This window comes from Chiloscyllium plagiosum, chromosome 12 (assembly GCF_004010195.1).
Source record: "Chiloscyllium plagiosum isolate BGI_BamShark_2017 chromosome 12, ASM401019v2, whole genome shotgun sequence".
In the NCBI taxonomy this organism is placed as follows: Eukaryota; Metazoa; Chordata; class Chondrichthyes; order Orectolobiformes; family Hemiscylliidae; genus Chiloscyllium; species Chiloscyllium plagiosum.
Window position 1 is genome coordinate 42,856,776 of NC_057721.1, and position 63,551 is coordinate 42,920,326.

A 63,551-nucleotide genomic window follows, 5' to 3' on the forward strand; every position below is an offset into this window, starting at 1 on the left:
TAATGGTTGGGACAGTTCATCAGTAACAATTCTTTTACTGTTCACTTTATGGGTGACTTGTGTCTTTCCATTGTAGACTCAAACTGCTTGCTTCAAATATTTCTTAGCATTCTATGTTAACCTGTGTGATACTCAAAAACAAATAGTATAATTTGGGAAATAGAGTACTGTGATTCAAATAACAATTTTAATCTTTAATAGCATTCTTACTAACTCAAAAGATATTAGGCCCTAATGGTTTCTTATCCATAGCATTTCAAATCTATAAAGTTTTACCTTGCATAGACTATTACCGCTGTAGCTTGCATAGACCAAAACCACAATTTTATCTAAACTAGAGTAATATCATGAGCCACCAAAGCTAAATTTGTTAATTTTATATTCATAGCCTTTTCTTTCTCTCATTTTAGTTCAAATAGTACAACCTGTCCGTGGACCTGGCGATGGAATGGAAACAGAAGAACCAGCCAAGCCTATCGAGAATACCACAGTAGTAAATAAAAAATGTCATCCCATTCCACGAGTTAATGTAGTATCCAGTTCTTCTCAAATTGTGACTAAGCCTGGTGTTCTTCAGCTTGGGACGGTTCAGCCTGACCAAGCAGTTGAGGTAGAAGCGATAAAAATCTTAGTACCCAAAGCTGCTTTAATTCATGAAGTTCCCACAAAGAATACAAAGTTAAATGACTCTGCAGGTTCTCATAAATGTGAGTTGTCAAGTCAGCCAGAAAACACTACTGAACTCAAGAGAGAACTGACAGAACTAAAAGTCTCCATTGAAAAATCTCAAAGTTCAGAAAGAAAACTCCTACAGGATAAAGAAGGGTTGGCTAACCAAATCCGGGTACAGACTGAGGTAAGACCACTTAAAAGTTATTGTTGTTTTATAGTAACTTGAAAACCCTGTTCTCGTCTTGTGTTCACATCTGGCTGTTAACTATAAGTTAAAGTTGCTGGAAATAAACTGAACATCAGTATTCACCTGTGAGCAGAAAAAAACAAGCTAAACATTTGAATTGCGAAATGAGAGAGAAGCAATTGGTGTGGTGAGCTAGGGCTGTGTAGAGAAGGGAAAAATATACATTGTGATCACAAATGGGATGTTTATAAAAGTAAGTTGCTGAAAACACTCAGCAATTCCGATAGTATCCGTATCATTGACCTATTGTACGTTTGTTTCACTGCACAGATGCTGTCTGCTGAGTGTTCCCAGTATTTTTAGTTTTTATATCATATTTGCATCACGTTATGGGTTGAATAACTTGCAGATTGCTTAACAGAAAAACAATATAATGCAAACCATTATCTCAAGTGGCTTGAATATATCAACTAAAATCAGTCACACTCAAGCAAAAGGAAACTATAGATGGAATGAAAGAACAATTATGCACTCCCTCAACTTTCTGCACTCAATTTAAATTTTAAGTCTTCACACTACTTTCTCACATCGTGCTTTTGACTGAGTAAACTTGAGGACCGAAGTGGCATTCATCAAATATTAGTGAAAAAATCAACAAATCATTTCAGCAGGGCTGCTTTTCTCTTATGAAACAGGTATTTATATTGAAATCTATAACAAAAAAAAGGACTGGATTTATTGATGGGAGCAGCGGTCTCAGCACCAGGAATGGAAATAGGAGGTGATGGTTAATGGAATCCAATCAGAAGCTTAGCAACTCAGCATTGCGATTAGGAGTGTGGCCATTACTAGGGCTACAGCTGGAGGAGACAGTCACTTTAATGGATCTGCATGCTTTCAACCAGGTAATGGAGTGAAGGACCAGTCAGAAAAGTAAGGAGTTGTTGAGGTCAAGTGGAATCAGGCTGTCTGTCAGGTCTGCATGCAGGAAGTCACTGAAGTTAATCTGGTAATCTTTCTACCTGGCTGAGCACCATGTTTCACTCCCACTATTGGTTAAATGTCAGCAGAGACTGACTAAACTCGGCTCTGGGTGAGAGGGCCATCTGCCATCATTCTTGCTGATAGCATGGTGTCTGGAAGATAATGCAAACATTATTTGCACCTTTCTATGCCATCTTGCCAACCTTCCACAGTCTTCAAGCATGATACCCAAATAGTGGGTAGAATCCAGCTGAACTCTGCACAATTAACAGTAATTGGTAGATTTTATGTGTATAAAAAACTTAAATATATTTAACCACACTTCTTAAATCTATTTCAGATAAATCGTGAACTCAAAAAGTTACTTGTAGCTTCTGTTGGCAATGACCTTCAGTATCACTTTGAGCGCTTGGCACGTGAAAAAAATCAATTAATCCTGGAAAATGAGACTTTGAATCAAAATCTAGCTCAACTCTCTGAGCAGCTGGAGCGGATGACTATACAATGTGATGTATGGCGCAGCAAGTTCCTTGCAAGCAGGTTGTCTATTTTTACAGCTATTTGTATGAAAAGACTGTTTATTTTAGACAATGTCTTTCTGCTTACAAATTTACTAACACTTTCTAATTCTACGTGTTTATTTCCACATATAACAATAGGGAAGACTGTTATTGTTAGTATTGTATACAGATGTGAAGTGGTGATAACAGATAATGCTAGTGTCATTCTGCACTACAGGCCCTTTTCATGTATGTGGCAAATTCTTGTATCTGAACCCTTGTATTTGCTTAAATGTTTCATCACTTTTTCTAAATGTATGCAACAAAGTTTACATATATTAAAAAATGAAATAATATATTTTCTAAGATCACAAGATTCTGTCTCTCATCGTTCCAAAGGAATCCTGGGTATCCAGATAAATAATTCCCAGTTAATTATTTCAGAAAGAGTTGATAATTAATTATTTAGACTGTTTTAAGTGGGGTACCATGAGAATTGGGACATTGGCCACTATTTGTCAAAATTTACATTACCGGTTTATGTATGGGATTCAGACTTTGTAACATTTCACCTAATAGTGTGATGGGGTTGCAGACTAGAGTAAAGAAGATTGTAATAAATTTCAAGAAGGCATTAACAAACTCAGGGACTGTGTTTTTATTTGGCACATGAGTTTCAGTACAGAAAACCCCCAGGATTTTAACATTACAGTGAGGAAATTAGGTCATATACAACTTGGAAATATGAATCCAATTGATGTGGGGGGAGAGTCAAATTGATTTGGAACTATAAATGCACTTGCCATCTAAAAGTTGAGACAGTAAGGCCATAGCAAATTTAAATCAAGCACTCTTTTTATTTCTAAAAAGACAGAATTGAAAGACAAAGAATATGGTAACCTTGACCACATTTGGATTCTGGTTGCCACAAAGATGTGCAGCCTGAAATTCAAGAAGTTAAAATGGGATTCAAAAGAAACTCAATTTCTGTGTATGAAACATGCTACCACAAGGAGCAGCTAAGATGAATTGTATAGATACATTTAAGAAATAACTATTACTAGGGAGAACAGAGCTCAGGTTATAATTATAAAGTTAGGTAAAGAATGGTTACAAGAGGAAGCCGTTTGGCTTTTTATATCAACGTTGGTGCAATTATTCACCTAGTGCCAGTCCCGTCCCTTTTCTGTGTAGCCATGTAAATCTTTCCTTTTCAGTAAAAGATTCATTTTACTGCCACAAGCCTCTGTCGAAGGAATATAGAATTTAGGAACACAAGTAAGCCAATTGACTTTTCAAGAATGTGCCACCACTTAGATCATTGATGTGGTTGTGGCCTCAACTCCTCATTCAGTTTTTTTTCTCCGCTGGCTTCCCCACAATAACTTTACTTCATCATCAAATCTTTCAACTTTCAAGGAAAATAACCTGCAGTAATCTTTCTGTATTATTGAAGTTCCTCATCCTTGGACCAATACTTGTGAATCTGTTCTGTCATCTTTCTAATATCTGCACATCCTTCCTAAAGTGTGGTGCCCAGAACTTGATGCATTACTCTAGTTGAAGAATAGTAGAAGGCTTTATTAAATCAAAAATATTAGCGAGGACTGATTTGCTCATTCTGTGCTGCATGTTCTGTCTAATATATAAAATAAACCAGATAAATGTCTACAACCTAGATTTTTATATACATTGGTTTTAGTTGCTAAGACAAATTTAAATCACTAGAATATCATCGGTGCAAAAACTTATATACTTAAAAAAAATTTACTTCACTGAAATTTAACAATTTTTGAATGCTAATTTAAAATTGTGCACTTACTAGTTTTTAATAGATTTTAGCCAGTATTTTGGTGTTGGTTAAGTGTTTCAATTTTATTTTACCAAAAAATGTATAGTGCAGTTTAAATTCTTTTACCATGTATTTTATAGATAATATAAAATGTGATTCTTGGCCCTTATTAAGGCTTTCTTATGCTTTCTCATTTTATAATTGTAGGTGTTTCTGTCATGCATAAAAATTATACATTCTTAACAGTAATTGCCAAAATTCATTTACTTTAACCTTCCTTCCATGCAGAGTGATGACAGAGGAACTAGCCCATGTTAGAACATCAATGCAGCGTCATGTCAGGGAAACCCAAAGTGCAATACAGGATCTTCTCAGTGAGCGTGAGCAATTTCGTCAGGATATGGTTGAATCCCATGGGTATGTTTCCATCTGGTTCAGTAAGATCAAATTTATTCTAATATGCAATACACTGTCAACCTTTAAACTGATATTGGCTCCAAACTGTCATTAAAACCACTCCTAAACTATTTGTCGCAATGTAGCTTAAGTCATACTGTTTACACTTGGACTTACACTTGAATGAGAATCAAAACGTGTGGTGTTGGAAAAGCACAGCAGGTCAGGCAGCATCCAAGGAGCAGGAGAATCAACGTTTCAAGCATAAAGCCTTTCATCAGGAATATGCAGGGGACATGGGGCTGAGACATAAATGTGGGGATGGTAGGTGGATGCAGGTGAGAGGTAATTGTGATAGGTCAGTGCAGAGAGCTGGACAGACCCTAATGTTTCCTAACGTATAAGGGGGCATCTACTGGGTAAGTACCTCGCCTTTCATGTATGACTATCTGTCAGCAAGGTACCAGTGCAGCAAAGCTTGTGGAAAAACAGGGCAACTTGACATAAATTTCTTACCTTCTGAACTTCAATTGTGCATGTGCAATACCCAGATGTTGCTGTCTGATTTACCCTTAGTGATGAACACTGACTGTCTCACAATAGTTCTTCCTGCAAAATCTGGGTCAAGAGTTATACCAAAATAAGAAATGAAAAGGAGGCCCACTTTTATTAAAATGACCTCCTCTTGGCTACCATTGCATCCAAGCAGCAAAGCTAGTGACGATAACACATCTCCTCAGGGGTGATAGTTCATAAGCCTAATGCAGCAGTTTTGTTTTCTCCCCTCTAGATTTGGAAAGATGCTACAGTGGTTGTCAATGAAAAATCCTAAAGTTACGTAGATTCTACACTGTGCATTGGTATTTATTGATTCAGCAGTCAAAAGAAAGAGAGATGTTTAAACTTGAACACTGGAAGGGAAAGGATGGATGTTGATAATTTATTTTCTTTTAATTCATTCACCGGATATGGGTGTTGCTGGCTAGGCCAGTATTTATTGCCCATCCCTAATTCCCGCAAGGTCAATTAAGAATCACCCAAATTGCTGTGGGTCTGGAATCACACGTAGGCGAGAGCAGGGTGAGAGTTCCCTTCTATAAAAGACTTTAGTGAACCAGACGGGTTTTTCTGATAATTGACAGCGGTTTCATGATCACCATTAGACTCTTAATTCCAGATTTTTAATTTCATTCAAATTCCACCATCTGCTGTAGTGGGATTTGAACCCAAAATTCCCTAAAACATTATTTGGGTTTCTGGATTAATAGACTAGTGATAATACCACTAGGCCAATAGCTTGTGGTTTCTATCAAAATAAATTATAGAGTACTTCGTTGCATAAAACATTCGAGATACAAAGTACATTTTCTAAACACTACATTTGCTAACACCAATGCATGCATGCTGTGCACCACTTTAAATCATGTGGAGTAGGGGAGATCAGAATCTGGGACGTGGGAATTGGCAGGGGGAGGATATCGGGCACCGGAGTGGGAGATCAGAAAGGGATGCAGAGTGAGAGAGGCCATCCTGGACATTCTCTCGCTGTCTTTCTCTCGATACAGGGTGGGGAAGTATTATTAGCTGTATGCTTTTTTCTTAGTCCTGCACAGGACTGGGTATGAAATTATTCATTTTCATTATACTTCACAGATTCCTCAAGGAGCTCTTGGTATCTCTGCAATGGGGCCGACAACAAACATATTATCCCAATGCACAACCAGGTACCACTGTGGAACTTGCTTCTGTCAACCTTAAGTTAGCAGAGGCTATTAATTCTCAACTTCTTGGAAAACTGAGCACAAGTAATGCCCAAAAGACCAACCAACAGGTTGAATTCTGCAAAACACCAGCTGAAAAGATGGCTGAAAAGGTACTGTATGATTCCTTCAGGAAGGGGAGGGGTAGTGGGTGATGGGGAGGGAAAAGAAGGCCAGGGGATGCCAAAGGAGGTTGGGGGTTAGAGGAGGATGGGATGGACAAGAGAGAGTGGGCTGAAGGGGGCCGGGGTCAGAGATAGGGAGGAGGATTGAGGGGAAAGAACAGTTCATGGTTGGACAAGAGGAAAGGGGAGAAATACTGGGGTTGGGAGGAGGTAATGCAGTACTGTTCAAATTAATACGAATGTCATGATGTCCATTGACATTTAGGGTCCTAAAACGTAGTGACATTAAAAGTTAAACAGTGTCAAGAGGAGCAACATTGCTTACTCCTATGTGCTAACATAAGCTTTGAAATGGATATTGTAGTGGTCATGTAAATTGACAAATTGACAGTCATGAAAATTTTACCCCTTCAGAAGTCATTATTAAAATCAGTTGTTTGACTATCACATTTGAGTCTCCTCCCATTATATTAATAATGTTCTAATTTTATTGTGTTATCTAATACAATCTATTCAGTACCTTTTTTTGGAGTACTTAATTATCTGATTAAGACTGACTTCACTGCTTCCTGGATTTAACACCAGGAACACCAAAGGGAACATAACATGTTGTAAGATTGAGAAATAAGAGCATTAGAATTAAAACTATTGTGCCATTTAGGAAGATCTGACAGAAATCTTAACTTCACTTTCCTGTGTGTCATTCATAACCCCACCTCACCAACTTGTCAATCAAAGCTCTAAATATATTCAAAGCTGAGTTCGATAATCATCCAGCTTCCACTGCTTTTTATAACAGATAATTCAAAACCGGAATAAGCCTGTTAAGAGAAAAGTATTCTATTTATCTTGGTCTTAACTGGGAGATCCATAATTTTTAATACAACCACTTCATTCTAGGAATCAGTCTCCAATGTTCCCTTAAATAAAGAGACAAAAATAGTACTCCAGGTGCAGTCTCATCAGTGCCCTGTATGGTATTAGCAAGACTCTTTCCTACTCTTATACTCCACTTCCCGCTTTCAATAAAGACTCTCTTTTGGTTTGTCTTTCTAATTACCTCCTTTCCCTGCAGGCTGTCCTTTTTTTAATTCATGAGACCCAGATCCTGCTGTCTTGCAGCCTTTTGTGTCTTTCCACTTAAATACCATTCTGCTCCTCTGTCCTTTCTGCTAAAGACCAGGACGAACCTCACATTTTCCCACATTATTAGCTTTTTACCAACTCAAACTATTTATACATCCTGTTGCAGACTCATCTGGACTCCTCACCACGTGCTTTCTACCATCTATGGAGCCAACTATGCTAATGATACAATACAATTGGTCCCTTCATCTCCGTCCTTAATATAGATTGTAAATGTTCCATGTCCCAGCACTGTTCCCTGTTATTTAAACTAGTTACAGTTTGCCAAATTCAACATGACACATTTATCCTGATTCTCTTTTTTTCAAAAAAAAGAAATTGCTGGAAAAACTCAGCAGGTCTGGCAGCATCTTTGCAGACAAAACAGTTGACATTTCAAGTCTAGTGCCCTTTCTTTAGAATCAGTTCTCACTGTAAGACCTAGTTCAAAATTGGTTGACAAGCGTGAAACCAAAATTTTCTTGCAAAAAGTACAATGGATTCATAATAAAAACATAAATCAGTTATGTTTAGTGCAGATATCAAGCAAGATACAGTGAACTATCCAAGTGTTAATTAAACCAAGTATTTAACCAAAGACCTTTTTAATGTGGAAATAAATTACAACAATTTGTTTATTTACTATTGCAGACTGCAAGTCTGTTTACCTTGTGCTTTGACTATTGGAATAAACTAAATGTTACTTTGCAGTCATTACTGCTTCAGTAAGAACTGCCAACAGCTGACTTAGCATGTTAAATACTCATTCTTTTCCTTGTATTTGCAGGTTTTAAACATATTGGATCCTACACTGTGCAGCAAAGGAATGACAGATGTACCATTTTGTGATACTTCACCGTCATTGTTTCTTTCTAAAAAAGACAGCATAGGACGATTCCATCCATATACTAGATATGAAAATATCACCTTTAATTGTTGCAACCAATGCACAGGAGAGTTAATAGTGTTGTGACCAAGTTTTAATGAAAAGGTTACATTGGCATGAACAGATTATACACTTACTACTGTTTCTTGTTGACTATTTAAAACTGGCAATAATTTGAAGCAGTCATTATATATTCAAAGATTTTATTTTCATATTGCATATATTTTTGAGAAAGATGTGCATGTTATATATTGGTCTAAGAAGCACAGTGATGTATTCATCACTATATTCTCTCATTGTGTAAACTGCCTGAATCTTTACCTCAAGTTTCATTCAATTATGATAATTGTATTTGTACTGCCACTTGTTTGTGTTTTAATGTGTAATTATGAGTGTATAAGCAGAATTTTCTATTTCTTGATGTAGTGCAGAGTTGAGTGTGACTATCTGATCAAGTATTGATGAAATATCCAATTAGATCAGCATTAACCATATTATGTCACCCATGAAGTATTGTACAAGTCAGTGTTCAATTTTTAAAGCAATATACCATTCTGTATTTGATACAACTGTAAAATTTGTCCATCCATTCTTTAGTTTAATTGAATGGAAATTTGAATTATATATTAAAAGAACAAAGACTTGAAGTTCTCAGCCTAATGATTAACAGGCATATTGAGAAAAATCGAATTCTTTTCACACAGGTTATTAAAGCATGCAGGTGGCCATGTAGCAGAGACTGTCACAATTTTAATTATTTTCACATGTACTTGCAAAGGAAGATTATAAAAGAATGTAGTGAAAGAAAGAGGAAATAAGAGAGAGTAGTCTTTTACAATCTAGAAAGATTGCTTAAAAACTGTTCCAAGTAACACCAATCAATCTCAGAATCTTAATTGAAACAACTCAATAAGTGCTGGTATCCCGTAACCAAGTCACCCTTTATTTAATGTGGAGAGTCCTTGATATTGATCCCAGCTACCTCAGCCAGCTGTGAGTGAGGCTTGTTTTTTTTTAATCTTTTTTTTAAACATGTGGAAAGTCCTTGACACTGATCCAGCTTCCTCAGAGACAGCTGTCAGTATCAGATGTCTGACACTCCTGTCTTTTTTTTCTACCCCCACACTACTGCCTAACTGCCGTAGTGCTTATTTTTTTCCCCCAGCACCTGTGCTGTGTACGCACAGGTGTGAGAGACAGTGAAAGACACAAGGTGCATGAATCTTTATTCAAATTTCCATCATCAGGAAGAAACATCTGAGTGCCCTGTGACAAGCAGTTCACATCAAAGGGCAATGTGGGCTTGTTCTTTTGATTTTTTTTTTCCCCAGCACCCATGTGAGACAGTGAAAGACACAAGGTGCACGAATCTTTATTCAAATTTCCACCTCGAAGAATGGAAACACACAAGTGGCCTGTGACAAGCAGTACCCTCCACATCAAAAGGCAATGCAGGCTTGTTTTTTTTGAGAGTCCTTGCATACAAACTGGTCCAGTTCCCTCAGAGCAAACAAAACCTGACATTCTTGTTTTTTTTTCCTTTCTTGAACAGGATGTCTAAAACCCCTGGGTTTTTTTTTTCCTTTAACCCCCCCCCCCCCCCCCCCCCACCACCTAACTGCAGTAGTGTTTATTTTTTCCAATCACCTGTGTGTGCAGGTGTGAGACAGTGAAAGACACGGTGCACAAATCTTTATTCAAATTTCCACCACCAGGGAAAAAAAGAAACGCCCAAGTGGCCAGTGACAAGCAGTGCCCTTCACATCAAAGGGCAATGCTGTGAGATCAAACAGTGAAGGGGAGGGCAGGGATTAAATCAAAATAGAGTTGGAGGGGGAAATAATGCACTCCTCTCCCTGAACAATGCCAGGGTGTTGGTGGAGACCGCACGCTCCTTCTCCAAGGACATCTGGGCTCTAACAACCGCAGAAGAAAGGCAGGCAGTCGGCCCTAACGACCTCCTCCATGGACTGCTGCCTGGACTTGTTTATGGCCAGGCCCAGGAGCAGACCCACGAGGAGGTCTTCAGACCTGCCCTCCCTCCAGTAAACCGGGTGCCCGAAGATCAGGAGTGTGGGACTGAAGTGTAACCAAAAGCAGAGGAGGAGGTTTTTCAGAAAATCAAAAAGGGAGTGCAAACGCCCACACCCAACATACGCATGGTCCACGGACTCCACAGAACAAGTAGTTGGGCTGGGAGTCTGTGAACCACCGCAATCTGTGGTTGCAGGGGACTGCTGCTTGCAGCGCCCTCCACCCCAGATCCCTGAGAGAAGGGGGGTAGGACTCCCACGTAGAGAGCCCTCCACTGGGGATCCCCACCGCCCAGTGGCAAATGGGTATGCCAAGGCATGTCCAGACAGTGGATGAGGGAGAAGAGGTGGACGGTGTGCAGCAGCAGTCGATACAGGGCCCGCCTTTTTACATCCTTAAAAAAAGGGACAAAATGAAAATTCTGGAGGCGACTCAGGTTGTGGGGCACAGGCTCCCGCAGGAAGTACAGGACCCTGGGGCCAATGTGAAATTCCATCCAGGCTGTGGTGAGCACGGATGGGATCCCACCGCACACCCGAGCATCTTCCAACTGGTGCACTACGTTGGGTCCAAGCACCACTGTTTTAACGCATCGGATGGCAGTGGCCACGTACCGGACATCTACCACTGCCCTGCTTGCTATGTCCTGCAGCAGTGTCCAGCCCAGGCCCTCGGCACCCAGCACGTCCCCGACCCTGGGCATCCTCGCCTCCGACAGCCACTCAAACCCGCGAGTACAGAGGTGCGGATTCCTGAGCAGCGAATTCCTGACGACAGCCGCTACTCCTGCCAGAGGGTAGGCGCGGCACAATTTGACCATGTTCCAGACAGTGATCAGGTCCTGGTAAAAGACAGGCAGCGTCTTGAGGGCAACCTCCAAACCGTCACAGTCTACGAACAGGAGCTGCGTGTTGTAGTGGAGGTTACGCACCTGGCGGAAGAAATGTCGCCAGGGAGTACAACCTTCGAGGAGGCTCAACGTAAAGGTAAAGGTATTGCTGCAAGGTCTGAAGGCGGAACGTCGTGACCTGGGTGTAGACGCACACCAGTGACTGACCGCCCTCAATAGGGAGGCTCAGAACCTACGCAGCGACCCAGTGCATCTTTTTGTCCCAGAAGAAGAAGTCAACCAACGTTCTCTGGATGTCAGCGACAAAGCCAGGAGGAGGGACCAAAGTGACCAGCCGGTACCACAGCATGGCGGCCACCAGCTGGTTCATGACCAGCACTCGACTCCTGTAACATAGCACTCTGAGCAGTCCTGTCCAGTGGCCTAGGCGAGCTGAGACTTTGGCCTCCAGCTCCTGCCAGTTGGCCGGCCAGGATTCCTCAGCAGGGCTGAGGTAGACCCCCAGGTAGAGGAGATGGGTGGTACTCCAGCTGAACCCCTGTAACTCCTCCAGCAGGGAGTCCACCCGCCACAGACCGACCAGTAGTCCGGAACATTTGGCCCAGTTGATCCTGGCGGAAGACACTGCTGAGTACACGGCCTGGCACTCGCGCATCCTCCCCAGGTCAGCCGGGTCGATGAAAGTGAGGACGTCGTCGGCGTAGGTAGAGAGGAACACCCTCGTGCCCGTGCCGCGCAGAACCAGCCCCGACAACCTCCTCCGCAAGAGGCGCAGGAAAGGCTCCACGCACAGGGAATACAGCTGGCCGGACAGGGGGCAGCCTTGACGCACTCCTCTCCTGAAGCGAAGGGGCACTGTCAGGGATCCGTTAACTTTAACCAGACACTCTGCAGCAGCGTTCAAAAGTCGGATCCGGGCAACGAACTGTGTCCTGAACCCGAATGCCCGCAGAGTCCCAAGCAGGTACTCGTGATCAACCCTGTCGAACGCCTTCTCCTGGTCAAGAGACAGGAAGGCGCTCGGCAGACCAGCCCGTCGACAGAAATGAATCAGGTCCCGGACCAGGTAGACGTTGTCATGTATCCTCCGGCCCGGGTGAATCATGTAGGCCAGCACGGAAGCCAGGCGAGAAGACAACACCCTGGTGAAGATTTTGTAGTCCGTGCTGAGGAGGGAGACCGGACTCCAGTTCTTCAAAGAACAAAGGTCCCCCTTCTTTGGCAGCAGAACGATGACCGCCCTGCGCCAAGAAGGGGGCAGCTCTCCAGCATTTAGACACTCCCCCAGGACTTGTGCGTAGTCGCTCCCCAGAATGTCCCAGAACACCCTGAAGAACTCCACAGTCAGCCTGTCCAGCCCTGGGGACTTGCCCCTCAGAGCCGGTCGAGGGTGCCGGTCAGCTCCTCTAAAAGGTGAGAGGAGCGTCGAGGCTTCTGGCATCCTCCGGGCCGAGCTGCGGCAGGTCCTCCCACAGAACTCTGCGAGCATCCTCGCTGGACGGATCCGGAGAGAACAGAGCCGTATAACAGTTTCGGAAGAGGGCCCTGACACCCTCCGGATCTCAGACGAGGGACCCGTCGTCGGCCAGCAGCACAAGGAGCTGCTGACGGGTGCCACACCTTTTTTCCAGCGAGTAGAAGAAGTGGGAGCCACGGTCCAGGTCCTGGAGGAGCTGGATCCATGACCTCAGGTACACGCCCCGAGCCCCGACGAGCTGCAAGTCCTGGAGCGTAGCCTTCTTCTCTTTGTACACCCTGCGCAGGGCCGGGTCCGCGTCGGGCTGACCGAGGTGTGACTCCAGGTCGAGCATCTGCCTCTCCAACTCCCCGATCCTGGATTTCCGCCTATTTATCAACCACCTCACCTACTCCTGACAGAAAACACGGATGTGAGCCTTGCCCATGTCCCACCATAGCCTCAGGGAGGGGAAGCCTCCCCGCTTCTTTCTCCAGCCGGCCCAGAAATGACGAAACGAGTCCCGGAACCACTCGTCCTCCAGCAGCAGGTTGTTAAAGTGCCAGTACGTGGAGCCGAGCGGAAGGAGTTCCGCCCACACCAAGTGACGGTCCGTGCACGACACCTGCTGCGTGGAGGCCGTCAGAAAACAGGAGGCGTACGCCCGTGAAACGTACAGGCGGTCAATTCTGGACGCTCCAACCCCAGGCATCACGAAGGTGAAGGCGATGGAGTCGGGCTGGAGATTCTGCCAGACATCCACCAGGTTGAAGGACTTGACCAAGTCCCCCAACCTCCTCCCTGACACCCAACCGGTGCAGGCACCGCCGTGGTCCCTGTCCTCGAGGACTCAGTTAAAATCTCCCCTGAGGATGACACACTGGCTCTCGATGGAGGCGAGATGAGCGGACACTTCTCCGAAGAAGCTCGCTTGCCTCAGCCTGGCCAGGGGAGCGTAGACGTTCACCAAGTGAAGCACCGGGCCCCCCAGCCGAACTGTCAGGTGAAGCAAACGGCCTGACAAAGGCTCCCTGACCCCCAAGATCTCCGGCTGAAAGTGCGGGGCCAACAAGATAGCCACCCCGCCAGATCTGGGGTGAGGTGACTCATGTAAACCCCCCCCTCACCACTCCAGGAGCCAGGTGTCTTCGTCTCCTGGGGTAGTGTGGGTTTCTTGCAGGAAGCACACCGCATACCTCCTGTCCCGAAAGACCGAGGGGGTCTGGAATCTGCGCTGTGACTTCCTGCTGCCGTTGATGTTGAGGCTGGCTATAGTTGTCCCCATGTCAGAAGCTTTGTGCAACCACCACCAGTACAGTTAAAAACCGATATATACATTTACTGGGAGGACGGGGGAGGGGCACAGAAGTCCCTCGCCCTCACCAGGAGCGCCCCCAGGAAGTTCCTGACTCGCTTTCGCTCATTGACATCGAGCCCAGGTGCCTGGCGAGCAGCGTGGGCCGACCAGTAAACTCTTTCAAAGGAACTCCAGCGGTCAAACGCCAGTTGGGCTTTATCCTGGCGACTCAGTTTCCTCGACAAATTCCAGGAGTTCCTCGAGGGGGATGAGGGGGAGATCGGTGGGGGGCACCTGGGACTCGAAAATGTCACTGCAGATAGAGTCCGCGTCGTCCCCGGTGTCCGTCACCGATCCCGAACCCTCCTCCGGGGAGGTGGCCCTCGGTCACCGACCCCTCCCCCACTGAGAAGATGGGGGCTGGTCCAGCGCCGCCAACTGGCCTCAAACCCCCGGCGACCCCACCCCCAGGGTCACCGGCAGTACCTTCCTCGGCGCACCCCTTCCCGGAACCCCCCCCGAGTTCGGGTCGTCTGGCGGCAGAGGCTCGGGGTCCCGCTTTCCTCCCAACACCGGGACACCCGGCTCCTTGGAGAAAAAGGTCCTCCCCCAGGGCAAAGGCACCCGGAAAAACGTCCTCTCCTCTCCTCTTCTCTCCTCTCCTCTCCCCGGCAGCGCTGCTGAAGTATCTTGTGGTGTTGACTTCGGGGGAGGGGGAGTGAGTGTGGCGGCACCACCATCAGCCGTTGGCGTGGGCTGGGCAGCCCTCTGGGTGGGGCAGTTTTTTCTAATGTGCCCCACCTCGCGGCACAGGTGGCACCGCACGCCGTCCGCCGTCCAGAAGGCGCGGTAGGCCGCGCCCTCGTGGTGGAGGGTGAAAGAGCCCTCGGTGACCTCCTCCCGGGCCAGGCAAATGAACACCTGGCGTCGGAAGGAGTATATGTGTCGGAGGGCGGGGTCCTTAAGACCGAGCAGGAGCGGTTAGACACCCGACCGGATCTCCCCCAAGGTGTTGAGCTGGGGGAGAAGGAGCTCACTGGGAGTGAAGGGCGGGACGTTGGAGATTATGACCCTCTGGGCCGTAACTTCCAAAGGGTCGACGGGCACATGTGTCCCGCCCACAGTGAGCCCCCTCTCCACGGCCAGGTGGACCGCCAGCTCGGTCTTAAGGAAAAACACAGCCTTCCCGTACATGCCGGGGTTCTGACAGCCGAGCCTAAGGCAGCGGCTACCCCAGCGTAGGTGCGGCTGGGCCCCGCGACCTTCGGGCTCGCCATACTCTGCTGCTGGATATTGGTAGGCCCCAGGCAGCAGCAGTGGACCTCTAGCAGCAGCAGAAGTCCTGGGAGGTGCCCAAGGCGAGTCCCAGTCAGCAACGGTGGAGACCGGCCTCAGGCAACAGAAGCGGTGGAGGCAGGCATCGGGCGAGTCCCAGGTAGGCCCTTGGTCGCAGCGGTGGGGGCAGACCTGTTGGGGAGGGTCCCCAAGGCGAGTCCCAGGCAGCAGCAGTGGAGGTGGGTCTCCAGCAGTGGCAGTGGTGGAGGTCCTGGGGAGGGGACAAGGCAAGTCCTAGGCAGCGGTGGTGGAGGCAGGCCTCAGGCAAGTCCTAGGCAGGCCCTTGGTTACAACGGTGGGGGAAGGCCTGTTGGGGAGGGTCCCCAAGGCAAGTCCCAGGCAGCCCCAAAATTGGGTCCCAGGCAGCAGTAGTGGTGGAGGTTGTGGGGAGGGGCCCCAAGGCGAATCCCAGGCAACAGTGGTGGAGGCAGGCCTCAGACAACAGCAGCAGTGGAGGCGGGCCTCTGGCAAATCCTAGGCAGGCCCTTGGTTGCAGCGGTGGGGAGGCAGACCTGTTGGGGAAGGTCCCCAAGGCAAGTCCCAGGCAGCCCCAAAATTGAGTCCCAGGCAGCAGCAGTGGAGGTGGGCCTCTAACAACAGCAGCAGTGGTGGAGGTCCTGGGAGGGGCCCCAAGGTAAGTCCCAGGCAGCAGCAATGAGGCAGGCCCCAAGCAGCAACAGCTGAGGCAGGTCCGGGCGGGGTCCCAGAGACCAGCAGTGGGAGTGGGCCCCAGGTCAGCAGCAACACTGCCTTGACCTGGGTGAGGCCCAGGCTGCAGCTCCAAAAGTAGGCCCCAGACTCAGTCTTCTTCGACTTCTTCGTCTTCTTCGTCTTCTTCTCTCAATGCAGGGCAGCTAGTCCAGGGACAGTCCCCTTCAAGGAGGAGAGTCCTTGCAATTACGTACACACACTCTCACACTGATCCAACTCTCAAGATAGGCAAACACCAGACCGGCCAGTGACAAGCAGTGCCCTTCTCGACAAAGTGCAAGGCAGGCTTGTTCTTTTTTGTCAGCCAAGGCTTCCTGATTGGACCAGACAGCCCTAACCAAGGAACTCTTATTCTGTTGTCCACTTGGCTGACCTCATTACAATCACTACATCTCTCCCCTTCAGAGTTTGAGGACATAGGCAGGTTCTTTTTCTCATAGCACTGGGTCAAGTTATTTCAACTTTGCCGCTGATTCACGTGGTGTGTAAAGCACAGTAGATTGCCTCTTGTACCTGCTGTATCGCAGAATAATTTCATTCTCTTCTTAAGGCAGCAAAAGATTTAAGGTGGTGAAACCAACCATATTGATCTCTCATTCTGAGTATCTTCAATGGGAAGGGAGAACCTATGGATTCTGGAACAGTCAGAAAGGCTGTCGAGGAGCTGAGCACATTTTGCTATCACATCATTGTGCTTGTTTACGACTGTCGCACCTACTCAAACTTTAACCATCACTTGACCTGACCTCGACCATGCCTCTTATCCATGCAGGGCCATTCCTGGGATTCCTACACCAAACTTTGTTCCCTGAAATAAGCTGTCTCACTCACTTAGTGGAATCTTGTGTCTGGCATTCCTGATGCTGTTTTGCCCACTCCTGCACCCCCACTCCAAGTCTGGGAAGATCAGATTTAACTTGGTGTTTAGTCGTCTCCCAATCAGTAACTCTGCTGGAGCTATACCTGTAGTTGCATGGGAGGTGGTCTGATAATCAAATAGAAACTGGGACAGTTTGGTGTCCGGTGAAGCTGTAGACTGTTTAGATTAGATTAGATTCCCTACAACGTGAAAACAGGCTCTTCGACCCAAGCAGTCCACACTGATCCATTTTCCCTCTAACTAATGCACCTAACACTATGGGCAATTTAGAATAGCCATTTCACCTGACCTGCGCATTTTTGGACTGTGGGAGGAAACCCACACAGACAGAGGGAATGTCTGTGTGGAGTTTGCACAGTCGCCCAAGGCTGGAGTCAAACCTGGGACCCTGGTGCTGTGAGGCAGCAGTACTAAGCCACCTCTTTAAGTCTGCCTTCAAAGTTTGGACCATTCTTTCTACCAGACCGTTGGATGGATGATGACCATTCCTGATGAAGGGCTTTTCCCGAAATGTCAATTTTTTTTTCCCCCCGCTTCTTGGATGCTACCTGACCTGCTGTGCTTTTCCAGCACCACTCTAATCTTGACTCTAATCTCCAGCATCTGCAGTACCCACTTCTACCTACCTATGAACTAATACTCATGCTACACTTTGTATATCAATACCAAATCTCACTTGGCATCACAGTATGCCAACACCTGAGAGAAGATGATTGCTGCTTCATCACTGAAAGCTACGGCTTGGCTATGTGACCATTTCCAAGGCTGACCCTTTTTAAAAGTTGATGCAAAGATGCCAGGAAGAATGCCCAGTTATGTATGAACTTTCCATAATAGTTCACCAACCCAAGACCTAAGCTCCAGTACAGACGTGGGAGCTGGAGCGCCTTTGATCGCCCTCACTTTATCTTCCAACAGGTGTAACCCGGTCTTGTCAATTCTGTAACCCAAGGTCACTTGAGGTTCATGGAATACATTTTTTTTCCTTCGAAGGCATATGCCTGCCTGGGAGAAATGTCTTAAGGACTACATCCAAGTTCTCTCAGTATTCCTTAATTGACTTCCCTGTTATTAGCACATCATCCAAATAAACTGTAACCAGGATGGACCATCTAAAATGTTCTCCATTGTTCCCTGAAAATTTGCACAGGTTGTTCATACTCCAAATGGCAGCCTTGTATATTGGTATGAACCCTTGTGGGTATTAATTGTAGCATGCTTCCAGGAATCCTCATAACCACAATTGCAAGGTACGCCCAGCTCTCGTCCAGCTTTGTGAAGGAGAACCCCCTGCCAGCTTTGTGTACAAACCCTCTATGAGGAATCAAGCTACAAAAAGCAGTTTACCATTTGTTTAAAATCCCCACAAGGGCGAACCAACCCAACAGGCTTCACAATCAATACGACCAGTGCTGTCCATGCCGCAAACTGGACTGATTTTATGATTCCTTCACTTACTGGCCTTCTGATTTCTGCCTCTACTTTTGTCCTTTAAGACAAATGCCACTGAGTGAGCTTGTAGAATCATGGAATTGCTTCCTGGTCAACATGCAAGGTGGCCTTGGCTCCTTTGATAGCCCTTAAGGACTTCCTGAAAACCTTCCAGGTATTTAATTCAGACTTCAATCAAGCAGCCATTTTTTAAATGAAAAATTATGAGCCAATTTAGGTGAATCTTTCTCAACCAATTTCGCTCATCGAGCTTGGGCGTGAGCCTTTTACTACAGTCAGAGATTACTGCACCTGCTGCTTCTCATAAGTGACCAGAACCAAAGTTGTGTACCCTTAATCTCTCACAAGCTGGTACAGGTTCTCAGTCTAGCTGAGGCCTTGCGCAAACTTAAGGGCTGGAGTCTAGAGCGAGTTTTGTTAAAGACTGGTTCTACAATCACTGAAACGGCTGCACCACTATCGATCTCCATTAGAAACAGGTGACCATTTAAACAGAGGTTTACTTTGATTGATTTTGATTTCAATATTACTAAACAATTGAACTGTTCCAATCTAGATGTAGGTGGACTTTCCAAGGTATGCACTCTCCTGGATACCAACCTGTCAGGTGTCTTACTCCGTTTAGGTCTAGATTGACTCTTTTGCTCTCTCAAGTCAGCATATTGGCAACAACTATAATGACTTGCTTGCCTGGATCCTGAAGAAAATTTTAACCATTTGGCTGAATCATAAAGTCATCGAGGAGTACAGCACAGAAACAAGACCCTTCGGTCCAAACCATCCATGCTGACCAGATATCCCAATCCAATCTAGTCCCACCTGCCTGCACATGGCCCATATTCCTCTAAACCATATTCATATACATATTAAATGCCTTTTAAATGTTGCAATTGTACTAGCCTCCACCACTTCCTCTGGCAGCCCATTCCACACATGCACCACCCTCTGTGTGAAAAAGTTGTCCCTTAGGTCTCTTTTATATCTTGCCCCTCTTATCCTCAACCTATGCCCTCTAGTTCTGAACTCCCCAACCCCAGGGAAAAGACTTTGTCTATTTACCCTATCCAGGCTGCTCATGATTTTTAAAACCACTATATGGTCACCCCTCAGCCTCCGACACTCCAGGGAAAACAGCCCTAGCCTATTCAGCCTCTCCCTATACTTCAAATCCTCCAACCCTGGCAACATCTTTGCAAACCTTTTCTGAACTCTTTCAAATTTCACAACATCTTTCCATTAGGAAGGAGACCAGAATTGCATGCAATATTCCAACAGTGGCCTAACCAATGTCCTGTACAGCCGCAGCATGACCTCCCAACTCTACTCAATATTCTGACCAATAAAGGAAAGCATACTAAATGCCTTTTTCATTATCCTATCTCCATGCGACTCTAAAGGAGCTATGAACCTGCACTGCAAGGTCTCTTTGTTCTGCAACACTCACTCGGACCTTACCATTAAGTGTATAAGTCTTGTTAAGATTTGTTTTCCCAAAATGCAACATCTTGCATTTATTTAAATTAAACTCCATCTGCCACTTCTCAGCCCATTGGCTCATTTTATCAAGATCCTGTTGTAATCTGAGGTAACCTTCCTCGTTCTCCACTACACCTCCAATTTTGGTGTCACCTGCAAGCTTACTAACTATACCTCTTAAGTTCACATCCAAATCATTTATATAAATGATGAAAAGTAGTGGACCCAGCACTGATCCTTGTGGCACTCCACTGGTCACAGGCCTCCAACCTGAAAAATCCTCCACCACCACCCTCTGTCTTCTACCTTTAAGCCAGTTCTGTATGCAAATGGATAGTTCTCCCTTAATTCCATGAGATCTAACCTTGCTAACTAGCCTCCCATGGGGAACCTTGTTGAATGCCTTACTGAAGTCCAGACAGATCACATCTACTACTCTGCCCTCATCAATTCTCTTTGTTACTTCAAAAAATTCAACCAAGTTTGTGAGGTATGATTTCCCTGCACAAAGCCATCCTGACTATGCATGATCAGTCCTTGCCTTTCCAAATAAACATACTTCCTGTCCCTCAGAATTCCTTCCAACAACTTGATGTCAGGCTCACTAGTTGATAGTTCTCTGGTTTGTCCTTACCATCTTTCTTAAATAGTGGCACAATGTTAGCCAATCTCCAGTCTTCCGGCATCTTACCTATGACTTTTGATGACACAAATATCTCAGCAAGAAGCCCAGCAATCACATCCCTAGCTTCCCACAGAGTTCTAGGGTACACCTGATCAGGTTCTGGGGATTTATCCACTTATGCATTTCAAGACATCCAGCACTTCGACCTCTCTAATATGGACATTTTTCAAGATGTCACCATCTATTTCCCCACATTCTACATCTTCCATGTCCTTTTCTACAGTAAATACTGATGCAAAATACTCGCTTAGTATCTCCCCCATCTCCTGCGGGCTCCACAAAAAGGCCGCCTTGCTGATCTTTGAGGGGCCCTATTCTCCCCCTAGTTACCCTTTTGTCCTTAACGTATTTGTAAAAACCTTTTATATTCTCCTTAACTCTATTTGCCAAAGCTATCTCATGTCCCCTTGCTTCCTGATTTCTCTCTTAATTTACTCCTACTGCCTTTATACTCTTCTAATGATTCTCTCAATCTATCCTGTCTATACCTAACATATGCTTCCTTCTTTTTCTTAACCAAACCCTCAATTTCTTTAGTCATCCAGCATTCCCTATACCTACCAGTCTTTCCTTTCACCCTAACAGGAATATTCTGTCTCTGGACTCTCATTATCTCATTCCTGAAAGCTTCCTATTTTTCAGCCATTCCTTTACCTGCAAACATCTGCCCCCAATCAGCTTTTTGAAGTTCTTGCCTCATACCTTCAAAATTGGCCTTTCTCCAATTTAGAACTTCAACTTTTAGATCTGGTCTATTTTTTTTCCATCACTATTTTAAATGAATAGAATTATGATCGCTGGCCCCAAAGTGCTCCCCCACTGACACTTCAATCACCTGCCCTGCCTTATTTTCCAAGAGTAGGTCAAGTTTTGCACCTTCTCTAGTAGCTACATCCACATACTGAATCAAAACATTTTCTAGTACATGCTTAACAAATTCCTCTCCATCTAAACCCTGAACACTATGGCAGTTCCGGTCTATGTTTGGAAAGTTAAAATCCCCTAATATAACCACCCTATTATTCTTACAGATAACTGAGATCTCTTTACAAATTTGTTCCTCAATTTCCTGCTGGCTATTAGGGGTCTATAATACAATCCCAATAAGGTGATCATCCATTTCTTATTTCTCAGTTCAACCCAAATAGCTTCCTTGGATGTATTTCCAGGAATAACCTCCCTCAGTACAGCTGTAATGCTGTCCCTTATTAAAAACGCCACTCCCCCCTCCTCTCTTGCCTCCCTTTCTGTCCTTCCTGTAGCATTTGTATCCTGGAACATTAAGCTGCCAGTCCTGTCCATCCCTGAGCCAGGTTTTTGTCACTGCTATGATATCCCAGTCCCATGTTCCTAACCATGTCCTGAGTTCATCTGCCTTCCCTCTTTGGCCTCTTGCATTGAAATAAATGTAGTTTAATTTATCAGTCCTACCTCGTTCTTTGCTTTGTCCCTGCCTGCCCTGACTGTTTGAGTCGCTTCTTTTCTCAACTGTACCAGTCTCAGATTGATCTCTATCCTCACTATCTCCCGGGATCCCACACCAGCACCACCGCCACCCACCCCACCCCCCACCTTACTAGTTTAAATCCTTCCAAGCGGCTCTTGCAAATCTTCCTGCCAGTATATTAGTTTTCTTCCAATTTAGTAACAATCTGTCCTTCTTGTATAGATCACTTCTACCCCAGCAGAGGTTCTAATGATCCAAAAATGTGAATCTTTCTCCCATACACCAGCTCCTCAGCCATGCATTTATCTGCTCTATCCTCCCATTCCTACCCTCACTAGCTCATAGCACAGGGAGTAATCTCAATATTACTACTCTTGAGGACTTCCTTTTTAAATTCCTGCCTAACTCTCCGTACTCTTCCTTCAGAATCTCAAACTTTTCCCTTCCTGTCATTGGTTCCAGTGTTTTCCAAAACAGCATATTTGTTTGAAATGTGAATAGCCATAGAAGACTCCTGCACTACCTGCCTAGCTCTCTTACCTTTCCTAGAGATAACCCTGTGACTGTATCTGCAACTTTCCCCCTTCTCATAACTGCAATCAATCACACCCCCTTGCTCTTGTAAATTCTTCATTGCCTCGAACTGTCACTCCAACTGTTCCATTTGATCTGATAGGATTCGCAACCGACGGCATTTATTGCCGATATAATCCTCAGTAAAACGTAAACTCCCCCTAAACTTCCACATCCGACAAGAAGAGAATATCACTCTTCTAAGGGCCATTTTTGCTGCTTCCAATCTGAAAACCCAGAAAATTGCACCGTCTTATTCCTCTACAGAACATTGCTCCAGGCTAATGTAATACTTATGGCTTATATTTTTAAGTTCAGTCAAGAGACATCTCAATAAAACATATAATCAAGAAAGAACCCACTCTATTCAATACTTCAGACTTACAGCAAGGCCCCAAGGCCACACTTAAAACTATTCACTTATCTGTCTCTGTGCTGTGACCTCTCCCAAGCAGGTTCCCCCAAGATCAGTTGTGAATTTCACTGTTTGTTCATTTCCCCAGATGCATTCCGATGTCCAGCAATACATGAATGCAACAGCAAAGGCAGTAACTGCGCAGGTTCACTGCTAAGTCAGTTAGCAGTGTGGGTCTCTCTCTCTCTCTCTCTCTCCCCCCACTCCTGCACAGCCCATGTGCTACCTTTATCTGTTCCTCTCTGTTTTAAAAGTGTCGTTGTTTTGACTTTTCCTCTCCAAAGTTCCAAAACAATGCAACAGCATAGAAAACAGTAATTGCTGCTCGTGGAATTCGAGGACTCAGTTTCCAGCACTTACAATACCTCAAAAAAGGAGCAGCCTGTTACACCCAGAAATCTTTCTCATCCTCCATCTTGGATTACACAGAATCCTAGCTTTGTTTTGGATTTTGTTATGGAATGACCTAGAGTTCCTCTGTTCAGGATATGGCCTGAGTGAGGTTATGCAATTGCCTTCACTCAAGTGGTGTTCCCAAGCTCAGTCGGACTGGCGTGGAGGTCCACTACCATTGGAATACCCTGCAAATCATATGCTCCACTTGCCACATTCTCCAATGATAGTTGTAGTGCCTGTTGAAGTCCTGTTAGGCTTCAGTTAGTCGGCTGGTTTGCATGGTTACATCATTGATCCCACATACCAAACAAACAGTCTCTTAGCATCTCATTAAGGGTTAAATAAAAGTCACATACCTCTGCCAATCATCCTAACCTTGCCAAAAATCCTGGATCTCAATTTGCCAAGTAAAACGAATGGCATCTCAGAATTAGAGGAGGCTTGGTGTCATAATATTTCTTAACTAAATACATCAACTTTTGAAATGTTTTAGTATCTATGCCTCAGGGAAAGTTAACCAATAAAGCTGCAGGTCCATAAACTTGCAGGAGAATTACTCATTGTTTTTCATCTGCCCCAATGTAATTTGCCTGGAAAATAAAAGGTTCTTTCCACATATTGGCCTCAGTCTTTAACAGTGGGATTGAACAAGTCAAGCTTACCAAATATGGCGTGATGCCAGAAATGCATACCACAATTCACAGACAACTGTTGCAAGTACATTTCTTCGGTAGTGTGCTTTTCTCTCATCGCCACTGAAATAACTCCAGAGGCTAGTATCTTCAAGGAATGTTTTACCTTAGCAATTTCAAGTTTTCCTGACTCCCAGTTAATGAAGTGGTCCTTTGCGAGTAGCTTAACCTGGAAACCTTCCCCCCCCCCACCCCAACCCAAACACCACCGAACAATGACATTTGTAGTAAGAGATTTGGAAACGGAATCATTGTAGCAAAGGAGAGAGAAAGTAAACTGATCACACTTTCCTTAAAATATAGAATGCATAAGTGAGAATTGACAGAAACAAATACCTGTGGGTCTCCTTCAATAACAAAACACAGCTAGCCATTCACACAATCTTTAAAGTTATCAAAATCATTCTTCCTAAGGACAAAAACCATAATTTCTTTTTTATATCAGGACCACCATGTCAGTAGGTTCAGCTAGAATTCACCTCATGGCACAGTGGTTAGCATTGCTGCCTCACAGCACCAGAAACCCGGATTCAATTCCCGCCTCAGACAACTGTCTGTGTGGAGTTTGCACATTCTCCCCATGTCTGCATGGGTTTCCTCCGGGTGCTCCAGTTTCCTCCCACAGTCCAAAAATGTACAGGTTAGGTGAATCAGCCATTCTGAATTGCCCGTAGTGTTAGGTGAAGGGGTAAAAGTAGAGGAATGGGTCTGGGTGGATTGCTCTTCAGAGGGTTGATGTGGACTTGTTGGGCCGAAGGGCCTGTTTCCACACTGTAAGTAATCTAATATAATCTAAATGGTGATAGATTATAAATGTTAGTTTGCAATGCTGATACAACCAAAATAGAAGCAAAAGTTTGTTAAACTCGTGTCAAACCTTAATTAGTCCATACGATAAAAGTACAATACAAAGGTCTGGTCTCTATTTTGTTATGATCTCGGTCAACACCAGTTTTTAGAATTTTCTCTGGAATCTGAAAACCTAGGTATTTATTCAAAGAACGAAGTTACAAGGTTCATGGTTTAAAACAAAATAATTTTACTGCAGAATAATCAATGAACAAGAATATTAATAACTACATTCTTAGTCACATTAAAAACATTAAAAATTGCAAAGGACAATTACTTATGCTGTAAAGCAAGTTTTTAAATATGAATGTCCTTCTAAAATTATTTAACTTAAACTCCAAAATACTCAAGTCATACTTATCAATAATTGGAAGATTAACCTGGTTATTGTTTCAAAGATGCCAAATATTTACATAAGTTGTTTTTAAAACCATAAAGGCCATGAATATCCAGAACTGCTACTAGGACCACTATAATTCTTAGTTCTTGGTTCTATTGGAATTCTCATTGTTACCCTGTGGTATTGAGTAATAATGCCCACTGCTGCTATGTGCCAACATTACCAGTTTGTGGTTGGCCTAATTTGCTGCCAACATCCTTTTTTCTTGACTACGTTTGAAAGCCTAATTAGTTTACAGTGATAGAGGAAATCCGCTAATAAGTCTTAAAGAGGCAAGGCTCTTGTTTTAAGCAAGATGTAATTTAATACATGGTAGCAACTAAGTACATTAGATTAGTAAGTTAAACATTGCTCCTAAGACTACTGGGAGACATGGGGAAATAGACCTTCACCCACCCCACTAGATGCTATGATGTTGTCGTTCTCCTCTCAAGTATATATGGCATTATCAGATCACGTGGAACTTAATACAGTCTCCAACATTAACACTTCAGAACCATTACCTTATGCAAACGAGTGCAGTTTAGCCTGAACAGCATCCAGATAAAGGGTAAGGGTAATGAACATATTGGCATCTCTATGCTTTAACTATGTATAAAGCTCAATGATTAATGATATTCTTTCTTCAAGGTACCTTTCTCCCCACCCCAATCTCAAATATAATAATGAGAAAAATGAGCAAGTAAGGTACCATGCTGAATAAGAATTGGTATGGTGAGCAAGCAGCTGGCCAATTGCCTTTCATATTCCTCACAGATTGATCAATCATGATCAGGCATTTAATGGTTTGATTTTTTTGTGATTTAATAAGACAACCCTTTGACCTCAACTGGACTATGGATCTCGGTTCTCCACAATACTTTTCATTTCCACCAATGAGAGGCAGGGATCAAAAAGACCTGCCAATGAGCTTACTTTTGTATTACTAGTCACAATCCTAAAAATATTAAAGATGTCTTAAATGATTTCAGGTTTGTTTGTCAGAAAGCTGCTTTTGGAACCAAAAAGAAAGCCTATAGATAAAATTAAGAATATTTTTAATATCACATAAAATTCAAAAACACATTGGTTGGATGACATTATATGTCACAAGCAAAACTCTTTTATAACAAAGCTTTGTGCATTGTTTCATATTCATAAAGATTGGTTGAATTCTTGGAAAACATTTTTATGTCCACAAGCTACACATTTTCCTCTAAGTCATGACATTTACCTCCAACACCTACATATAATTTTATGTAGATACAGTAGCAATGCAATAACACTGACGCATCATTAACCTTGACCAAGCATCATTAATTCCTCTTTGAAAGAAACGTTTTAAGTGAACAGTCAAATTCCATGCTTGTTATAATTTTTTCTGTACAGTTTTCAGTGATAACGCAAAGCTGTATAACAAAATTATATTGGGTATTGTTCTCATTATGATTAGTCTTCTGCTATTAAAATTTTGTCTACTTAGAATCTGAATGAAACATGGTACAACTGAAACAATTATGCACAATTCAAAGAAATCCAAAGAATCCTATGACATTCAAGAAGGCAGGTTTATTGGTAAATAGCTCTGAAGACAGGTACTTAAGAAAAAAATGGTATTTCTCGGAACTTCCTCAAAGCTTCTACACCTTACTAGTGTAACTTTGGCAGAAATAAAGTTTCATTCAAAATTATACCAGAAGAGCAGAAGCCCCAGAGAAACTATATACAATTGAAGAAGGGTATACACGTTAGTATGCGTCCCTGGACTGGATATGATGACACAAACTCCCGATTTTAGTAAGACAATCATGGAAGAACTGTATATAAGGTTGGGAAATTTCTAAATGGAAAGCAGCAAATCAGCAGGATACTTCTAAACACTGTTGACTAACAATTCCAGAAAACAGAGTTGGGCATCCACCCATTTTTACTTAAAAAGGATGCAAACATTCAAAGGGGAGAGAAACTTATAAACTTAACTGTAAAATGAGCTGTAGGTATAATAATGCTAACTGATTGATAGTCAAACAATATATCCCCAAGTTTAAAGGGTTTAGCTCACATGAGTAGGTGAAAGTTAACTCATTGCTTGCATATACAGAACTACACCATTTCACACACAAACACTAATTATTTGTTTATTTTTAACAACTGTTAATGATTTGTTGTGGAAAGTATCAATGTTAACACTGGTATACTTCAGCCTATTAAACAAAAAGAACATAAATACTTAAAAAAAATCTTTTAACTGGCATAGAAGAAAACATTAACAATTCAGAGATTGTGCAGATAATTTATTCCAACCTAATCATGTGTTGTGGAATGCTCAGACGTTTTTCAAATGTTAACACTGATGTATGAGCATGTTAAAATTACACATTAGAATAATATTGTGGAAATTTCCTCAGATGTATTCATAGTACTGAAAGTCTGGTTTGCAAACCATTGAAAGATTTCTGCTCATTTGAATTCTGCAATGAGGCATTAAAACATGAAAAGAAGATGTCATAACCATGATTTTCTAGAACCTGTAACCATAATTGTCAAACTGAAATGATTTAGATTCACTAAGGGTGCATAGTAAAGTCTGCATTCTTTTAACTTTTCTAGCTTCCATCAGAAACTTCCTGCATCGCTCCTTTGCAGCCAATTGTTCTGCCCGTTTCTCAGCTTTCTTTCTTTTTAGCCACCTGCAATGATTCAGAAGAAAGAAAGAAAAATGACGGAATCAAATTCTTTCTGAATTAAGCAAACTAAAAGTAAACAATTACACCTGTAAACTGAACACCCCTCATATTGCCTCTCATATTTTATGATTTAATTAATTACAAAGATAAGCTCCTCAAAATTGAAGCTGCAGGTTGGGTAGTGAAGAAGGTGTTTGGTACATTTGCCTTTGTTGGTCATTACACTGAGTATAGGAGTTAGGAGATCATGTTGCAGCTGTACAGGACATTGGTTCAGCCACTTTTGGAGTTTGGCGTGTAATCCAGGTCTCCTTCCTATCGGAAGGATGTTGTGAAACCTGAAATGTTTCAGGAAAGATTTACAAGGGTCTTGCCAGGGTTGGAGGAATGGAGCTGTAGGGAAAGGCTGATAGCTTAGGGCTATTTTCCCTAAGGGGGCTAAGGGGTGACTTTATAGAGGCTTATAAAATCAGGAGGGGCATGGATAGGGTAAATAGGCAAGGTCTCTTTCCTGGGGTGGGGATTCCATGGTGCCACTTTTGGAATACTGCATTCAATTCTGGTTTCCCTGCTACAGGAAAGATGTTGTTAAACATGAAAAGGTTTCAGGAAAAGATTTACAAGGGTATTGCCAGGGTTGGAGGGTTTGAGCTGTAGGGAGGGGCTGAATAGGCTGGGGCTATTTTCCCTGGAGCATCAAAGGCTGAGGGGTGACCTCATGGTAGTTTATAAAATTATGAGGAGCATGCATAGGGTGAATAGTCAAGGTTTTTTCCCCTGGGTAGGGGAGTCAAAACCAAGAGGGCATAGGTTTGGGGTAAGAGCGGAAAGATTTAAAAGGGACCTAAGGGGCAACATTTTCATAGAGAGGGTGATGCGGGTATAGAATAAACTGCCAAGGGAAATGGTGGAGGCTGGTACAACTATTATATTTAAAAGGCATCTGGATGGGTATATAAATTGGAAGGACTTGGAGGGAAGTGCTGGCAAATGGGACAAGATTAATTTAGAACACGTGGCCAGCATAAGCAAGTTGGACCAAAAGATAAGTTTCCATGCTTTACATCTCCATAACTCTATTTCCAAAACCTTTAGGTATTTGCAAAGGCCATCAATTGATACAGTCAATTCAAGTACTACCCACAACTGTTCCTGGAATGTGGCATCCAATCTTTTTACTTGTTTGCACTTTAAGTCACCAATCCTTTCTCACAAAATGGAATTTAGTATTAAAATTTTCTTACTGCTTAAAAGCTTTTTCAGAATCTTCCCTTGTGTGAACTTTTGAGTTGTAATCTTGTTCCCTTTTTCTCATGGCTTCTACTTGCTGCTCTTTAATTTGCTGTTCCCGTTTTTTCTTTAGCCAGAGATTGAAGGCTTCATTTGGATCTTGATGTTCCTATGAAAACAAAAATAAGCAGTTTCACAAAGTGGCATAATTATCCCAGCAGATATAGAAAACACTAGATTTTCTTTTGTGAGAGTTTGAGTTTAATTGTAGAAGTACAATAATTATATAAATATGTTGTTTTAAACTGTCTCTTCCCGTTTTAGCTATACCTTCTCATTAAGATACTTTTTCTAAATCGTGTTTTGGTGGTTCAGCAAATAGCTAAGGGAAAGAGTTAAAATTAACCCTGACTGACAGGAAATTGATTTTCCTTTCCATAATAGTGTTTCTATTCCACCTGATATTTTCCCAGTAGTAACAGACAAGTTTGAAAGATTATCAAGCAGGATATTATGGAGTAGAAGTTTTAGTCCACTATTCTTTATTACAAGTTATTAGTGCATCACAATAAGCTGCTAAAGACATTGCATTTAGAACAAAGCAAGAATCAGATGCAGAATGCAAATCTTCTTTACTGCCAATAATACAAAAGTTCAACAGCACTTTTTTGTATTATTGGCAGTAAAGAAGATTTGCATTCTGCATCACAGAAAATGACTAAAGAAATGTCTTCCTTTTATCTTTTTAAAATTTCTTCTCGAACTGAAGTGTTTTGTTTAAGAAGTAATTGTTGTGGTGTAGTAGCCACATTAATCCATTTTATAGCCCATCACTTGGAAATACCTGTGATATTCAAATTTGGTTAATACTATAAACTGTGGGATAGGTAGTAATGATCCAGCCCAACATTAGCTAATGTAGATCCTCAACTGCAACAACTGTCTGAACAATTGCAAGTAAAGTATGCAAATACAGTTTTTGTGTGGCAATTCATGAAATATTTTGATGAGAAGATGCATTTTGCAGTAGTATAAATATAGTAAGAAAGTGTATTTGTTTAATTCATTATATTGAAAACATAAATAGCTACAAACTTTAAAGATAGTTTGTACAATTGAATTGAACTGAATTGAATTTATTGTGACGTATACCGAGGCACAGTGAAAAGCTTTGTCTTGTGAGCAATACAGGCAGATCACAAAGTTATATAGCATAGATAAGTAAATAATAGGTAAACAGCGGCAAAAACTATAACAGAGGTACAGGCGAATGTTACAAGTTTGTGAATATTAAGTTAACCTTTAAAAAATAACCTTATTTATCAACTTGTAATTAATACTCCAGAATGTTCTGAATATCGTCCCAATTTCACTTGACCTAATTAGGGCACAGTGACCAGTTTTTTCTCTCTGGCAAATGCTTGGGCATGTTGGCACCAGGGAGACAGCCACCCCTTTCCTGTGACTTCAGAAACTGTTCTGGGCAGGAGAGCTTTAAATGATCCTTTAATTACTTAAATGATAAATTAAGGGCCTCATCCTGTCATTCACCTGATCAACTGTGGTCCCAGCAGGTGAGAAAAGTGTCAATATTCCTGACTAGTCAAATGGAGGGGCTTGCCTGCTGGGTTGGAGATGGGCCTGATCTGTCCAATCTGGAGTTATGGGGGGGCTGAAGAGGTTCAGAGGTGATCATTGAAAGCTACCTCCTTTTCTTTCCCTCTGAACCCCTTGATATGCTTCTCCTTGTGAAACCCATTCTGCAACAACCCCCAAAATAGTCACTTTGCTTCTTATTACTCCTGGTTTGTACTCTCAATGTTTTTTTTCCAGCACATTAGATTGGTATTGATGAAATACAATGTTGTGATGACATTGATTATTTTTTATATCATAGTGAGTTGTTGAAGAGAATTGCCCCTTTATCTCTCAGCTGAGTTATTGACCATTGCATCCATTGTGAGTAAAATAAAGTTAGCGAGTTTTGAGAAGATTTGTAGCTCAGGTTGAGGTTCTGGATGTAGGTTTGCTCACTGAGCTGGAAGGTTCATTCTAAGACATTTCATCACCATACTAGGTAACAACTTCAGTGAGCCTCGGGAAGAAGCACTGCTGATGATTCCTGCTTTCTATTTATATGTTTGGGTTTCTTTGGGTTGGTGATGTTGCTTCCTGTGGTGATGTCATTTCCTATCCTGTTCATTTTTCTCAGGGATGGTAAATTGGGTCCAAGTCAATTTGTTTGTTGATAGAGTTCCGGTTGGAATGCCATACCTCTAGGAATTTTCATGTGTGTCTCTGTTTGGTTTGTCCTGGGAAGGATGTATTGTCCCAGTCAAAGTGGTGTCCTTTCTCATTCGTTTATAAGGATACGAGTGAGAGAGGGTCATGTCATTTTGTGGCTAGTTGATGTTCATGTATCCTGGTGGCTAGTATTCTGCCTGATTGTCCAGTGTAGTGTTGTTACAGTCCTTGCACGGTATTTTGTAAATGACATTAGTTTTGCTTGTTGTCTGTATAGGGTCTTTCAAGTTCATTAGCTGCTGTTTTAGTGTGTTAGTGGGTTTGTGGGCTACCATGATGCCAAAGGGGGCTGAGTAGTCTGGCAGTCATTTCTGAGATGTCTTTGATGTAGGGGAGAGTGGCTAGGGTTTCTGGATGCATTTTGTCTACTTGTTTGGGTTTGTTGCTGAGAAATCTGTGGACTGTGTTCATTGAGTACCCGTTCTTTTAGAATACACTGAATAGGTGATTTTCCTCTGCTCTGTGCAGTTCCTCTGTGCTGTAGTGTGTGGTGGCTCCTTAGAATAATGTTCTGATGCAGCTTCGTTTGTGGATGATGGGATGATTTCTTCTGTTAGTTCAATATTTGGTCCATATGTGTTGTTTTCCTGTAGACGCTAGTTTGAAATTCCCCATTGGCTGTTCGTTCTACTGTGACATCTAGGAATGGCAGTTTGTTGGTGTTTTCCATCTCTTTAGTGAATTTTATGCCAGTAAGGGTATTTTTGATGTTCTTGAAGATTTCCTCTAATTCGTTTTGTTTAGTGATGACAAAGGTGTCATGCATGTAGTGGACCTAAAGTTTGGGTTGGATGGTTGGCAGAGTTTGGGTTGGATGGTTGGCAGAGCTATTTTTTTCGAGTCTCTGCATTACTGTCTCTGCTAAGAACCCTGATATTGGAGATCCCACGGGTGTTCCGTTGGTTTGACTGTAGGTTTTGTTGTTGAAGGTGAAGTAGGTGGTAAGGGATAGGTCCACTAGCTTGACTGTCCTTGCTGATTATGTTGCTGGTATTTGGTGTATGTGTCTTTGGGTCTTCTAATAGTGTAGTCAGTGTTTTCTTGGCCAGGTTGATGTTGATTGATGTGAACAGGGCAGTTACATCAAAGGAGACCATTATTTCATCTTCTTCTTTCTTGGTGTCTTTGGTCTTCAGGAATTCTTGGGTGGAGTGGATGGAGTGGCGTGAATCTCCTACTAAGGGTTTTAGTCTTTAGTGTAGCTCCTTGGCCAATCTGTAAGTTGATGTTCTAGGTAGCGAGACAATGGGTCAAAGGGGTCTCCTGGTTTGTGGATTTTGGGTAATCCGTAGAAGCATGGTGTGTTGGATCCATCTGGTTTCATTTTTTTGGAAGTCGATCTTATTTATTTCTCCAGATTTCTGAAGGTTTTTGAGTAGGGCTGTGATTCGGTTCTCTAGTTGTGGGGTCAGGTCTATCGCCACATCTTAGTAAGCATTGGTATCTGCAAGTAGTGCATTCACTTTCTCAATGTAGTCTCTTTGATTTAAAATAACTGTCAAGCATCCTTTGTCTACAGGTAGGATAACAATTTTTTAAAATCTTTTTTTAGTTTTTCTAGTTCTTTCCTTTCTTGTGTATTGAGTGTGTTGCCTTCCTTTTTTCTGCTTAATGTTGGTGCAACTGTCTGTCTGATGGTTTTCTGGGTTACTTCTGAGAGTTGGTTGTCTTTCAGTGTTGTTTCGAATGCTGCTAAGAAATCTTTCTTGCCCATATCCTGGAAGTTGTAATTTAATCCTGTTACTAAGATGGCTTTTTCAGTGCCTGTTAAGGGTCGGTCAGATAAGTTTTTCATCCATGCTTCTGTGTTGTCAGTGTTGTTACTTTGTGTAAGTTTGTCTAGTTTTTTTTTGCAGGTCTAGTTTTTTTTTCATTTTCTGTGTTTGTCGCTGTCTAATGTCTACGGCTTGTTGTACATTGTCAGTCCATTCATGGTCTGTTGCATGAGTAAGTAATGATTTTTGGTGCAAACATCTTTGGTTGTATTTACGGAGTCTGTTGTGGGCATCATTAATCATTTCTCTAAGCCCATACATAGTCCCATACACCGCCCCATTCTGCAGCTGTTTTGCTCTGCTATTCTTTTGGCTAGTGGGGTGTTAAGGAGAGGTTTGTATTTAAGACATTTAGATAGTACCTGTTATCTTAGGCATTCGTGCAGGCATTGTGCCCATAGGTGTTAGGAGTTTTCAGAAGATTTGTAGCTCAGGTTGAGGTTCTGGATGTAGGTTTGCTCGCTGAGCTGGAAGGTTCATTTTCAGACGTTTCGTCACCATACTAGGTAACATCTTCAGTGAGCCTCCGGATGAAGCACTACTGATTCCTGCTTTCTATTTATATGTTTGGGTTTCTTTGGGTTGGTGATATCATTTCCTGTGGTGATGTCATGGCGATGATAATCTGCCTATGGAACAGCTGAAGTTGTTGGAGCACCAACAGTTCTGTTTGGAAGTGAATTCCAGGATTTTAACCCAGCAATACTGAAGGAATAGTGATGTAGTTCCAAATAAGAATTGTGTAAGGCTGGGAGGGGAGCTTGCAGCTGACAGTATTCCCATTCATCTGCTGCACATGCCCATGTAGATGGTAGAAGTTGTGAGTTTGCAAGGTGCTGTCAGAGTAGCTATGGTGTGTTATTGCAGTGCACTTTGCAGGTGGTATATACTGCTGTCATTGTGCATCTTGTGAAGGAAGTGAATCTTCAAGGTAATGAATGGGGGACGGGGGGATTAATCACGTGGATGGCATCAGGCTTCAGTGCTGTTGAAGCTTCATTCATCCAGGCAAATGCTCCCAACTGGTCTCATGCAGATAATGGATAGGAAACAGGTCTGGCCTGGTCTTGTAACCACAGTATTCATATGGCTTGTCCAGTTCAGTTTCTAGGCAATGGTAATCCCCAGGATTTGACAATGGAGAATTTAGTAATGGTAATGTAATTGAAAGTCAATGGATGATAGTTTTATTATCTCTTGTTGGAGATGGTTATTGCTTAGCAATTGTGTGAGGTGAATGTTACTTTCCACTTTTCAGCCCAAGCCTGAATGCTGTTGCTGTACATGGATATGAACTCCTTCAGTGTCGGAGAGATTGTAAATGGTGCTAAGCATTGTGCAGTCATCAATGAAAAACCCCACTTCTGTCTGCTAATGGAGGGAAGGCCATTAATGAAGGAATTGAAGATGGTTAGGCCTTGTACACTGCCCTGAGAAACTCCTGCAGATGTATCTTGGGGCTCCCATCTCCAGTTCTGTCCCCGGTACCCCTGGGTCCTGTTCCTCCCCGTCCCTTGGCAGGCTGGCGGGAGAGCCTGTTGGGGGACAGGGGGGTAGTGGTTGGGAGGTGCAGACGAGTGGGAACAGTGAGGCAGAGGGAGACTGTGACCCAGGAAGAGGGTGGAGTATTCCTGAGTCCTGATCTTCCCCTTCTGTCTCCAGTCCTGAACCCCTTTCCCCTCACCATTGCCCCCCCCACCACCTCCAAAAATGATTTGTCTGTGCACACGTAGTTTAAAGCAGCATTAGCAAATGCTGCCTTGTTGTCAAAGGGAGTCACCTCACCTCTGGAGTTCAACTCTTAGCTCCATAATTGAACATGGTCATTGATGTTAGGAATTAAGTGGCCCTGGTGGAATCTAAACTGGGCATCAGTGAGCAGGTTATTCCATTGCAAGTGCCACTCGATAGTTTTGTCCACAACATCTCCATTGCTTTGCTGATGGTAGAGTGTAGACAACTTAGGGGTGCTAATTGACCATGTTATTATCTTTATCTTTATGGACATATCTATGCAAGTTGTCATATTATCAAGTAGTTGCTGGTTTATAGCTATATAATTGGCTAGGGGGTGGCAAGTTCTGGAGCAGAAATCTTCAGTACTATTGCCAGAATATTGTCAGGGCCCATAGCCTTTGTAGTATCAAGTTTCTTGATGTCAAGTGAAGCAAATTGAATGGTTTAAAGACTAAAATCCATGAAGCTGCAGACCTCAGGGGAAGATGTAATACATTCAAAATGCTATACCCCGCATATAAATGCTATTTATTAAAATGTATGAGCTATCGGTGTGATTTTACTTTAATATAATGCTTTATAAAGCTTTATAATAGACTGCAACAAAATAGAAAACTTTGTGAAAATTATTTTGAAAAATGATAGACATAAAAGTTTTAAAATGAAATTAAAACAATGTAATAATATTACTGACAAAAGAAGACAAAACAAAATGGATACCATCCCCTTCACATGCAAAGGTGCTTATGGTAACTATTGTAATCAAAGTGAGATGGCGTTACAGTGTAAGTTGATATGTTATGCAGAGCTAGCAGTTCAAGTTTCAGAATAGGTTCAACATGTCTAACTACAGTACCTTACTATTCTTTCTTTCTAGTTCCTTCGCACATTGAATTCTTCTTTCTTCTTGGCGCTGCTGCTTCTTCTTTTGAAGCCAGATCCCAAAAGCCATCTTATTTTCCTCTTTCTTCCGCATCTCCTCTTCAGTTTTTCTTACCCCCACCTACACAACAGATCAAACTTAACCAATGCACAGGAGGTTAATCATCATCTGCACTGACAAAACCACCTGACCAACTCCACTCTCATTTTTCCTCTCACCGATACAGTGGTTCCAAAGCATGGGACAATTTCTTAGAGATATTTAAATATTCACAGCTATCCTAAAATACACTTTAATCAAATTATAATATTTTCAGACTGTATTAAGATACATTAAATGCATTAGCTCAGTGACTTCTTTAAGTTTGAGACCTCACATGAAAGGCCAAGCCATATAATGGAAGCCGATACCACAATCAACAAGAAGGATAAATTAAGAGATAGTGTTGAAACCAGACTGTTGATTATAAAACTTATATTGTGAGAACAAAATTAAGTCAGAGGAAGGTAAGGAAGATTGGTTCCATAGTTTCAGAAGTCTGGTGAAAGAGTAAGTTTGAATAAAATAGTGTTGCATTAAACTATGGATTTGAATCAGAGGGATTTGCATTTCACCCTGCCAAGAGACATGGGAGTATTTGAATATTCATGCACTGAGTTCTGTTCAGTGAATGGTTAAATTTTAAATGCAACAGATAATTTTATATTTTACTGATAACATCCTAGTTAGTTGAAAAACTGCTTAGCAATTGTTTAGCAGAATACTAAGTTTGGAATTCTCAGTGTGAAGTGATTTCAGAAACCTTGGTTTCAGTGCACATAACACCAACATGACTTGGAAAGTCTAATGTCATGTTGATGCTCATTTGAAACCACAACAATGATCTCATAACAATAGAGCTGAAATTGGTGTAAAGAACAGAAATATCAGGAAAATAGCTGTGTGGATCTTAGAAGAACAGGAAATGAAAATTAAAAGGAGTAATGACACTCAGTCACATGAAAACATAGATAAAAATATTGGGCAATACTGTAGAAGTCAAGTCTAGACACGGAGAAAAATCAAACAAGACATTTCCAGCTTAATCCTGTCTGCAAAAAATGGTGCACTGAAATGAGTAATTCATATGTCAAGTGGCCTCTTAGACATGAAGGCAACAATCTGAAATTATTTAAGAAAAATGTAGGTTCATGGTCGATGGATGATGTAAGATTGATTGAATGAACTTTGTCATGTTTATCTAATTTGTGATTTTTTGAGTACAAGAGTCAATTAATGATAAATGTGATTTGCAAATCTTCTAGTGTAAACCTTCTTCAATATTGAATTTGAGTATACTAGTGTTCTACACCTTACTTTAATAAATGTTGGCATATTCTTGATGTGTATTTGATCATTGTATTTGATAATCTTTGCTTTTTATAAAACAAGTACAAAGATCCAACTTGTCTGTCACTTATAAAAGTCTAATACACTAATATTCATGGTGTATTAAATAGATTGTCTGTCAGGTGCCTTCATGTTCATTCTGGTTTTCATTATATATTTTTTCTACTGTTTCAAATGGTTCTTGGAGCATGAAATACTTTGCTGCAGAGATGAAACAGACATTTTCTTTCAAGTTAAAATGGAATCAACATTTATCAACATTAGCAAGACATACAAAGATACAAGACATTGAAAACAAAGTAATAAGGTAGTTTGGGATTGATCATGCATAAAGATCCGACACAGATACAGCAAAGGTTCTTGTCTGTACAGTAAACTTTTGTGTTTTTTGGATAATTAGTAATCCTGTGTCACCACACAGAAAGCAAAATATTCTATTTCCTCAAATAATATTTTCATTGAACATGGTACACATCCTCACAAACATAAATAAAACAAATTGTTCCAAAAGAGCTTGGTTTACATAACTTAAGTATTCCAAGCTTACCTCAGTCTTAAGTTGACCTTTCTTTTGGGTTCGCCAATTAAACTCCTTTTCCTTTGAGATGTTCGGTTGGGGAGATGGTTTGGGAGACATTATTGCAGATTGGACCCTTCTAGGTAGTATCTTTTGAGCTCCATTCTTCTGTATATTAGCTGCAGAAGTTGCTCGATCCTTTGGTTCATCTGGCGGTTTGGGAATATGAAGAATTTCATTTGGAGATAAACTGGTCTGACTACTTGAAAAGTTGTTTCCTTTAGGATTATCTGAATTGAAGCAGTGAGATTGTTTACTTTCATTTTCACTGAATGCTACAGCAATCTGAGGTAATAAACCTTGATTCCCAAAATCCTGTAAACTCACTAGTTCAAATTTTCCATCTTTTTCCATCAACACTTTTTTGTCTTTGATTTTGTCTTCATCGCCTTTATTTCCTGTATTAACATTGACCTTTTGAGCATCACTTGAAATGCACATTTCAGACATTTGACCTGTGACCTCTCCATTATCCTTTTCTGTCTCAGGTAAATGGATAGGGGGGACCTCCAAGTCAACCAAATGGTCTTTGAACTTCAATCTGCGTTCTCGATTTTGATCTATAGGATCTTCATCCTGCAACTTCTTGTTGGCTTGCTCAATCTTTTCCACTATATAGCGTTTTACTTCCTCTGTTTGCTCTTCTGCTTCTTGCTGATCATCCTGCTTTAATTCATGAAATGAACCCTCACTATCTGATCCTGATATAGGATCAGGTTGATTGACAATAACATTTTTTTCTCCCCTAGCGATCTCTGCATGGTCTATTAAATCTTTGTTCCGTTCACATGGTTTTTCTACAAAGCTTGCAGATTGTTTCTCATCTATGGAATTTTTATTTTCTTCTCTTTCTTCTTCATCCAGCTCTTTATTAAGTTTGGCATCAATGTTTTCACTTTCTTCATAAACCTGTGGAAAATCAGAGTATTAATCTCAATAAACCTTAATTTTTTTATAGAAGGATCATGACAGTGTGGAAAGCTTTAAAATTTACCATCTATCTAGAAAAAAGACGTTATATTTTAGTGTTGATGGGAGATTCTTTGCTAGCTGTATAAACTATCCTTGAGAAAACAACATTTACCACAAGTAGCTTGGATTTTTTTCCCCTTATTCATAACCACTGGCAAAAAAAATCTAGCCTGCATTATATCTCCCAAATGGCCAAAGTAATAAGAAGGGTAGGAGAGAAAGCAAGCATTCTGGGAAAGAACAGTAGAAAAAAAAAGGATTAAAATATGGCATACTGAACAACTTAAATGTTCAGTTTATTAAGACACATAAGTAAATTATAACTGAAGGAAAGAGGATAAAGGAGGTAAGATAGGGAGGCAAAGGAGAGAAAGGAGGGAGCGACAGAGGGAGGAAGGAAACAGAAGATAAAGAGAGAATAGAAAGAAGGGAATTAGAGCCGAGGGAGGGAGGATGGAGTGGATTAGTGTAAAGGGACTAGGGAAAGAGAGGATAAATATAGATAACATACAATCAAGTAAGGCAATAGGACTCAAGACAGTGGATAGAGACAGAGGGAGCAACAGAGAGGGATCAAAAGAGGATTGATCAGCTGTCTGGATCAGTACGGCAGATTGAAAGGGCAGACAGATCCTGGGGGTGAGTAGATCTAGAGGAAAAGGGAGATTCAATGGGAGAGGCATAAAGTAGAAGTGTGGAAGTTGGGAGGGGTGGTGAAGGTGAGGTTTGAGAGGGTGGAAGTAGCAGGAAAGAAAGGAATAGAGAGTAAATGGCAAAAATAGGTTAAAAAAAGTTAGATTTCCACGATCGTAAGGTTCTGATAAAGACTGAATTACAGTAGTGATGCTTGTTAATTTCAACAAATAGGATTCACCATGTAGGTTTGCATATTTGGATTTTGGGCGAAACATGATATCTCAGAATATCAAGTCAATAATGTTCATTTAAAGTTATAATTATACATGCACAAAGCATTTAGATCTATTACTTGAAATGAAAGTTAGGATAATTTTAAATTGAAAGGAGATTACCAAATTTAAGGAAATACACAAAGTTAATCATGGGAAAAATGATTACAAATGTTACTTCAAACAATACTTTAAACTGATCACAATTAAATAGGTTTGGAATGTCTGACTACATTCATTTCCTTTTGTGTTTTGCATTCTTGCAAATGCTTATTTTTTTTGAAAAACCAGAATAATTGATGTTCATATATTTCTCATTTTACTCAACAACACATCTGTCAATTTTATTATGCTGGTTAACAAAAAAAAACTTTTAGATATTAAATGTCTTGACACCAAGGTTAAGTCTACACCTCTGGGAAAGTGGTTATGCCACATAAGTATCAAGACAAGCATTTGGCATGGTGTACACAACTGCTTTCATTTATTACCTCTGGCTCTTCATCACTATTTTTTGTTTCTTCATTGATTAGCCAATCAAGATCTTTCTCAAAATCATCTTCATATTCTTCAAATTGTGAAGTAACACTATTCTCTTCACTCATTTTTGTTTAGGAATTCCTAAGATTTAAAAATAAGTATAGTAAGAATAAGATTTACTACTTAAACATTGCAATTTTTATTCTAAGAGTTAGAGGGTTTCAAGAGGTGTGTGTCTACCAATATAGGCCAACTTACTGAAGTTATGTACAGTACACAATGACAGCAAATTGCATATCATACCCTTAATCTCAACAAAACATATTACATTATGTATAGCTAATTATCTGCAGAAGCAGTTCCTCCGGATGCACATTTAAATCTAAGTCTCTGGTCATTGATCTCTCCACCAAAAAGGGAAAGTTCCTTCCCACCTGCCCTATCTATGTCCCCTTCATGATTTTGTACATCTCAATCATGACTCTGTCTCTTCTGCTGCAGGGAAAACAACAGCAGCCTTTCTGAACTCCATAATTAAAAATCTCCAGTTCAGAAAAGATTCTGGTAAACCTCCTTTGTATCCTCTCCATTGCAATCACATCCTTCTGTGATTGTGGAGTTTAGAACTGCACACAATATTCTACCTGTGGCCTAACAAAAGTGTGAGCAGAGTAGATGGGGGGGGGGGGGGGGCAGGGAGGTGTGGAATTGATCCCATGGGCAAAATAATTGAGAAACACAGGGTACTAATTTTAAGGCAAATGGCAAAAGAACTAAGACCAATATGAGAAACTTTTTTTGACGCAGCGAATAATTAGAATAAGGGATGCATGCTGCGACACTCTGGTAGAGGTAGGTTCAATCATGGCTTTGAAAAGGGAATTAGATAGTTATCTAAAACTAAAAAATAACAGGCTATTTGGAAAAGGCAGGGAAGTGCGACTAGCTGACTTTACCTTGCAGAGAGTTGGCATGGACATAACAGGCTGAATGGTTGCCTTCTATGCTGTGGCCACTTGATCAAATTATTTATTTGATAATAGAAGAATCTTAAGAATGCACAGCATATTTGTACAAAGAGTATTGTGTACCAAAGCTCTAAAATGTTAGAAAACAGTTGTCATCACACCAAATGTACAGATGGCTTGTAATATTAATGCCAGATATGCAAAACTGATTTATAATTAGAACTTAAAAACAGTTCAACATTTGAGATCTCTTTGATAGAGATTGTGAGTTGGCTGTGAAATGGCTGAATCTCACAATGGTATGTCTTGTCACTACAATGATATCCAAAGTCAGTGGCACGAATGTCATTGCCCAAACCCTACTCTGTGTCAATATTTCTCATAATGTCCTTAGTTCTTTTTCCATTCAGCTTAAAATTAGTACTCTGTGTTTCTCAACCATTTTGCCTATGGGATCAATCTTCCCCCGCCCCCCGCCCCCCCCCTCATCTACCCTGGTCAGATTTATCATTTTGAACATCTATCAGATTTGCTCGCACTATTCTTTTTCCTAAGAAGATCAGCTGAGTTTCTCTAATCTACCAAAACTGCATAAATCCCTCATCCTGAAACTATTATTGTCAATCTTTTCTGTACCCTCTCTTGTATCTTCACATTTTTCCTGTTAGTGATCAAGATTTGGCAAAATAGTCAATTTATATCAGATACTAGTTTACATTAGCTCCATAATGAAAATATAAAACTAAAACACTCACATATTACAGACAGGCAAATCCCTAGAATGTCAACAAATTATAAAGCCGTAACTCGTCACAAGATAGCCTTGGACAATTCCAATCTTCTCAAGGTTACATCTTTATGTTTCTATAGTTATAAATAGATAAGGTGATTTACTTTATGTCCTTAAATCCTCTAGTGGTGAGCTAATAACACCTAATTTAAAACTAAAAGTCATTATGATGTGGTGGTCTTTTAGCTAAGCTTAAGAAAAATAAACAAGTACAATGTATGATTGGAAGAAATTGAAATGAGGAGGATAGGAGAGAGGAAGAGAAGTTTGAGCTGAACGTCAAAGTCTTCTGCAGCTTGTATCTTTTATAAGCTCAGTGTTTCAATCTCATTCTTGGCACACAGGTAGAGGACAGAGCCTTTGTCTAGATTTTAACAGAAGATATGCTTCCAAAATTTACTCGTTTTTCTGTTGTGGTCAGGCAAATACCAAATATCTCAGCTCACCACTGTGATATTCTGAACACATCACTGCATTGAGAAAGTTAACTACTGTGAAGGTGTTTTCCATCAGTTTACAAGGAGTTAGAATGATAAAATCTTGTGTTTCTGACTACTTTAAAAAGCCAAACAATAGCTGAGGTCACTGTAGATTTCCTTTCCAGGTTCGGTGTTAAGAAATAATACAATCCCAGGGTCAAAGTTATTCTTTGTTAAACTTTAGACGCTGCAATGCATCAGAGAAGGCAAATGTTACCGATACACTTTGCTTTGGGGGCAGGCATACTGTTCAGTCTAGATACTTTGAAATTAATCCATAGTCAGGAACAGGAGGTGTTCTTTAGTGAGTGTAGCTGGTATGGAGATCTAAAAAGGTACCATTAGACAAGTTTCAAATCTTGCAATTCTCCAATAAATCTGTGGTCCTGCAATTTGTATGGACAGGAACAGGGATTGTAGGGATGATAAAATTGACCACAGCATTATGGGTCAGAGATGCATCCAAGTGGAGTAAGTTAAAAAGAATGTAGTTATAGAAGGGATGGGATAATTACAGGGATATATACAATTCTCTACAGTGACTATGAAGTTTTTGTTACCTAATCACTGCCAGCGTTAAGATGCTGGTTGGTGAAGCTTGCATTCTCAACACCTTACATGTTGGGCCAAACAGAATACAAAATTGGACATCCTGAATAAAACAATTTCTGGGCTGTAGAATAGCTTCCAAATTAGATACTAAGTTAGAATCAAAGTAAATGCTTCTAAACACATTGGGTATGTAGTTGATGACGTTATGGTTCACCAAAAGGTAGAAGAAGCAACAGATATTTTTTGAAGAGATACTGAAAGTCTTTGACAATGGTCAACGAAATTCCAGGGCAATCCATAGACAACTTAATGAATGATCTCTACAGATGGTAACTTCAACTCAGGATTCATACAGATGGAATTATGGTAAGAAATTCTCAACAGTCTGGGTCAGATTTATTATAATTCAAGGAAGACCCGACTCTGAAGAAAATCATTCAGATGCTGAGCGAAACAGAAGTTCAGAAGAAACACAGAAGAAATAAGAGCAGAATATGCCCGTGTCACAGGATATTGAAGACCAATAAGTCCCCAGGGCCTCATAACCTACACCCCAGAGTACAAAAGGAAGTGACGTTAGAAGTAGTGAATGCATTTGCAGTGATCTTCCAAGATTCTATAGACTCTGGAACAGTTCCAACTGATTGTAAAGTGGCTATGTAATCCTTCTATTTAAAAAAAGGGAGGTAGAGAGAATATTGGGAATTATAGACTAGTCAGCCTGACAGCAGTAATAGGGAAAATGCTTGAGTCCATTACAGCAGTTTTAAGAGCATAGAACTTAGAAAACAGTGGCAGGATCAGACAGAGTAAGCATAGATTTACAAAAGGGAAATCAAACTCAACAACTTTACTGGAATTTTTCAAAGATGTAACTAGTAAAAGGGGACCCAGTCGATTGGTTTATTTGAAGTATGAGAAGACTTTTGACAAAGTCCCACATAATACATTAGCAGGTAAGATTAATGGGATTGGAAGTAGTGTATTGAAATGGATAGAAAACTGTTTGGAAGGTAGGAAACAAAACATAGGAACAAGAGGGACTCTTTCAAATAGCAGGTAATTATTAGAGAAGTATCAGGGTGATCACTACAATTCACACCAGCTAGTCACAATTTATATTAATGATTTAGAAGAGGGCATTAAATGTAACATCTCCAAATTTGCAGATTACACAAAGCTGGGGTGGGATGGTGAGCTGTGAGGATGATGCAGAAATGCTCCAGTGTGATTGGGACAAGTTGAGTAATGGGTAAGTGGGTAGATGCAGGAAGTATGTTCCTGATGGCAGAAAAATCCAGAACCAGGGGTCACAGTCTAAGGATACAAGATAAACCTTTTAGGACTGAGAAGAGGAGAAAATTCCTTCACTGAGTGATGAGCCTATGGAATTCACTACCAAAGAAAGCACTCAAGGCCAAAGCATTGTATGATTTCAAGAAGGAGTTGCCTATAACACTGGGGCTAAACAATTCAAGGAGAAAAGCAGGAACATGCTATTGAGTTGGATCATCAGCCATTATCATAATGAATGTGGATCAGACTCAAAGGGTCAAATAACCTACTCCTGCTCTTATTTTCTATGATTCTAAAGAAACCTAAAAGACCTAAATTAGAAACTAAGCATCAGCTATCTTTGAAATCAGAAATAAGTAGTTTCTTGCAGATGCATTTGAACACATAAGAGTCAGGGACTAGATTATTTTCTGCACTTTGTTTGGTTAGGTCCAAATATTATAGCTACCTTTACATCATTCATCTCTAATGCTCTCAGGTTTTCATACTCTAGCTGTTCTTCCAATAGCGTATTTCATGCACTAGCCACCTCTGAGCAAAGTATTTGAGCTGATAAGGCAAGATAAACAGAAATTTTCGAGATGTGAGAAGGGGTGTCTAAAAGACCTTATCAACTGACCAAATTTATTAGAATTAGAAAATTGTTATATATCTCATGGTCAGTATGTGCCTTTAAGAGGCATGCTTATTATATTATCAGTACATTATATTAAGTAACCTGAGGGTATAAAGATCTCATACGCCATTGAGATACTCTGATCACTTTAAGCAAGGCATTCCATTGGAAGCATGCTCCTGGGAAACCAGATGCCTATGTGCCCAATAATGTAAATTTTTGTACATAATAGTTATGTACATTTTGCGTTGCCACAATATGCATGCCCTGTTTTTTATGTAATGACAGATAATATACGCATTTCCACATCGAGCAAAACATTCTGTTCAAGTCAGTCTCACACAAGAAATTATAGATAATAAGATGATGTTTTCTTGGAAAAATAAATATAAAGTGATTGATTGTGAGGACTTTGTCGAGTAATAAAATGAGACCTAATTGTTCAAATGAAGAAAATGTGATGGCTGCATTGATGGACAAATAATCTAGCTCTGTAATTTAATATACAATTCCAAGATAAAGGTGCATCATGATCAGAGACTGTAAAGTTGTAAGGAACAATTTGTATTTTTTTGAAAGTATTTACTAAACGTTATATCTGGTGTGCCCCAAAGAGCTATCTTTGGTCACTTTACTATTTCTCAACAGAAGCAAAGTGGCAGTTTCCATGCATGCTGATGACACCCACCTTGATTTCCCCTCAGCTACACTACTCTAACCCTCCATAGTCTCTAAACTATCAGATTGTTTAACACCTTGTACTGGACAAACAGAAATTTCCTCCAACTAATACTGGGAAGACAGATGCTATCAACTTTGATTGCCAGCACAAACATTTATCCCTGATACTGAGTCTATCCCTTGCTCAACCAGAAGCTAAACCAAACAAATTGCAATCTTAGTGTTGATGAAGGGCTTATGCCCGAAAAGTCAATTCTCCTGCTCCTCGGATATTCCCTGACCTGCTGTGCTTTTCCAGCTCCAAACTCTTGAAACTTAGACCATTTGACCCAGAGATGAGCTCCCGACCACATAATTGCAGAATCAGCCAGACTTCATATTTCCATCTTTGTAATATTTTCCACCTTAGATTAGATTATCTTACAGTGTGGAAACAGGCCCTTCGGCCCAACAAGTCCACACTGCCCCGCCGAAGCGCAACCCACCCATACCCCTACATTTACCCCTTACCTAACACTACGGGCAATTTAGCATGGCCAACTCACCTGACCTGCACATCTTTGGACTGTGGGAGGAAACTGGAGCACCCGGAGGAAACCCACGCAGACACGGGGAGAACGTGCAAACTCCACACAGTCAGTCGCCTGAGGCGGGAATTGAACCCGGGTCTCTGGCGCTGTGAGGCAGCAGTGCTAACCACTGTGCCACCGTGCCGCCCACCTTGGTCAACCTCAGTTCATCTGCTGAAACCTCGATGCTCAGACAGCAGTTCTAACTCAGTGGTGCAAAAATCTCCAGTCCTCTGTCAGGATGACAGGATTCCTGCTTCCAAAGTCACTCGATTAGTACCTTTGCTGTTGATCACCAGCCAGTCAGCCCTGGATACTACCAAGGTGGTGCAGTTCAAAACTAGATCTAAAGGGCTTCTTTTAGCCACATTTAGCTAAAAGAAAGCACTTGCAGAAGCACAAAGGCAGTCAAAGTTATATCCTGAGGGCAAGTACTGAGAGAAACCACAAGAGTGAACATTCAGTACTGCATGTATTATTGGAAGTGATGTTCGGATGAAGTTGGTTGGCAATAATTGCTTTGCAACTAAAATGTATTTTAATTCAGGCTTTTGACCAACATATGCAATGACAATCCATTAAGATGAGGTAGAATGTGGAGCAACTGTAACCTATGGGTTTTTTTTAAAAAGGGGACTTGATGCCATTATTAGAATGTCACAGACAGCCCATCTGCCTCAATGACACTTTGGGAGCCTCCCCCCTTCCTTCTCTTCCTGAGGAAGGCACTGAAGCCTATTTTGCCATGATTGTCAACTTGTACTGTATAGGATGCAGCAGGCCATTAGGAACGCAAAACATAATCCAACAGGTAACGGAGGGCTTCCCCACAATATCTCTTACCCACCACCACCTTGTTTGATTTGTAGTCACATGTATGTAAGTACAGTGAAAGTTTTGTTTTGCGAACAATACAGGCAAATCATAGCAAACAAGGACATACTGATCATTGTGTGCTTAGACAGAGCAAGGCATACATAGTTATAGCTGCAGAGGTAGTGCGCAAAGCAATGTTAGCAATATCAATATTATTTGAATAGAGAGATCTATTCAGTAGTCTAATAATGGCAGGGAAGCTGTTATTGAACCTGTTAATGTGTGTTCAAGCTTCTGTATTTTCTGCTTGATGGAAGATGTTAAAAGAGAGCATTACTGGGATCTTGGCAGTCTTTCTGCGGCAGTGAGAAGTGTAAATGGAGTCCATAAATGGGAGGTTGACTTCCCTGAAGGTCTGGGCTGTGCACACAACTTTCTGTAGTTTCTTACAGTCTTGGGCTGAGCAGTTGCAATACAAGGCCGTTATGCACCCAGATAGAATGCTTTCTATGGTGCATCTGTAAACATTGGTAAGGGTACTTGTGGACATGCAGAATATCCTATACAACCTGAGGAAGAAGAGGCGTGTTGTGCCTTCTTGACTGTCAAATCTATGTGAGAGGTCCAGGACAGATTGCTAGTTATCGTCACTCCTGAAAACTTGACGTTCTCAACCCTCTCCATCTCAGCTCCATTGACATAGATAGGGTCGTTTCCTCCTTTGTTCCTGAAGTCGATGATCAGTTCTTTGTTTTGCTGACATTGAGGGTTTGTTATCACTGCACCATAACGCCAAGCCCTTTATCTCCTCCCTGTATTCTGACTAATCGTTGTTTGATATCTGTCCTAGCACCGTGGTGTTGTCAGCAAACTTGCAGATGGCATTTGTTTGGAATTTGGCTACATGCTCAGGGGTGTACAGAGAGTACAGGAGAGGGCTGAGATCACATCCTTGTAAAGTGCCAGTGTTGAGGATTATCATGTAAGAAGTGCTGTTGTCTATCTTCACTGATTGTGGTCTTGGGTCAAGAAGTTGAGAATCCAATTACAGAGGGCAGAGCAAAGACCTAGGTCCAAATGGGATCATGGTGTCAAAGGTGGAGCAGTCGTCAATGAGTAGGAGCCTGACGCAGGTGCTCTTTGTTATCCAGATGTTTCAGTGATGAGTGTAGGGCTAGGGTATTGGTGCCCGCTGTGGACCTTTTTTGCTGGTAGGCAAATTGAAGGGGATCAAGCCAGGTTGGGCGCCTAGAGTTGATGTGGGCCATGACCAGGCTCTCAAAGCACTTCATGATTATGGACATTAAGAACCACTGGGCAGTATTCATTAAGGCACTTTGCATGTGTTTTCTTTGGCACTGGGATGATGGTGCCCTTCTTAAAGCAGGTGGGGACTTTGGCTTGTAGCAAGGAGAGGTTGAGGGTGCCAGCAAATACCTCCACCAGCTGGTTTTCACAGGATCCAAGTGCCCAGCCAGGGACTCTGTCTGAGCCAGTTGCTTTCCTCAGGACGTCTCTCAGGAAGACTGATCTGTCATCTGCAGCGGTTACAGAGGGGGCAGGTGAACTGAGCATAGAAAGTATTAAGCACATCAGGGAAGGATGTGTTTTTGTCTGCTATCTTGCTCTGCTTCATTTAATATCCTGTTATGTTGTGTAGGCCTTACAACAGGCAGCAGGTGTCGGTATTGTTGGTTTGGGCCTCTAACTTGGTCTGGTACTGCCTCTTTGCATTTCTGATGGATTGGCGAAGGTCATATCTGGATTTTCTGTATAAGTCTGATCGTGCAACTTGAATGCTGCACGCCTGGTCTTTAGTAGGCAATGAATTTTCTGGTTCATCCAAGGTTTATGGTTGGGCAACACACGGATTGATTTCTTTGGCACTCAGTCCTCTGCACTTGCTACTCGTCTAGGTTGTCCAGTCTTCTTGAATATAGTCCAGTCCACTGATTCCAAGTCCTGAAGAAGCTGTTTTGTTGCTTCAGATGTTTCAGCTTCTGCTTGTAAGCTGAGAAGCGGAATAGTGTTGTGATATGATTTTCCAAAATGTGGGTACAGAGTATACATCAATAGGTGGTGTCTTTGATGGTTGCGTAGCAGTGGTTAAGGATGTTTGGTCCTCTAGCGGGGCAGAAGATATGTTGGTATTTTGGCAGCACCCTATTGAGGTTGGCCAGGTTGAAGTTGCTAGCTATGATGAATACGGCCTCAGGGAATTTCATCTCCAGAGTATTTGTAGTGGTGTAAATTTCATTTTGTCACACATCCCTAAGCAAAAATTATTCTGTTAGAAATGGATTGCTTCTTAATGATTTTTTTTAGCAATATGGTTCTTATTAGGAGATGTGCTATCCAAGTTTGGTCATTATACAGATGTACAACAGTAGTCCTGATTTTTGAGCAACTACCTTTTGGTTTAATGTGATGGTTTGAGGCAGAAATGGTTGACTGACATAGGGTAAAAGCATGGCAACTACTGAAAGAGCAGCATGATTTATGGCAATCTATCCATGATCACCTATCACGTATGTTTGTATGTTTAAGGAGTGGAACCCTTTGCGGTTGCAGTATATCTACTCATTGGACTTGTGGCAACTGCAGAGTTATAGAACATAGAACATAGAACATAGAAGATTTGTATGTTTAAGGAGTGGAACCCTTTGCGGTTGCAGTATATCTACTCATTGGACTTGTGGCAACTGCAGAGTTATGTGCATGCTTGATAGCCCCTTGTGCCATTGGGAAGTTCTCTACCTGGAAAAGTCATGTGCTCATTCCTCCTGCTGAGCGAAAAGGACATTCTTTCTTAAAGGACCTTAGTGACAGCCTGAATGCAATGATGCATATTAAATTGAGAAATATCCAGCCTGGAAAGATCCACCAGTATAGATAGTGAAGTTGACAAGATGTGGCAGCACTGGCCTCCCCATACCCTGCATCACGGGTCCCATCAAAGAAGATAGCACAATGTTCTACTTCTGTGGTGTTTTCTTTTTCCAAATCAAAGTAGTCATATAAATTCAAGTTGCTATTGTGATTTGCATGAATGGTCCTTTAGTGGGATAAAAGGAAAGCTAATACAGGTACACAATCCTTAATCCAAAATTCCAAAATCCGAAAAGCTCCAAGTTCCAAAATGTTTTTCGTGGAGTGTGGAACGTCATTTTGGCGTGCAAACAGGTGACCCAATTCCACACCCACTTAAACCATGTTACTCAGTCTCAGCACTTGTACTATTCACATGTGCATCTGCTGTTAGGTAATTTTTTTAAATTTCCCTGAAAATGTCATTTATTCTGCAATCTGAAAAATTCCAAATTCTTAAAAACAACTGATCCCAAGGATTTCGGATAAAGGATTGTGTACCTGTAGTAACAAATTTCATTTGGATAGTGATACTGAAATGATAGTTTTAATTTTTGAAGCTTTAGTTATATTATAATGGGTCTGAATTTGAGGTCTCTGATTGTGCTTCACTGATTTTTTTGAAATGTTGCTTAATGAACTAGCTGGGCTGCTAGCTCATTGTGGGGGGGGGGAAGCAAGAGAGAGAGAAAGAGATAGACAGACAGAGAGATACAGACAGACAATCAACTGGGGTGATTTAACCAGAGAGTCACCATACCTCAGATGAAGGGACAGACAGAGAAAGGAAGTTCATTATGGTACACTTAGCTGGCGTGGGAATTGGACACATGTGGTTGGCATTACTCTGTATTGCAAACCAACTATCAAGCTAACCGAGCTTGTAGAATTCAAACCAAAAACTAGAATAATGGTGACCATAAAACCATAATTAATTGTCGGTAAATAAGAAGAGGGGGAAAGTGAAGGCTGCAGATGCTGGAGATCAGAGTCAAAAGGTGTGGTGCTGGAAAAACACAGCTGATCAGGTAGCAACCGAGGAGGACAGTCAATGTTTTGAGCATATGCTCTTCATCAGGAATGATTCCTGATGAAGAGCTTCTGCTTGAAATGCCGCATCTCCTTTGTCTCAGATGCTGCCTGACCAGCTGTGCGTTTTCCAACACCACACTTCTTGACGGTAAATAATAACATAAGAACTCGGAGCAGGAGTAGGCCTGCTCTGCCATTCAATAAGATCATGGCTGATCTTTTTGTAATCTCTCACTATAACCCTTAATTCCTTTACTGTTCAAAAAAATTATCTATTTTAGCTTTAAAAACATTTAATGAGGAAGCCTCAACTACTTCATTGGGCAGTGAATTCCATAGGTTCCCAACCCTCTGAGTGAAGAAGTTCCTTCTCAATTCAGTCCTAAGTCTGATTCCCCATAATTTTGAGGCAATACTCTCTTGTCCTAGTTTCACCTGCCACCTCTTTACTTCTACCTTATCAATTCTCTTCATTATTTTATATGTTTCTGTAAGATCCACCCTCATTCTTCTAAATTCCAATGAATATAATCCCAGTCTACTCAGTCTCTCCTCATAAGCCAACCCCCTCAACTCCGGAATCAACCTAGTGAACCTCCTTTACAACCCCTCAAGTGCCAGTGCATTCTTTTTCAAGCAAGGAGACCAAAACTGCATGCAGTACTCCAAGTGTGGCCTCACCAGCACCCTATACAGCTGTAACATAACCTCCCTGCTTTTAAACTCAATCCCTTTAGCAACGAAGGACAAAACTCCATTTGCCGCCTTCATTACATGTTGCATCTGCAGGTCAACCTTCTGTGTTTTATGCACAAGGACACCCAGGTCCCTCTGCACAGCAGCATGCTGCAATTTTTTTACCATTCAAGTAACAGTCCCTTTTACTGTTATTCCTATCAAAATGGATGAGTTCACATTTATTAACATTGTATTCCATTTGCCGGACTCACTTAAACTACCTATGTCCCTTCACAGTCCTCTGCACATTTCACTCTACCACTCATCTTCTGCAAACTTTAACACACTAGATGTGGTCCCCAACTCCAAATCTTTTACATAAATTGTGAATAATTGTGATCCCAACACTGATCCCTGAGGCACACCACTGGTCATTGATCGCCAATCAGAAAAGCACTCATTCATCCTTACTCTTTGATTCCTGTTAGCTAATCAATCCTCTATCCATGCTAATACATTGCCTGTAATGCCTTACATCTTTATCTTATGCAGCAGCCTTTTGTGCGGCATCTTGTTGAATGCCTTTCGTAAATCTAGATATACCACATCTATTGGGTTCCCATTGTCCACTGTGCTCGTAATGTCTTCTTGGAATTCCAATAGATTAGTTAAGCACCTTCATGAACCTATGCTGAGTCTGCCCAACAGGACAATTTCTATCAGTATATCTTGCTATTTCTTCCTTGATAATAGATTCAAGCATTTTCCCCACTACAGAAGTTAAGCAAAAGGTCTATAATTCCCCATTTTTTGTCGAGCTCAGTTTTTTAAACAGTGGCGTCACATTTGCTGTTTTCCAATCTGCTGGAACTGCCCCAAAATCCAGCGAATTTTGGAACATTACTGTAAGGGAATTTGCTATTTCTCCTGTAATCACTTATAGTAATCTGGGATGCATTACATCAGGGCGAGGAGACTTGGCTACTTTTAGCTCCATTAACCTGCCCAACACGACCTTTTTTGTGATAATGATTGTTTTCAGGTCTTCATCTTTGTTTCCTTGTCAAATACTGGCACATTATTCATGTCCTCCACTGTGAAGACTTGACAAAAAATACCTGTTCAATGCCTCAGCCATTTCCTCATAGCCCATTACTAAATCCGTCTTCTCATTCTCAAAAGGACCAATGTTTACTTTTAGCCACTCTTCTTCGTTTTATACATTTATAGAAACTTTTGCTTTCTGTCTTTATATTCGGAGCTAGTTTACTCTCATAATCTATCTTATTTTTCTTTTTAAGTTTTTTTATGGCTTTCTGTAGACATTTAAAGTTTTCCCAAACTTCTAGTTTCCCGCTAATCTTTGCTATTTTGTATGCCTTCCTTATTTCCTTAGGTATCCAATGCAGATTACCCCTTTTCCTACAGTCCTTCCTTTTCACTGGTATATACTTGTGCTGAGCACTTTGAAAAATTGCTTTGAAAGTCCTCCACTGTTTGTCAACTGTCCCACCATAAAGTCTTTGCTTTCCAGACTACTTTAGCCAACTCCTCTCTCATCCTATTGTAGTTTCCTTCATTTTAGCACAGGACCTTGGTGTTGGATTTTATCTTTTCATTTTCCATCTGTATTCTAAATTCAACAATACTGTGATCACTCCTTCCAACAGGATCTCTAACTATGAGATCACTAATTTATTCCTGTCTCATTACACAGGACCAGATCTAGGATAGCTTGCTTCCTCGTCACTTCCATTACATACTGTTCAAGAAAACTATCGTGGACGCATGCTACAAACTCCTCCTCTGACTATTCTGACCGACCTAGTTCGACCATTAGACATGTAGATTAAAATCCCTGTGATAATTGCCGTACCATTTTTACAGGCCTTACCTATTTCTTTGTTTATTGCCTGCCCCAATATGACATTATTATTTGGTGGCGTATAGACTACACTTATCAGTGACTACTTCTTCTTAGAATTTCCAATTTTCACCCAAATGAATTCAACCTTATTCTCCATAGAACTTATATTATCTCCACCACTGCCCTGATGTCACCCTTAAATATCAAAGCTACACCACCTCCCTTACTTCCGTGTCTGTCCTTTCGAATAGTCTGATACCCTTGGACATTTAACTCCCAGTCATGACCATCCTGTAACTATGTCTCTGTAATGGCTACTAAATCATATTCATTTGTGGTAATTTTTGCCATTAACTCATCTATCTTGTTTCGAATGCTACGAACATTTGGGTGAAGTGCCCTTATGTTAGCTTTTATACCCTCTTTATCAATTCCAACATCTCTAATAATATCTCCTCAGTCATCCTTCCTTTTTACTTCTTTCATCGTCTGCCATGTAATTAAATCCTTTTGCACATATGTTAACCTGCTGCTTCCCTTTTTATTTACCATAATACTTCCTGATGATTCACTAGTTTAAAGTCCTAGTGACCACCCTATTTATCCTTTTCACTAGAATACTGGTACCAGACTGATTCAGGTAGAGGTTCACAGATATCCTTTAGAGAAGGAAATGCTATCCTTACCTGGGTGGTCTGCATGTAATTCTAGATCCACAGCAATGTGGTTTACTTTAATTATCCTATGAAATGGCCCAGGCAGCATCAAAATCACTACAAAGGCTAAAGAAAGGGATGAAATTGTGTAGATTATCCAGAATCAACATAAGCATCAGAAACAACAAGGGCAAACCTAACCCTGTTGATGTGACAAAGATTTCTTTGTTACTATCTGGAGGCATGTGACAAAATCTGATGTTGCTGACAACACCGAAGATGAGTTAATAGCACCAGTGTAGCTGAACTGGCTGTGTCTTAAAGAACATATCTGTTAGATTGGTTCTGCATTAGGTAGTGAGGGAACAAACAAAAGAGGAAACAACTTGACTTCTTTCTTATATATCTACCTGTTGCAGATGTATCTCTTCATGATAGTAACAATTGCACAGTTTTTGTGGAGATGAAGCATTGCCTTCACACTGAAAATAGCTTCCATGATGATGTGGTGGCACAACCACCACACTGTGATTGATGATCTAACAGCGTTATATGCGGTTTCCTCACAGTCTGAGGAAATGTAAGGAACAGTCTGAGAGAGATAGAAGGAATACCTCACAGTAAAGTATGTTTCACAATGTAAACATAAGGACTTTTGCAGCAACTTCCCATAGTCAAATTAGAGCCACTCTTTGGTTGATGAACCATCCCTACTATACAGACCCAACAATCTTGAGCTGCTTTATCATTGGATTTCTTCCATTATAAGGTCAGAAGAAGGGATGTTCGTGGATGCTTGCACTATGTCCAGCACAAATATTTGCAGAGGCAAGAATACAGCAGACCATGTATATATGCAACAAGACCTACAGAAGTAACATTTGCATCTCATGCCATGATCATCTCCAACACAGAGAATCTATTTCCCCTGGACATTCAAAGACCATAAAATGAGCTGGATCAGTCATATAAATACTGTGGCTCCATAAGTGAATCAGAGGCTAGAACTTCTGCAGCTAGTAACTCACCTCCTAACTCCCCAAACCCATTTCACCACCTGCAAGGCACATGTCAGGAGTACGATGGAATCCTCCCTACATGTCTGGATGACAGAAACTTCAACAACACGCAAGAAGCTTGACATAATCTAGGACAAAGCAGCCAACTTAATTGGCACCCCAACATGAGTTCCAACAGTCAATCCTTCACAACCAACACAAAGAAGCAGTATATATCCATAAACGAATTACACAGCTACTCACTACAGCTTCTTCAACAGAACCTTCAATACCTGCAAGTGATAACATCCAGATATTAAATAGATATATGGGAGCACCCTCACCTTCAAATCATCTCCTAAGTCACATGCCATCCTGACTTGGAATTATTTCACTGTTTCTTCACTACTGTTAGGTCAAAATTCTCCAATTCTCTTCCTAACTGCACTATGGATGTACCTACTCTTCATGGACTGCAATGGTTCAAGAAGGAGCTCACCAGCACCTTCTTAAGAAAATACAGGAATAGGCAATAACTGCTGGCCTTATCCATGAACAGAAAATATTGCCCCTACCCAAATATTTATTCCCTCTTCACCTTTTCTGTAGGTCATCATTATCATAGAAGTACAGTTCCATTTTGTCTTCAATCAAACAACTTCATATTTATACCCAGGATGTGAAAAATGTTAGGTGATAAAGCTGGAGAGCATCATAACAGAATCTAACCCAATTTTCTAGTTAGAATAAATGTGCTTTAAAACAAGGACAACAAACATGATTGAGCATCTGACCAATTTTCCCTTCTTTGGAAAATATCAGAGCAATTCCATATGCCAGATAATTCATCACAAGAGTTGGGACTGGGACTTGACAACTATATGGTTATTTTCTAAAGTACTTCCAATTTTTGACCTATTTCTAGACCACAAGTATCTTGTCACATAGTTCCTCACACTCATGCCTGATCGCATAACCTAGTTCCTGTGGTTACCAATTGCATCATCATAATTCTGAGAAAGGTTGAAGGTATACACAAGACACAACCATATCAACCATCTTGACATAGAGCATTTTGACTTCCTACACAAGCATCTTGCTTATGTACATACCTGGCAGCTAATTTCAATCAAGTTAGTCACTGATGCAAATAGGAAATTTTGATTGAAAGATTTAATAAAGGACTTTACATCACAGAAAGATTGTGGCACAGAAAATGGCCAGCTTACACATTTTGCTACGTTTGAAAACCAAAATTCAGCACAAAGTTGGAGTAATTAATAAAAGCACACTGAGGTTGCTATAGTGAAGTAAACACAATAATTTATTATGTTGCATGTCTATGCTTGTGTTTGTTATAACTAATATAACATTGAAATATCTTTTACATGGATGCAGTCTTGTAGCAGTTGTTCTTATAGCTATAGTTGCAGGGGCATGAAGTTAGTCGGTACACAATGTAAAATGTCAAACTGTACGTCGTCAGTATTTTCTATCACCTCGAACAGAATGCTTATAACAAAGTGTACACAAAGTGAAAGCTTCATAAAATACAGTAACATTAACATTTGTTCACTCCTACAATAGCAGAGGAATTGGTTTAGTTAACAGGGAAGGGATATCAGGTATTTTAAAATGTACTCAGCAAAAGTTTCTGAGTGGGGACTTAGCTTTAACTTCTATTTGTCCATTTGAAACCATAAATTATAGTACCTAATGGAATGTATCAATACCAGAGTTCTGTCACATTCACTAATGTAAGAGACTATATTGCAGTTTTAAAAATCTGCATTCATTTACGTTCCTATTTTATCCAATTAAGTGGGATAATAAGACAGAAGGAACCTACATTTATACAACACATTTCATAACCTCTAGACTTTACAAAGTGCTTCACAATGAATATGTTATTATTAAAGTATAATCAATGTATGCAAATGCATGAGCAAATGTTCACGTAAAAAGATTCCAAAACAAACATAAAACAAAACCATTGCCCAGATATTCCGATCAGGGTCAGTAACTCTATTTCTGGAGACTTTGGACAGGGGTCTCCTGTTATGAAACTTTTCAGGATTTATGATTCAGCAAAGAAAATTTTCTTAGAACCAACATTCGTGTTCGCAGCAAACAGTTGCTATGTTCCTTAATTCAAGGGTCCAGCAGCACAGCCAGCCACGTTGGTGGCCTCTGTCAAAGGCTAACTATGTAACTATGGTGGCCAGGTGTAAGAGGTAAGGTACCAGATGGATGATGTAGGTAGAGTGCCAGGTGAGTAGAATGCAATGGTGCCAGGTAAGTGAATCAGTGCTTCAGGTAGATTAGGAGTGTTGGGTCTAGGGAGGGGGCCAGGTAGCAGGGAAGTAGGTGTCATCATGTCCGGAGGCAAACAGATTGGTATGGGGGTGTGGAGAAGTTGTTGATTCCATCAAGGAGTTGTCAGGTGGGTGTAGATCGGTTCAGGGTTGAGGAAAGAAAGGCTTGCACCAGCCCAGGGGTTTGATTGAGAGGAAGGGGGAAAGCAGGTGGTGTGGTGGCAGAGGATGGTAGGTTCGGGTTGGGAATTGTTGGATCCATTGGGGTGGAAATGCGAGACTGGGATCCAGGAAGGAGTGGAGTGCTGAATTGAACAGGTGGGAGAAGGTATCATTTCTTAAGGGGTCAGGTTTGATATAGTGGGTGGAGAAGTTAGGTTATGGGTTGAGGGAGAGGTAGACTGGTTAGAGGGTAGCTGCTAGGGGGTCCAAGGGAGTGTCAAGGGTTGGGAAAGTATGCTTGTGGGGCTCAGCGGTGAGTGGGGACTTCAGGTTAATACTCACCCAGTTGTTAGGGTATGTTTTAAATCCTTTAATTTTTCCTGGGTATCTATTAAGCTCAACTACATCAAAAATCTTTGAATTCTCTGACTTTATGGACTTTATGGACTTTTTAGGGGTCTAATTGCAAGGGAATTGCCATCAGTAAATTCAAATTCCAGGGAATTGACCACAAAGTCAGATGTGTCAGGGATTCTGTACAGTCCAGTCTAAGTTGCTCCCACAACTTTCTGGCCATCGGAAATCTAGGTCATATGTTTTAGCGATCTTGATGGATGGTCAAATATTGACCAGACTGGGAGATCAACCTGCTGTTCACTGAATAGTACCTTGGAACTTTTACTGTCCATTGCGAATGACAGACAGGGACCTGTGTTCAAGTCTAACTGAAACACAGCAATGCTGATAATACAGAATTCCCTCAGTACTGTACTCACGCATCAGTCCAAATTATTTCTTCAATATTCTGAACCCACAACTTCGGCTCAAAGTTGAAGCTGATAAACTATTTGAATAACAGTTTATTGCATACACGCACCACCCTCTGTCTGAAATTGTTGTTTTCCCTTCTCATCTTAAACCTATGCCATCTAGTTTTGGGCTCCCCTACCCCAGGGTTAAAACCTTGTTTAATTACCCTATCTTTGCCCCTCATGATTTTATAAAGGTCATCCCTCAGCTTCCGACGCTTCAGGGAAAATAGTCTATTCAGCTTCTCCTTATAGCTCAAGCCCTCCAACCCTGGCAGCATCCTTGTAAATCTTTTTTATTAACAATGGTTGCCATAAAGGATATGAAATTAAACAAAAACTTAAATTAGTCATCATCTCACAAAAAATGCAAAGTCCAGATGTGTACGCAATTTTTAAAAATGTAACCAAAAGAGATAATGCTGGAAAATCTCAGCAGGTCTGGCAGCGTCTGTAAGGAGAGAAAAGAGCTGACGGTTTGAGTCTAACTGACCCTTTGTCAAAGCTTTGTCAAAGGGTCAGTTAGACTCAAAACATCAACTCTTTTCTCTCCTTACAGATGCTGCCAGACCTGCTGAGATTTTCCAGCATTTTCTCTTTTGGTTTCAGATTCCAGCATCCGCAGTAATTTGCTTTTAAAAATGTACTCCAATTTAAGAAAGGAAGAGAGAACATGTAAAGGTCGACAGTTCAAGTTTCACATGGAGGGGATTCTGTCAACAATAGCTTTAGAAGAATTAATAATTTGTGCTGAACAAAGGTTGTATCACTTAAGTTATGTACATGAACATCTGAAGGCCAGAAAATCTGAACATTAAGTATGTAAAAAGGAATGGAAACCAATTATTGTGACTAATGTTTAAATCAGAAGACTGAACTATGCTGAAAAGGGATGATACTCAGATGCTGTTCTTCTACTCGATTGGAACAATGTTATAACCTAAAAATAAAATTTCAGCCCCACTAGAATGATTGTGCAGGAATGTTGACCTGGGAAGGCAAAGAGACAAAATCATACAACTACAGTTACAAACAGAAGAGCGGTATCCAGCTAGATTTACACTTCATCTACACTTCAATACTAAAGTGATAACTAAGTCAGAAAACCTTATTGGGGATACTGTATATGTCCTAACTTTCAAATAGTGCGGCCATTGTCATGCATCAATATTTTAAACACAATATTTGAATATTACCATTTAGGATTATCTTAAAAGAAAAGAATTGTTTTATGTAATTATCATATGCAAATAATTATTTTAAAAACACTTAACAGATATTTATAACCCAATAACACAATTTGATATGACAACCCACAGCAATGTCCGATCAAAAATGTTGATAAACTGAAACTGCTGAACAAACTGAGGAGGTCTAGCAGTATCTCTGGAGAGAAAGCAGAGTTAATGTATTAGATCCAATGACCCTTCTTTAGGACTAAAGAGTCACTGCACCCGAAACATTAACTCTGCTTCACGTTAACAGATGCTGCCCAACCTGCGGAGTTTTTCCAATAATTTCTGTTTTTGTTTTTCAGCATCCGCAGTTATTGGTTCTTATTCGTCAAACGTGTTGATAAGTATTTGTCTTCGAAGACTTTCAATTCTTTTTAAATCAGTCAAAACTCAGTTGAGAATTCAGATGCAGCCACATTAATAAATATAAACCCATAATTAATAAACATAAAATGGATGCATATCCCACAAGATGCCAACAATCGTTTGCCAATTTGTTTTGCGTACTTTTTTTAAAACATCCATAATTTGGATTATTCGTTAATTGAATGAAGTTGTTGCGTATTTAGTGTGCAAGACCCAAAAAGAGAACAGTAGGGCTCTTGGAGTTACAGTGGAGCATCCCTATCTTTGAAACAAGAGGCCCAGATTCAGGTCCTACTTGCTTCGGAGTTGTGTAATAACATCTGAGAATAGGTTTATTAGAAGGTATCAAAAAGAGAACAGGGAAAATGGCGAGTCTGGAATTTCGATCTGTCAGCAGTGAGCGGCATTGAACACCCTTCAGTATAGGGCGAGAATGTTGCGATCACCTACCTGTGCATGGCGACCTCGCTGCACCATCCGCTGCCCTTACTCTCTCAGCGACCACCCACCCCCCGCCCGCCTCCCGCTTTGGCTGCCGCTCGACTGCTGCGTTCAAAATCCGTTCTCTTCCCAACAGCTGCCGGGCACGAGCCATCAGTTAGCATAGCAACAGTCCCTTGGCAACGCAGACAACTGTCAGCTCATGACGCACTGGTTGCCAAGTTTTATGTGGCGGCCCGCGGCGCACTTGCGCAGTTGTGTATGATGGTTGAGGGTATTGTGGAGCGGAGGAAGATTTCACTTGCCCGCCTGCTTGATTTATTGGATGCTGTGAATGGTGTTTACAAAATAGGAACAACGTAAGTTTAAAGTTGAATGAATTATCAATGAAATAAGGTGAATTGAGAAGAAGCGGGGTGGAATAGATTGGGGAGGAACAGGAAAACATGCATTTTTATGTCAGTGGACACAGGTAAGAAGAACAGAGAGGATCTATGGTACATTCCTGCCCAGCCTTCATCCGATTACAGATCTTTTTCTCCAGCGTTAGAGTTTGCCTGATACCATTCTTCTGATGACCATTGGACCATTTTATTATACTAGCAAGTTGTTGTTGTCTCATATTTCCTTACCTAACCAAAATATCTATTAACATCAGTTTGAACAATTCAAATGATCCAGCATCCGCAATTTATTGGGAGATCATTCCAGATTTCCAATACCATTTTTATGTGAAAAATATTGCACATCCCAGGTGGACAAACTCTAATTTTAAGATTATGTTTTCTTGTTCAGAAATCCTCTATTTCCACACTATCAATTTTCTCTATAATACCTCAATTAGTGTTATCGAACTGGATTTTCAGAAGATAGTTAATGTTTGTATAAACAATGCACACAATGTTCATAGTGAAACAGAATAACCATGTGGTAGGTGAAAACAGACACAGTAGAGATTGTTGAAACATGGATGCAGGAAAATCAAGACTATGAAGGAAACATTGTAAATTATAACCTATTCAGAAAGGATAAAGAAGGAAAATGGAATAGCTTTACTTTCTTCAGATAACAGAATGGCAGGAGAAATAAAGCATAACTGGACTTCAGTGGCACAATGTTTCTCATTGTACATTTGCTACCTGAGTTGCTGAGGGTTTCCTGTTAGATGATAAATGAAGATATTGGAGAGTTTTGACAATTTAAGTTTTGACAGGTTAAGGTTGGGGATATAGGTTTGCTTGCTGAGCTGGAAGATTCATTTTCAGACATTTCATCACCATACTAAGTAAAATATTCAGTGCGCCTCACATCCAAAAATCCTAGCCACTCTCCCCTACATCAAAGACATCTTGGAAATGACTGCCAGACTACTCAGACTCCTTAGCATCATGGTAGCCAACAAACCCACCAACACACTAAAACAGCAGCTAATGAACTTGAAAGACCCTATACAGACAAGAAGCAAAACTAATGTCATCTACAAAATACTTTGCAAGAACTGTAACAACACAACATTGGACAAACAAGCAGAAAACTAGCCACCAGGATACATTAACATCAACTAGCCACAAAACGACATGACCCTCTCACACTGGTATCCTTACAGATAAGGAAGGACACCACCAATTCAACTCTTCTGCCATTTCTTTGTTCCCCGTAATATATTCCCCTGTTTCTGTCAGATAGGAGCGGACCCATTCATTGCAATGGGAAATTTATATTTCTGGCAGCCCGCGGTGACTGGTTCTGGAAAGTTCCCTATAATTTGTTCGGGCTGCAGCAAACCACGGGTAACTGAAACCACGGAAAACAATTGTGCCGATATAGGTGTCACCTTGTATATAATGTTTTCTTTGTGGTTATGATGGACATAAACGTTAAAATGTTTAACAATCAGTAATAATCTCAGGGTTTCCTTTTCTACTATACAATATTTCTTTTAATGTTGATTTAGTTTCTTAAAAAAGTACTTTACTGGTTTCTCCATGACTGATACATCATCTTGTCATAAAGCTGTACCCAATCCAACCCAAACCACAAGCATCAATTGCCATTTTAGCAGGTTTAGTAATTTCAGGGATATCAAACACTGATTAATTTGTTACGATTGCTCTCTGCTTCTCTAAAGCTGTTCAGCACGCTTTTGACCACAATATCTTTATTTGCTTTTGCAATATGTCTATTGGGGGACAACTATTGTGCCGAAGATTGGCACAAACATTTCCAAAAATCTCACATTGTTTGTTTAGTTCTAGGAATAGGGAATTGTATCTTTGTTAGGTTTTTTTCTGTCCTTGACAACAGTTTCCCTTGCCCTACAATGTGTTAAGTTACCCATACTTCACAATTTCATTCTTGGCCAGACTTACCACTAGATCCTCTCATTGTCTTTCAGTTAAATATAAGAATACACATTCTTATTGTCCTATTATTTCACTATTGATTAACCAAACTGCAGGAGGTTCAACTTGTGAATTGCCTGCACATCCTCTCCCTCACTGTCATTGTTTTGGTGATTCTTCACTGTTCTTATGACCTGACGTACCTTTAATTCCTTTATATCTTCCTCACAATGACGATATTGTTTCAACATAGGATGCAGCTGAGTGTATAACAGGTAATTCACTTTACTATTCTTATCTTGTAGAGACCATTGAATCTTGCTTTAACCCTGTAAAGGTAACAATACCAACACTTCATCTCTGTTTAAATATTTGGTTTCCAGCATGATTATCTGCTTATTCCTTCACCTTTGTGAAGTTTTTAAATGTTTCCATGCTGCTCTGCAGGCTCCCATGAATCTCTACTGGGGTACAGCCACATAGTTAAACATAGAAGATTTGTCTTTCTATCTCGAAACCTTTTCCTTGCTCAATTTTATTGGATTTCTTATGTCATAGAGTCGTAGAGATGTACAGCATGGAAACAGATCCTTCGGTCCAATCTGTCCATGCCGACCAGATATCCCAACCCAATCTAGTCCCACCTGCCAACACCCGGCTCATATCCCTCCAAACCCTTCCTATTCATATACCCATCCAAATGCCTCTTAAATGTTGCA

General features: G+C 41.2%; 2 protein-coding genes across 3 annotated transcripts in view; one reads left to right on the forward strand and one right to left on the reverse strand.

The window, feature by feature from the left end:
* Window positions 1–9,074, forward strand: part of blzf1 (basic leucine zipper nuclear factor 1) — a 22,794-nt gene extending 13,720 nt beyond the window's left edge. Inside the window, exons 3-7 of the mRNA XM_043700898.1 lie at window positions 411–856; window positions 2,184–2,383; window positions 4,424–4,552; window positions 6,185–6,404; window positions 8,329–9,074. Coding sequence (XP_043556833.1) covers window positions 411–856; window positions 2,184–2,383; window positions 4,424–4,552; window positions 6,185–6,404; window positions 8,329–8,514 — 1,181 coding nt within the window. The 3' untranslated portion in view covers window positions 8,515–9,074. The remainder of the gene's footprint in view (window positions 1–410; window positions 857–2,183; window positions 2,384–4,423; window positions 4,553–6,184; window positions 6,405–8,328) is intronic.
* A 16,077-nt stretch (window positions 9,075–25,151) lies between these two features.
* On the reverse strand, window positions 25,152–60,663 carry ccdc181 (coiled-coil domain containing 181). 2 transcript variants are annotated; one of them, XM_043700899.1, is made up of 6 exons: window positions 60,500–60,577; window positions 40,308–40,437; window positions 37,907–38,845; window positions 35,944–36,090; window positions 29,286–29,440; window positions 25,152–28,044 (listed from the first exon to the last, which is right to left on the reverse strand). In XM_043700899.1, the coding sequence occupies exons 2-6, from the start codon at window positions 40,419–40,421 to the stop codon at window positions 27,876–27,878; spliced, it is 1,524 nt and encodes a 507-aa protein (XP_043556834.1). In that variant the 5' UTR covers window positions 40,422–40,437; window positions 60,500–60,577; the 3' UTR covers window positions 25,152–27,875. The 2 variants fall into 2 exon arrangements, with proteins under 2 accessions (XP_043556834.1, XP_043556835.1); XM_043700900.1 differs by lacking the exon at window positions 40,308–40,437 and having other exon boundaries at window positions 60,500–60,663.
* Between the last annotated feature and the right edge of the window lie 2,888 nt (window positions 60,664–63,551).

Coding starts and splice junctions, on each gene's coding strand:
- ccdc181 (XM_043700899.1), bottom strand. CDS start 40,421: ATGAGTGAAGAGAATAGTGTTACTTCACAATTTGAAGAATATGAAGAT. Junction 38,846..40,307: donor ATAGTGATGAAGAGCCAGAG/GTAATAAATGAA, acceptor GATTTTCCACAG/GTTTATGAAGAAAGTGAAAA. Junction 36,091..37,906: donor AAGGTCAACTTAAGACTGAG/GTAAGCTTGGAA, acceptor TCTGTTGTGTAG/GTGGGGGTAAGAAAAACTGA.